Below are 72,089 nucleotides of genomic sequence, written 5' to 3'. Positions count from 1 at the left end.
ATATGCCATCGACAAGACACTTGGCATGAGGCTATTGTACTGGGAGTGGACATGAGCAGAGATGGAGAGGGAGGTGTAGAGGTCATGAAATTTTGGAGGATCATTCAGCCAAATCTGTTAGTAGTGAGCGCTGCTACCCGCCCCACGCCCCTCAGGTTGATCGGGTGCTCAAAGTTAACGTAAGACCTATTATGATGATCCCTAGGAAAGCAAAGGAAAGTGTGTATGGCTGTTCCCCAGCCAATTTTCACCATGCAGGGGGTAGGCAGAATTGCCTCTAGGGTTGGCAGCACGGGTCGAGAGCTGCGACTTTAATCTAATTTCTTGCAACATGGCCGGCAAAACGGCAAAATTGTCGATGAGGAATCAGTCACTTTTATTAATGTTTATGACATCATCTGCCCACAAGAAACGTGGTTTAAGGCTGCTCCGACACTCAGAAATTATGTTAGTTTTGCACTACAGGCAAAAGGTGTAGATAGAGGGAGGTGCAGTTGAGGGGTGCATACTTCTATTAGGATGACCCCATTCTGGTCATTTGAAAGGGTGGCGGTTGGTAATGGGTTCTTGGTGGATGTTCTTTTCAAAACCGGGCCAGGTATAATGGTTGTAAATGTGTACATACCACCAAACAACTCATTTGGGGAATGCTTGAATGAGGAAGGGGTTAGGAGAACCCCTGGAGCATGAAATCCCATGTAATGTTTTTATTGTGGGGGATTTTAAGGCCAAGCTGGGATTATCAGAGAGTGACAGGGTCAACTGTTGTCAACTGGAGTTAAAGCATGGGAACCTGGCCAGATGTCAGTTAAATACAAGAGAAGACAGACTGGTTAAAGAGGTGAGTGCTTTTATGAAGGAATACCACTTGGTCAAGTTAAATGGGAGATGCAACTGAAACCGCTCCCCTAAGTGTACTTGTAGTCAGGGCAAACACTGGTCTGTTATAGACTACTGTTTGGTAGACGGCTATTCCTTTGCTAGTGTTACCGGATTTGAGGTAGTAGCCTGTTTGGACAGTTACCATGTCCCACTTGTTATGGCTTTGGAGTTATCTGGACAGGCCCTTGCTCAGGGGGAGGAAAATGGTAAGAGGGAATGCCAGTGTCTACCGCATATAAGGCAGGGTCACTGGGAGATGACCATGAAGGTACCTAGTGTTGCAGATACGTTGTTAGAGTTTTATGACACCTGTTTGGATGGCATACCATGTATTAACTGCTACGAAGAACTACTAGAGTGAAAGCAAATTCTGGGAGATGACCCTGAGGGTACCTAGTGTTGCAGATACGTTGTTAGAGTTTTATGACACCTGTTGGATGGCATATCATGTATTAACTGCTACGAAGAACTACTAGAGTGAAAGCAGGAATCTGTTCCCAAGTAGGAATCAGCCTGAGGGTCCAATTGTGGGGGTGGAGTTTGGTTTGATGAAGACTGTAGGGCCCTGAAATGGACAGTAAATGGGGCAACGGAACATGGAGATATGAACTCCGGTCAATTAAATGCTGTTATGTTATTTGGCATTTTTTATAGTGCTCTATATATCATTGGTATGACCTCAAAGCGCTTGTGGGTTGAATACCCTTGGGGCCCCTGGTCCATGTCAATCGAGAGAGTGGGGTAGAATAGGGTGCTTGGGTGCACTCAGTATGTGAGCAGCTGATGCAATTGCTTGATAGTAGCTGCATCCTAACATTAGGTGCAGTGGTTTTCAGAGATCAGTTGAATGTGTGCAGTCTGGTGGTTGGTCTCCAAGACCGTGTCTGGCAGTATTAAGCCTTTGTAGGACACTCATGTGTGCAGCTGGGACGATTTTTCTTGGTGTATAGCTGCGTACTAGCAGGATGATGAGGTGTTCATATGTGAGCAGCTAGGCCGAAATGTATTGAGGGGTATAGCTGCGTTATATTGTGTGTTTGTGTAAAGCAGACAGAGAGCATAGTGATAGGAGAGGTGAATGTCTGGAATGGACGTTTTATTCTTACAAGCCCACTGTTCCGGATTACATTCTTGTTTTCACGGTAGCTGCACTCAGATGTAGATTCATAGCTAGGAGCCGAGTAATATATGTTTGCTCAGTCAGAGGATCATTATTTAGGCTCAGGACTATGCATCACGGGCCCAGTTGTAGGTCTATGGTTCTGGGTTATGGTGGGTTGCAGGATAGATTTAGGCAGGAAAATTGGTTATAGAGCAGGGGCTATTTCGCACCAATGTAGTCACATCGAGCTCATTTTACCAGACTCTGGTTGTCATTAATGCTGGGTTGCAGGGTAGGTCTAGACAGGATCATTGGTTACAGGACCGAGGTTAATCTGCACCAACATAGTAGCATCACAGCAATGATGCTAGAGGATCGGCCGGACGGAGGGGGTTCAGAGTCTGGGTGTTCCAGCTCCAAGGGGGGATGGTATTTTGGTAGGAAGTTGGGATATGTAGTGAGCAAAAGGGTATTATCGGTTTGATGGCCTTAGCGGTTGCTAGGCTTGCAAAGTAAACTCAGGAAGTGACTACTTAGCAAATTACATATAATAGGTCCTGCAGGATGCTAAGGTTGCCATGTGTGGTATTGATTTCTTAATTCTGTCTTGGTGGCTTATTAGTCGGTTTTCTGTGGTCCGATTGCTGAATATTTCCTCAAACATTTGTCCGCAGGCTGTAATTGCTTCCAATGTAATGACAATGAAATTGCGGTGTATGATGTTGCAGAATTTCAGCGGCCCCAGATGGCCCTAATCAGGTTTACAGAAAAAAACAGGTTTTTAGAGCTTTGTGGAAGGCCATGTAGTCTTGGTTGTGTTCAATGTGTGGAGGAAGTGAGTTCCACATAGCTGGAGCCAAGTTTGAGAAGGCATACCCTCAAATAGTAGCAGGTGCGGTTGTGCGTGCAGATGATTCCTGGTAGAGTGGTCAGTCAAGGTTGAAAAGGAGGGCAGAGAGGGAGGCACCTTGGGGTACTCCAGTAATCATGATGCAAGCGGTTGAGACGAAAGGTGGACGGAAAGTGATTTGTTTTCTGTTGTTGAGGAAGGAGGCAATCCAATTCAGTGCCGAGCCTCGGATTCTTAGGGAGTGGAGACGGTCAAGGAGAATAGAATGGTTAGCAGTGTCAAAAGACCTTGAGATCATCCCAGATCAAGATCAGAGTGGTTTCTGTTCCATGGTGCGGCCTGAAGCCTGATTGAGCATGGTCGAGTAGGTTGTTGGTTTCTTAGAAGTGGTTGATCTTAGAGTATGCAGCCCGGTCAATGAGTTTCACAGAGAATAGAGTGTTGGTAATCGGCCTATAGTTCTTAGGCTCAAGGTGGTTAAGGGATGCCGTTTCAGAAGTGGTTTAATATGCACTATTTTGAAGGTCTCAGGAAAGATACCAGAGGTGAGGGAGTCATTTAGTATAGATATTGCTTGTTCTCCTGCGCAAGTAGAGGAGAATATTTCTTTCAGAAGAGAGGAGGGACAGAAGTCAAGGGGGGGATCCAGAGGGAAAACTAGGAACTCATCTCTCACAAGATGGGGTGGAAACAGTCGAAGGCTGGCATTGTGGTCGTTGGGGCAGCAGAATCGGGAGGAGTAGCTGAGGGGCAGGGGGAGAGAATGGAGAGTTTGGTGTTAAGGGTTTCCATCCTGTCAAGCGCTGTGTTATGGAAATGCAGAGAGAGGGAGTCGCAGAGCATTTGTGTCATGATCTCTGCTTCCAAAAGATCAGGACTTGCCCGACTCCCGTGGAAGCAGACCCATAACCCCGGTTCCGAGTGCCAGCCAGTCCCAATTGGGACCTTTTGGACCCTGTCCTGGCGCCAGTGGCACCAGGCTCATAAAGATGCCCAGTCCCAGCGCTGGAAGCGCCGGACTCATAATGCTTGGGTGGATTTACCTGCAGCAGACCATGCTGCTTACTTACCTGCCAGTTGAACCCCTGATCCTCTTCTGTTTGGGACTACTTCTCCTGTTGGGTGGGGCAGGAGCCACTCCCTAGGTTCAGAACACTGGAACTCTTCTGGAAAGCAGGAACTCTTTTCTTACCTAGGCGTGGCTGTGGAAGGAGACACCTAAGCACTACAGGAGGCTATTTAAACCACACCCGATGGATGAATCTTGCTTTGCGTTATTCTGCATTCTCTGCAGCAGAACGCTCATCGTGTCTTCTGCTTCTGATCCTGGGCCTAAGGGAACAAAGGCTTACCATCCTGGAATCCAGTCTTCAGCAGCACCTGTAAAGACAGTCTTCAGCAGCACCTGTAAAGTCAAAGAAAGAACAGGTTAGCACTACGGTCTTCAGTGGCAGCGCATCTCTTACCTGGTCCATCGGCTGTCACCAACGCCTCGCGTTGCATTCCGGCATCTGAAAGACAAAAGCTTACCAGCTCTTCGCACGCTCCGGAGGCCTTCGGCGCTGCATCCCGCATCTGAAAGACAAAAGAAGGTGCGTTTAAAGACATTGGGCAACTTTATTACTCACATGCCATTACTCCTTCCCACGCCGAATCCAGTGAGTATTCCAGCACCCTTCAGCTTCTCTAAAGCTCCGAACTTGCACCTGCAAGATAAAAGGGACAGTTAGTGCGCATCGTGAAGCAGGATACAAGCGCTTACTTACGTGCTTCCAGGCGCTTCTATTCCTCACGCGGGTTCGATCCTCAACTCTCATCAACCCGCCATCTGCCATCGCCGGAATCCTGCAAAACAAGAGATATCATTACAAAAGACTTTTAAGACATTTGAAGTGCCCAGAACTTACCGTTCGTGCAGTTAACAACGGACAGCAGTCCTCTGAGGTCAAGAGGCCTGCACCCTTATCCAGTGAAGAAACTGGTTATGGCACCCTGCCCCGAGGCAGATGGAGAGCTCGGCGTTCACTTACCTAAGGTGAGGGTGTTAACCTTTGGGGTTCTACAGGAGAAGAGAAAGGGAAGAGGAGAGAGGCACCCAATAACCCCAGTTCATTAATCCCATATTTTCTATCTGCAGACATCTTACTCTTCGAGTCAGACATACAGTGCACAGAGGTCCAGCCCAAAGAGCCAACCGTGTGTTACACATCACCTTTGAAGATACGGCATTCACCCAGTCAAGACCGGCGCCTCTGCGGGAATCAGGTGAGCGTTACAGAATGCAAAGCCTATCGCAAAACTCCCACCCAGGCGCTATGGAAACCTCGGATACCGACCAGCTAGCCCAGTTACTTGGGGAACTAATAGCAGAAGTGCATGCAGCCTGTCAGGAAACGAATGCTCTAAGAAGGGAACTGATTATTTCCAAGGAGCGAACAGACGATCTCGCTAGACAATTGCTACAGTCACAAGCCGGACAAACTCCGTTACCCGCATCAGGGGCAAATCTTCCTTCAACATCCTCTACGAACCCAGTGCAGATCAACCTACCTGGGAATGTACCTCTGGCTCCGCCCGAACGATTTTCTGGTGACCCAAAGAGGTTTGCAGTATTTATTAATCAGTGCCGGTTGCACTTCTTATGCCGGCCAGCAGCCTTTCCAACTGATCAAGCTAAGGTAGCTTTCGTGCTTTCGTACCTTAGTGGCAATGCGGCAGACTGGTCGATCCCTCTAGTTAATCAAGATGATCCGGTTCTCCATGATTTTCAAGCTTTTCAGCTCAGTATGGAAAAACTGTTTGCAAGACATTCACAGGGGCAGGCCTTGGACAATGAGCTCCTTTCATTGCGACAGGGTAATCAAGACCTTTTGGCTTATATTGCGTCTTTCAACAGACTGATAGTGGAAAGTCGATGGCCTGAGGACAAAAGGATTACGCTGTTTTATAGAGGTCTACGTGGAGAGCTCAAAGATGTGTTAGCCCAAGTAGTGAATCCCCCGCAAGACTGTTCGGACTATATTGACTTAGTCGTTCAAATTGACCACAGACTGCAGAGCAGGAAGGTCGATCGTTCCAAGTTTGATGCTCGAGTATTTTCCAAACCACCAACTCCTACCAAAGGAGTAGACTCCGGGGAACCCATGCAAATAGGGGGCCTGAAAGGACCACTAACACAAAAGGAGCGGGAAAGGAGAAAACAGCTGCAATTATGCCTCTATTGCGGAAACCCGGGGCACTTTCTTCGAGACTGTCCGGTGAAACCAGCCAAGAAGGCAGTAAGAGCTGCAGTTACCAGGGTCACAAACTCTGAGCAGGGAAACGACCTCGCCCGACAAGAATAGAGGTCCTCTTGCCGAGCGTTAAAACCAGTTCCGTGACCTCGCATTTCGTGATACCTATGGTCCTCATTAGACCTGAACATCCGGATCGATTACATGCGATTGAAGCTTACGTCGACAGCGGTGCCATCGGCAATTATGTGGATCATGAAATGGTTTTGAGGATGAATCTGACTCTTTGTCCAAAGGCTATAAAGGACGTCATTACTACGGTGGATGGTAAGGAGATAGCCTCCGGACCAGTAACGCATACCACCCAAGAAGTGACGCTAGTAAGTGAAGATGGACACCATGAGAAGATTGTGCTCGATGTGATCAAGGCCCCTCAGTTCCAGATTATTCTAGGAATTCCTTGGTTAGAGAAGCACAATCCTCAGATCGATTGGCGAGCAAGAACGGTTCAGTTTCCAGAATGTGTCTCTACTTGTCACCCTCGACCTGGTGTTGCACTGGCAGCAATTTCCTCGGAGGCTCCCCAGTTACCTCCTGAATTCCTAGAATTCCAAGATGTTTTCCCGAAGGATCAGGCTAACTCTCTACCTCCTCATAGGTCTTATGACTGCCAGATAGACCTGATACCTGGATCTACTCCTCCTTGTAGTAGAATTTATGCCCTCACCGAGCCTGAGAATCTTCACCTCCGACAATACCTGGATCAATACCTAGCGAATGGGTTTATTCGTCCTTCCAAGTCCCCTGCTTCCTCAGCTTTGTTCTTCGTTCCAAAAAAAGAAGGGGACCTTAGAACTTGTATAGATTATCGTGCCCTGAACCAGATCACCGTTAAGAATAGATATCCGTTACCTTTGATCCCTGAACTCCTGGACCAAGTCAGAAAAGCATGCATATATACAAAGCTGGATCTTAGAGGAGCCTACCACTTGGTACAAGTAAAAGAGGGCGATGAATGGAAGACGGCCTTCCGCACCAAGTATGGGCTATTTGAATATCAGGTCATGCCCTTCGGACTTTGCAATGCCCTGGCCGCCTTTCAATATTTTATGAACGATGTCCTCAGAGAGCTCATAGATGTGTGTGTTGTTGTTTACATTGACGACATCCTCGTTTATTCTTCATCGGAAACTGAACATCGGAAACACGTGAAAATGGTCCTCGAGAGATTGCGTCAACACAAACTTTTCGCTAAGTTGGAAAAATGTGTTTTCAACGTGACTGAAGTTGAATTCTTGGGATTCATATTATCACCTAGCGGAGTGCGTATGGATTCAAAGAAGGTCGATGCAATTCTCAAATGGCCATCGCCATCCTCCGTAAAAGGTGTTCAAAGCATGTTAGGCTTCGCTAACTTTTACCGCAGGTTTATCCCCAAATTCTCTCGAATAGTCCAACCCATCACGGCCTTGTTAAAGAAAAACAAACGTTTTGAATGGTCTACCGAGGCGGAACAAGCTTTCCAGAATTTGAAGACTAGATTTATCTCTGCACCAATCTTAAAACATCCTCGCCCAGAACTCCCCTACATTGTTGAAACTGATGCTTCGAGCCTTGCCATGGGGGCAGTTCTATCACAAAAGGATCCAGTAACCAATCAGTTGCATCCCGTGGCATTTTGGTCCCGCAAATTCTCGCCTCCTGAAATCAATTACACTATTACTGATAAGGAACTTCTAGCTATCAAGTCCGCCTTTAAGGCTTGGCGGCATTATCTTCTGGGGGCTCGACACACCGTTACTGTGATTACAGATCACCGAAACCTGCAATATTTGAAAACCGCAAAAGCTCAATCCTCTAGGCAACTCCGTTGGGCACTATTCTTTGCCGAGTTTGACTTCATAATTACCTATCGACCTGGTACAAAAAACGGTAAAGCTGATGCCCTTTCTCGGATGGGAGTGGAAGAACATTTGATCAATCCTAAACCTGTACCTATCATTCCCGAACAAAGAATTCTAGGTGTAATCGCCACACAATCCATAGAGGAAGTTAAGGATAAAGCCAGGCTACTGGTAACTCCAGCAGACATACAGAATTGGCATCTGCAGGGAAAGGACTTTACGGTGAAGGACAACCTATTATATTTCCAAGAACGGTTATACCTGCCCAGCACAGATTTACAGAAAAAGGTAATCTCTTGTTATCACGATTCTTTAATGGAAGGACATCCCGGTATGACCAAGACCTCGGAAAAGATCAAGCGCTACTTCTGGTGGCCGTCTTGGAAAAAAGATATCAGAGACTTTATAATGTCCTGTGGAGTATGCGCCCAAAACAAGAGTCAAAAGGAAAAACCAGCCGGCCTCTTACGCCCTATTGACATCCCGCCTCGCCCTTGGCATCCGCTTTCTATGGACTTCATCACCGATCTACCTCCATGCTCCGGATACAATACGATCCTAGTAATCGTGGACCTATTCTCCAAGATGGCGCATTTCATTCCACTCAAAGGCTTACCAACAGCAGCAACTCTGGCCCGAGAATTTCTCGAAAACATCGTCCGACTGCACGGTTTTCCTTCAGTTCTAATTTCGGATCGAGGTAGTCAATTTATTTCTCATTTTTGGCGAAGTTGCTGTCGGTCGGCTCAAATTGATGTGAGACTTTCGACCAGCCACCACCCTCAAACCAACGGACAAACCGAGGGGACCAATCAAACTCTGGAACAGTATTTGCGCTGCATGCTACAACACACTGAAAAAACTTGGAAAGATATCCTTTGGATAGCTGAATATGCCTACAATAACTCTGTCCACTCGGGAACTGGGAAGACCCCGTTTTTTCTTTTATACGGTAGTCACCCTCGAACCTCGGAGTTGGATCCACTCCAAGATCTTGGAACACCAGCAGTAGACCACCTGCATTCTACAATCACCCAAGCCTTTAAGGAAGCCGTTTCTCACCTTCAAAGGGCTAAAGAACAATACAAGAAAGGAGCAGACCAACATCGGAAGGAAGCCCCCCAATATCAAGTAGGAGATCAAGTCTGGTTATCCACCAAATATCTACCTCTAAAAGGACCACGCACATTCAACCCAAGATACCTTGGTCCCTATTCCATCACTACCATAGTAAATCCAGTAGCGGTCAAGTTGGACTTGCCCCCTCACATGAAGATACAATCGGTCTTCCACGTCTCTCTATTAAAACCCGTGCAACCTCAAACCCGACTAACTACATCTCCAAAACCTATTCTAGTTGATGGAGAACTCGAGTTTGAAGTCAAAAGCATCCTGGATTCCAAGATCTCCAAATCTAAACTATTTTACCTGATTGACTGGAAAGGCTACAGTCCCCAAGAAAGATCCTGGGAACCTGCAGAATATGTCCACGCGCCTCGTCTAATCAAAAGATTTCATCGAACATTTCCTAACAAGCCCAAACCCCCGGAGAAGCCCGGTTTTGGGAGGGGCCTTGAGGGGGGGTGCTGTCATGATCTCTGCTTCCAAAAGATCAGGACTTGCCCGACTCCCGTGGAAGCAGACCCATAACCCCGGTTCCGAGTGTCAGCCAGTCCCAATTGGGACCTTTTGGACCCTGTCCTGGCGCCAGTGGCACCAGGCTCATAAAGATGCCCAGTCCCAGCGCTGGAAGCGCCGGGCTCATAATGCTTGGGTGGACTTACCTGCAGCAGACCATGCTGCTTACTTACCTGCCAGTTGAACCCCTGATCCTCTTCTGTTTGGGACTACTTTTCCTGTTGGGTGGGGCAGGAGCCACTCCCTAGGTTCAGAACACTGGAACTCTTCTGGAAAGCAGGAACTCTTTTCTTACCTAGGCGTGGCTGTGGAAGGAGACACTTAAGCACTACAGGAGGCTATTTAAACCACACCCGATGGATGAATCTTGCTTTGCGTTATTCTGCATTCTCTGCAGCAGAACGCTCATCGTGTCTTCTGCTTCTGATCCTGGGCCTAAGGGAACAAAGGCTTACCATCCTGGAATCCAGTCTTCAGCAGCACCTGTAAAAACAGTCTTCAGCAGCACCTGTAAAGACAAAGAAAGAACAGGTTAGCACTACGGTCTTCAGTGGCAGCGCATCTCTTACCTGGTCCATCGGCTGTCACCAACGCCTCGCGCTGCATTCCGGCATCTGAAAGACAAAGGCTTACCTACTCTTCGCATGCTCCGGAGGTCTTCGCACTGCATTCCGGCATCTGAAAGACAAAAGCTTACCAGCTCTTCGCACGCTCCGGAAGCCTTCGGCGCTGCATCCCGCATCTGAAAGACAAAAGAAGGTGCGTTTAAAGACATTGGGCAACTTTATTACTCACGTGCCATTACTCCTTCCCACGCCGAATCCAGTGGGTATTCCAGCACCCTTCAGCTTCTCTAAAGCTCCGAACTTGCACCTGCAAGATAAAAGGGACAGTTAGTGCGCATTGTGAAGCAGGCTACAAGCGCTTACTTACGTGCTTCCAGGCGCTTCTATTCCTCACGCGGGTTCAATCCTCAACTCTCATCAACCCGCCATCCGCCATCGCCGGAATCCTGCAAAACAAGAGATATCATTACAAAAGACTTTTAAGACATTTGAAGTGCCCAGAACTTACCGTTCGTGCAGTTAACGACGGACAGCAGTCCTCTGAGGTCAAGAGGCCTGCACCCTTATCCAGTGAAGAAACTGGTTACGGCACCCTGCCCCGAGGCAGATGGAGAGCTCGGCGTTCACTTACCTAAGGTGAGGGTGTTAACCTTTGGGGTTCTACAGGAGAAGAGAAAGGGAAGAGGAGAGAGGCACCCAATAACCCCACTTCATTAATCCCATATTTTCTATCTGCAGACATCTTACTCTTCGGGTCAGACATACAGTGCACAGAGGTCCAGCCCAAAGAGCCAACCGTGTGTTACACATCACCTTTGAAGATACGGCATTCACCCAGTCAAGACCGGCGCCTCTGCGGGAATCAGGTGAGCGTTACAATTTGAGATGGCGTGGTATGGGCAGAGGTGCTTGTGGATTTCGCAAATTCTGAGATGATCTTGTGGAGTTCTTTGCTGCTCCTGCTACAGTTCAGAATACGTTTATTGTAATAGGCCTTTTTGGACTTTTGGATCTCGGATTTGTAAATACGGTGGTGGTAGGAGAACATAGATCTGCTGAGAGTGGTTTTGGATGTTCGCCATTTGCACTCAAGAGAGTTATTTAGACTTTTGAAAGTCTTCAGGTGGGGCGTGAACCATTTGGGGGATGGTCCTTTGTGATAGGCTGCAGGGCATGAGGGGGTGAGCAAAGTTAGTGATTCTTTAAGCCAGGAGTCGAAGGATTCGATGTTTAAGGGACTATCAGGGGTCAGCAGTGCTGGGAGACAGCATAGCATGGCTAGATTTGGAAGTACCTTGACTTTGTTCCATCATTTGTGTTCGTATGTGAGGGCAGGGGGAGCCAATGGTGGAGGGGCCGGTGTGAGGATAGAGAAAGGATGGCAGAATGGTCAGTCCAGATGAGCAGTTTGGGGCTAGATATAGAGACGTGGTCATAGGAGCTGAAAATCACATCAAGGGTGAGACCACAAGAATGGATCAGGCCTGTAGTATGTCAGGAGAGGTTGAGTGCCTCCAGACTGTTGACCATGGGTTTGGTCAAGGGGTTATTGGGCATATCGAACCAGATATTGAAATCCCCCAGTAGTGTGTGTGTTGGGTGATTTACCTGGATGGTGGCTATTGAGTCACAGAGATTGTTGGCAAACAGCCTGTCATATCCAGGGGGCTATGTATATGACTATGAATCGGTGAGTGAGTGTTGGTGTTAGCAAGAGTTTTACTAGAAGGAATTCACAGTTAGCATTGCATGTCTGGGTTTCGGTGAGTGAGATGGTTTCAGTGATAAAAATGAGGTCAGGATTGTCAGAGGATAGGAGGTCAAAGATGCTGTGTCTGTTTCTCACCACAGAGCGGGAATTGAAAAGGAGGCATGTGACTTCATGAGGCAAGCTGATTTTCTTGACACTTGTGACTGGGAGTGCTCGGTGGGCATGGATGCCCTTTGCGATGGTAGGTATGGTTGGAGAGGGCAGAATGGTTGAGACTGGCTGAGGGGTGGAAGTGGGGGGTCGGGACACAGGCACTCTTTGAGGGATGTTGAGTGGGTTATGTCGATGGGGAGCGGGAAGAGTAGGCAGGCGGTGGTGGTATGCGAGAGATGTGGTGGGGAGCATTAGGTGAGGGGGCAGGGCAGTGAGTGGTGCATGTGCAGGTTTCGGGGTATGGCAAGTCATTTGTGGTTCGAGTCTGTAGGGCGCTAGGGGTTTAGGTGTACTGGGTGAGAGGTCGAGTTCAAGGGGGTGGAGATGGTAAAACAGGGGAGGAGAGGGTCTGATGGTAGGGGTGGGCAAGGATGGGGGTTGGCCCGATGAAGAAGTGGTGAGGTATGGAGAGTCGAGTGAGAAGGCCAAACACCCTTTCCACATTTTGATGGATGGGCTGTCAGAGGGGTGTGTGAGAGGGTAGGAACGTCAGAGTGGAAAGAGGAAGATGCAATGGTTTTAGAAAGAGCAAAATGTCTACTTTTAGAAACGGGAAAGGGTTTGACGGGGGTCTGTGGGTGGGGTTTGAGTAGGAGCTGATGGTGGGGGAGGGAGCGGAGTGGGAGGAGGGGTGAGATGGTATTGCAGGTGACGGGGGTTCTGAGCAGTGCCAAGTACGTGGGGTGTGGTTGTCCTCGTGGGAACACGCTGTCACAGAGACACTGGGTCTTTGAGGGAGAGGAGCTGGTGGTGAGGAAGTGTGGCAATGATGTGGGGGGTATGGGTGGAGAGCGTGTTGTTGGAGGGTTGACAATGGTGGTGTGACATGGAGCTCTACATGAGTTGGTGGCTGCTAGTGCAGGAGTCAGGGGGGGTAGCAGGAGCCGGGGGCTGAGGTGGGAGGGTTGGCCTGGGGTGGAAGTTCCTGAGTGAGTGCATCGATTCTGCAGTAGTAGCATGGGACTTGTGATGTTTGAGGGATGTTTGAAGAGCGAGAGCTCCTCTGGCTTGTGAGTTGGAGATTGCGCGCTGTGTATGGACATGTAGAGGGTGGTAGTTCTCAATAGATTCCTGGGGGCTGAGGGGGGGTGAGGGGCCCATATGTTTTGATACGTGTGCTATGAGGCGCGCAGTGTTTTGCACGCCAGAGTGCTCCTCTGATCTCAGAGTTGGATGCGGAATGATGATTGGGGTGGGCAGTGGAGGTCGGCGTGTGCCGGTGTTCGAGTGCAGGGGTTGGTTGTATTGGGCCGGAGTGGAATGTAGGGGGGATTCCTGAAAGTAGGCGCTAGTACGGAGGGCATGTGCTGGGCACGAAAAAAGGGCAAGGGGGCCATATGGGTTGAGATGTGTGGTATGAGGGTATGGGGCATGCAGTGTTTCATGCGCCAGAGTGCCCCTCTGATTTCAGAGTTGGATGCAGAACGATGATTGAGGTGTGGGCGGGGGAGGTCAGAGTGTGTCAATATTCAAGTGCAGGGGTTGGTGGGTGGCGGAGTAGGATGTGGGGGGAGGTTCCTGAAAGTAGGCGCTCGTATGGAGGGCATGCACCGGGTTGGGTGGATTATAGGAGGTGGGGGTGGTGTAGAAAGGGCCAGGGTGAGGGGGTGGAGACGGGGTCTTTGTTGGTGTGGTATCTCCGTCAGGGAGGGGAAGTCAGTCATGGTTGTGCGGGAGGCACAGTCCAGTGGCTAGCAGTAAGATTAAGATGGCACGACGTGTACAGCAATAGTAGCACCTAGATTTGGTCACGTGGATAGAAGGAGAAAGGCCTAACACATGGGAACAGCAGTAAATGTAAAACAGTAAATGTAATAGCAGCACCTAGGTTTGGGACACCTGGATAATGGGAGAAAGGGCCTAAGATGGTGAATAGCAGTAAATGTAAACAGTAAATGTAATGGCTGCCTCTATGTTTGGGGCACCTGGATAGTGGTAGAAAGGGCCTAACATGGGGGGACAACGGTATATGCAAAACCACAAATGTAATAGCAGTACCTATGTTTGGAACACCTGGATAGCGGGAGAAAGGGCTTAGCAGGGCGATAGCAGTAAATGCAGAACAGTAAATATGACAGCAACACCTAGGTTTGGGACACTTGGATAGAGGGAGAAAGGGCCTAACATGGGCCTATTACTCTATCTTAGAGTAAGGTATGGCTAGGGGTTAAAGGCTAACAAGGTATGACAATTGGGCAAATTACGTAAGGGCAGTTATTGGTTGGGTCGAATCTAGCAGCGATAAGGCTGAGCAGGAGGGGTTAGAGAGATTTACAGTGACTTTGGATGATTTACAGAAGAGTAGCAGGTGCTGGTCTCCTACCTTGTTGGACGCTGCTGGTTGATGGCTGCAGGCACCACATGCAAACACGGGCCAACACGGTCTGGAACTGCTACTTTGGGAGCTGCTGTCCTTTGCTTGGGGGTCCTTCACCGGAGGGGTTTCGGGGGCAAGGGGCTGCCCTGGGTGGTTGTCTTAAAAGTGGTTGTTCCACCAATCAGGGAAGCCTAAGAGGTGCCACAGAACACTCAATCAGGGGAGGTGGAAGGGCTGGGAGGGGAGCGGAATAGAGGGCAAATGCGGAAGTTGGAACAGGTACAGGGGCCGGGATACACAGAGCGTAGATGGCGCTTCGATGTAAAATACACACCAGGCTAAAGGATGGCCTCAAAGATGTTCAGTCACTCACTAGCAGTCGCCGGGTCAAATGGTGAGGTGCGAGGGATGCCGAGGCTAGGTCTCTGGAGAGGTTGATAGCCCTAACCAATCAGGGGAGGTGAGAGGGCTGGAAGGCAGGAGAAAGAGAGGGCAAATGCAGAAGTTGGAACGGGGACGAAGCTGGGATACACAGAGTGCAGATGGTGCTTCGATGTAAAAATACACACCAGGCCAAGGGATGGCCTCAACAATGTTCTGGTGGAGCAAGGGATTCCAGGCACTCACCTGCAGTAGCTGGGTGAAGTGGCAAAGGGTGAGGGATGCCGAGGCTAGGCGTCTGGAGGGGTTGATAGCCCTAACCAATCAGGGGAGGTGGGAGGGCTGGGAGGCAGGAGAAAGGTAGGGCAATGCGGAAGTTGTAACGGGGACAGGAGCCAGGATACACAGAGCGCAGAAGGCAGATCGATGTAAAAATACACACAATGCCAAGAGATGGCCTCAGCTATGTTCCCGATGGAGCAAGGGCCTCCGGGCACTAAGCTGCAGTCGTGGGTGAAGTCTTAAATCTGATGCCAGAAAGTGGTTGAAAACTATGAGGAGGGAACACAAAGTGAATCAGTGGGAATGGTTAGAGCAAGCAGTTTCAAATAATAACTATTAACTCTTTTGGAGCTTAGTTAGTAAAGGGTTTGACATTCCACGCAAGGGTGATCCTTGCTGTATCTGAGGTGACAAGTGGGTGTCCTACTACACCACTTCTTATGTGAAGTGGGATGGGAGGGTGTTTTCTCACAGTGTGACCTGGGTGATGGCGGGGGGCCTTTAGTCTTTACATAGGGGGAGATCATGTAGTGTATTGCCGATCTATGACTGGGGAAGGCAGCAGGCTCTGACAGTCTTCAGTCAGACCTCTTGAAGTGGAGTCCTGTTTGGTGGGCCACTATTCTAGGAAAACATTGTAATGATATCTTGATCTCGAAGGTGGTGCCCAGACCTTGGAAGACAGCTATAACTGTCTGATTTTTAAGAAGGGCATATCTAATGACCCCCCCCCCACACTGTTCCGCCCAATCTCACTTTTGGATTTCCCCTGTAAGATCTTTAATAAATGTACAGAGAGGAGAGTCGAAGAGTGGGCAGAGACTAATACAGTGTTACCTCCCTCTGAAGAAGGGTTCCGCAGTGGGTTTTCAACTATGGACCACTGCTTGGTTCTACATATTTTATTTGAGAAGTATTGTTTAATAAGAGGGGGTAGACTGTATGTGGTCTTTTTTAGACTTAAGAAGGCATTTGACAAAATTAACAGGGGGATTGTATGGCAGAAACGTAGCGACCTGAAGGTACCTATACACCGAATGCAGTTGATTCTATGCAGTTATTTAGATACTACTGCCGCTGTAAGGGTAAACAACCAAGATCAGTTAACGGAAGAATTCTCTACAAATCAGGGAGTTAACAGGGTTGCTCCCTGGCCCCGTTACTGTTCCTCCAATGTTGATCTGACTTTAACCTTGCAGAAGCCAGTTCAAGGATCAATCCAAAACGTTTTGAGGGCTGGTCGTTTGAGGCACTGTTATACATTGACGACACAGCTTTGACCGACCTGACCCCCTCGGGGCTGCATGCTGGTCTTGACTATGCTGCTGAGTATTGTAAGGCTAATAAGTTAACCCTGAATAGGAACAAAACAAATATTGTAGTTTTTTGCAATAGCAGGAAGAAGGCGGATTACTCATGGTATCTCAATGGTGAGAAAATCGAGGTCATGGACTCATTTTGTTATCTGGGGCTGATCTTTGACAGTAATGGGAAGTGGGGTAAGTATTTTGGACTCTGTGGGCCTCATTACGACCCAGGCGGTAAGTTACCACCTGGGCCGTGACTTTACCACCATGGCGTAAACTACGTTTACGGTGGCGTAATTAACTCCATGGTCCCTTAGCGCCATGGATTTTAACACCTGCTAAAAGCAGGTTTTAAGTCCGCCATGGCGCTAAGGGACCTCGTACTCAGGCGGTAAGGGTCGGCGCTGTTTACGCCGCCGTAAAACCCTTACCGCCTGAGTCGTAATGAGGCCCTGTATGTCTGAAGGCCAGGTCCAGGTTAAATGTGTTAGATTCTACCATACATTTGGTGGGCGCATGTTGGGCAAGGCTATAGAGGTCTACTAGTGTAAGTTGGGGAGTACGCCACTGTATGTTAGTGAAATATAGGGGAAGTTCTAATTATGAGAAGTTGGAGGTTGCCCAAAATGGAATTATGAAAAGGCTGACGGGTCACCCAATGGGAAAACCAAACAGCGTTCTGCGTTTGGAGCTGAGGATCACAAGGATTGCCACACAGGCTAAACTGAGGTAAGGGGCCTTCTTTTCAAAGGTTTCGCAGGTGCCCCGAAAAACGATAATATTCAGTACCTGTTACCGGAGATGGCAGGTTTGGATTTCTGTTTAAGGTTCAAGTGGTTTCAGCAGGGGTTTAATTTACTGTTCACAGCAGGGATTGAGACCCTGACCTCAGCAAGAGACCTGAGCCTGATAGAGCTAAAATCAAGGGTCAAAGAGGGGATACTTATTAGGGACCTGACTCAGGAATGGAACACAGTTCAGGCTGTAGGCTCGTTGAACCTGTTTTCGGCTATGAGATTTAATGCTGAGCAGGGAAGCAGTGTGTGTAGTATCCTCTCATCTAACTGTAGGCGCTTATTAGTGCATTTAAACATGTTACCATTAAAAGCCTGCACCAATTCGGGACTAGGAGATGCATCGAAAAACTGTATGGGTGGGCTAAATGTAAGGGAGGATCTTAAGCATGTTTTTACTAATATTTAGGTGGAACTTAGATTTGCAAATAGATCCGCTAAGGCCCCTCTTCTTAGAAAATCATATAAGGGAGTGTAAAGCGGCATTGCATTTCATTTGGAACTGTCTGGATCTTGATTTAATTTTTAACTTGGGTACCTATGCGAGCAAGGCTCGGATACGATGATGGAAGAAGGTTTTAGATTGAAATTGTAGTGGGGTGAATTTTCTTTTTAACATTGTATTTTTAGTTGATTTTAAATGTTGCATATTTTTTTTGTTATGATGCATTTAATGATGTATGGTAATGGAGAAATCCGATCAATCAAGTTTACTCACTCAGCTGAACACACACAACTTAAATCTGCCTCGTATACTCTCCTGCCAGGGCTTTTCTCATATGAATTTACTTGCAACTTGAATTTGCCTTACATACTCTCCTGTCAGGGCTTTTCTCATAAAAATACAATACCAAACACACAAGATAATCATAGATGTTGAGTATAGAAACACAAAGGCAAAGAGCTAAGGAAAACCTGCTAACACAATTCTCAACTTTCTGCACACACTTCTCATACAGAAATGCACACAACCACCTCTCGGCACAGCAATCTGCATGCACTTCACCACATTGCATCAATAGACTGACAACATATAACCTGACACAACATCATATGGGAATTCCCCCTGACCCGAAAACCTCACTTAATCTCAGTGAACGGTGCAAACCGAACTGAAGCTGCCAACAGGACATCACAACTCTCAATTTCTCATTCCCATTACACCCTACCATCTACTCCACTCCCCCATTTCTTCACATTCTCCTTTTCAAATCCGTCAGAGCGCCTGGGGACCCCTCTGGTGGTGATGGTGCACGGTACAAATACATGTAACATTGACATATGAATACAATTACAACTTGGATCTGCCTGATATACTCTCCTGCCAGGGCTTTCTCATAGGTACACTGCACACACTTGCAAACTTAAAAATCTCTTATATTTATAATGTTCTGTCGCTTTAAGAAATATTGAGTCTCATTTTTTGGCATGTGCTTCATTTACTTTTATTTGCCTCCGGTAGGGTGGCATAAGTGCCCTGGGATTCCTGCTTCCATGCAGTGGACTCATTAGCTCTGTGGCGTGAGTTTGTTCTCCCGCAGCAAGCCTGCAGAGTCTCTTCTGCATCCCACTCCCTCTTTTTTGGGGTTTGCCGCCTCTGATATGTGGGTTCTGTGCCCCTCATGACTCCTGCTTGCCTTCTCTCGGTTTTTCCGTGCTTGAGCGGCCTGGAGGATAGCTTTCAGTACTTGCATACGCCAGAAAGCCTTTCTTTCTTTTCCTCTTCTGATGTCCTTGCAGCGTACCATCTCCTGCAGTCTGCTCTCCTCTGCATCTTATTTGAGCCAGTTGGGTCCATGGACCTCACACCAGCCGAGCAGTTCCTTCTCCAATTAGTGTCTCTCCCCTGTCAGCTGGTTCAGCAGTTTAAATGTCCCTGGATCAAGTAAGCGTTTGCAATCAAAAGAGTGCAGCTTTGCTCCTACCATCCATTGATCTTCATTACTCGGCTCAGATTCCTCATAACAGTACTTTTGTATTCAGGGAATGGGAAGTCAGTTCTTGATGACTTGTATACAGAGTATGGAAAAGTGTTCTCAGTAACCTTCATAGGTGGGTGAGGGGAGTTATGACAATATAACATTAAAGCATGGGAAATGAAGAGGGTATACTCAAAGCAAAAAGGGTCATACCATGTCTTGTCTGATGATGTTGTATCACTCCCCTGAGGGTGGCCTCCCTCATGTGATCAACCCTCATATAGCCGCCAAAAGGGTCAGGGTCAGGTAGCAGCTGCCATCCCCTGGTCACATGGGGAGAGGTCACTATTGTATAACAAGCAATGACACCATCGGATTCATCACAGCACACTCAATAGTGCACCTCATTTTGCACAGTAAGTTTCTTCCTAATAAATGTACAGGGGATGTAGAACTCAAAAGGAAGCATGCTGATCAGTGATGGGTCACAAAGTGGCAGTAAGAGGTTCCATTACCTGGTGTATTACAATGGTATTTGATATGCCTACTGCTCTTAGGGTGTCTCCCGAAGTCGGTATATGCGGAAAATTGGTCATTGGCAAAGCTGATTGATTTGCCCCGGTAACTACCAAGCATGGTACTGGTAATATCTAAACTTGGCACTGTATATGGGTCATTCCTAGTCAGCGGGAATCATCAGTGCTTCCAGAGCCCTTCCCCTTCTGGTTGTCAGAATCCATTTGGGTTCTCATCCCGCCCTTTCAGGTCTCTGGGGACAAACAGGATTAGTGTTCAGATATATAAATGGGGGCATTAGTGTCTCCCTGTTGTGGCATTTGTTTGTTATTTGATTTATTACCACCCTGCTGCTATCTCTGTGGCCTAAGAGAGCATTCATATTTCCAAAGCCCTTCCTTTTTACAATAGTTAGAAGTCAACGTGTTTGATAATATGGCTTTCAGAGCCTGCTGATTATTCCAAAGTTCCTGTACCTGCTGACCGTGTGCTTCCCATCCCTTCTATTGATTGAACTGTACCCAATGTCTCAATGTATCTGCAGTTATTGTTGTCCCCCATATCCTCCTTGCTGCAGCTGATAGGTCTGTTGACCTATCTAATCCCTGCATCTGCCTCTGCCCCTTGGTCGCCCCCCACCCCTTTGGCCCACATTTTCCATGAAATGTGATCTTCCTGCACCTGTCCCTGAAAGCTCTGCATCTGTAATGTCATTCATTTGTTGTCAAATGTTTCCTTCCTCCGCTACTAGCAGGTGGCACAATCTTTCACCATCACAACCAGTTCTGCTAATAGCTTGGTCTGCCAGCCTATACATACATTAATAAGTATTTTTTAACTTTGGAAGAAGGCATGCAACACACACATTTTGTATAGCCTCCTGTGCCATCTCCACCGGTTTTGTAATCCCAGAGTGCTGCGTGAACACCACCTTCAGTATATCTAAATAATCAGCAGGGGAGTCATCCTTGTTCTTTTTGCAATTTGATATGTTTACCAAATATGTTTTCCTAGGGCATACTACAGCAACCGCCATCACTATCTCATCTTTTGCCTGCACCAGGGCGTCCTCTGTGTCTCGTCAGCGGTTTGCCAAGTCGCCCTTTCCATTAGTCTCTGTCTTACCTCTGTTGGTATTACTATTCATATAAGTTGGTTCATGTCAGCCCACAATGGGTTATATCACTTCAGTACAGTTTGTAGTTTGTCCACAAAATGGTGTGGCTCTTTACTGATAAAGGGGAACTCCTTAGCTTATGTTATAATGTCTATGGGTGTCCTGGGCACATGCACAGTAGAAATACTGAATTGTTGTTCTGAGTCCTCATGACCAGATGGTACTTGTATGAGGGCAGTCTGAAATACATTAGAATCCATTCCATATATCATATCTCCATGGTTCAAGGGTCGTATTATGGTGGTGGTCTGCTGAGTGTCTGTGTCCCACCGGATGCCAATCCACGCAGTCTCGACACCCGAAGGGCCATCAGTTCCTGGTGAGGCATTTCCACCATCATTGCCCCCTGTTGTGCCTCACCTGGTCGAACTCCGAACCTGGTCTCAAACAAGAGAAAAGAAATCAAATATATCTTCTGGCGTTTCACTGTCCTGATCCTTCTGATTCTAGTATGTCTGTTCTGTGTATTCTCGAGTACCTGGGGTCACAACAGCAACCCTTCCCTTTCCCTTCTACCCCTCAAAAATGATATCTGTCCTTTTAGTCAGTCATTAGTGTCCCTTAATCCCCTGATTTTGCCATTGCAACTTCCAGATGAGGCTTCTTCTAGCCACTTAGTGAACGCTCCGCACTGTACTGCTGGTATCTTAGTCCCTTCCTTCTGCGGTGCCATCCTAAAGTTGCCAATCTTGTCTAGGTTAAATGTTCCCTCAATTGAGAATTGTGTCTGTCTATTTGGTTGTGTTAGATAATGCCATGAGCCAAATAATCCCAAAATTAACTGTTAAACTGCCTAAACATAAAGGCGTCTGACCCCTTTGGGGGTTCCACTGCCCGCTTTGATTGCTTTTTGCCTATATTCCCTTTCCCTATTTAACTCCATTTTCATATGTCATTTGCCCTGTTACCCGTGTGCCCTTGTTCCACTCGTTCTTTGACTCCACTTCTTTCCAGTCCTGACAGGGTAACCTGGATTCAAAACAACCAAAGACACCACAGAGTTGCCCTGACATGGATAAGGGCTCCCATTATACACTCATCAACATATCCCTATTTACTCATGGTCATTATCCTACCCCCTTTTCCCAACCCGTTACCTTACCCCATTCCTGTGCGTTGTACTGTGCTCAGCCCCAAACCACAATATTTAGTTAAATTAATCTCTGGATATAAGAAACACAAGACTATCTGGATCATAGTTATAAAACAGACCCAAACTATTAGCAATACCACATACCCTGCCCAAAATCTCCATCCCATTTCAGCATATCCTCTAAGCACATCCCATCCTGCATTGACAAAGGACTGTGCAAAGTCAGTATGACAGCATAAAATCTTCAAGAGCAGTGTTAAGGAGTTCAGGTTAATATCTGTAATGCACAAGGTCTCCTGCATATATTACATTCACTCAGAAACGTCACTATAACAGCCCATCAATAACACTCCAGGCAAGCACACAATGATTTGGTGTAAAGCTCATTGGGATGGCCCTATAAACTGCCACACACACATCCAGTCCCACATTTGCCACACACACAGCCAGTCCCACATTTTATCTAGATTGGAACGCTGGGATTACATTGCAGTAGCCTAAACAAGTTTGCACCATATCCAAGGAGGCCTTTGTAGGCTCAGAGTAGGCACTTGTCTTTTTGGTTATGTCTTTTGGATCACAAAAAGAGATTGTCAAAAAGAATTAGCTGGGAGCAGGGCTTAAACATGTATTAGTACCACAATGGCCACCATGAATTGGCATTGGGCTATTAGTGCAGCAAACGTGGCTATAACCTGGGGTTGGGCAAAAATAAAACACAGTTCGCCCCAGCCTATGCCACAGCAAACGAGTAGGGCAATAAGGGTATAACATCAAAGAAAGGGTTTCTGTGAAAGCAGCACTTCAGTAGAAGGCTGTCTTGTCACTAAAGACAACTAAAAAATAAATCATAGAAACCAGATCAAAGGTTTAGGGGACTGAGAAAGTTAATTAGCTTGCACCGCACAAATGAAATTCTGCTGGAAAAGGGATTTAATTAGCATCTCCACTGCGATCTTTTGTAATATTGAAGTCCCTATGTGAAAGGTGTCCAAGGTTGTGGGGTAACTAGTCATCTGGTGTGCAATAAGTTCAACCAGTTAATTCCAAGTATTAAAACTGATTTATTCCTTGAGACATTTTTTATAGAGACTCAAGCTGCGTTTTCATGTGGAAAAGTGGGCTACCCCCGCCCAACTGACCTATTAAACGGTTACAACAAATGTTGCCTGTACCGCGCTGCATTGTTATATTTGATAAGTTAAATGATTGATATAAGAGAAGATTGTCTTGTCTCAGAACAGTTTGTATTTTATTTTCACTGATTACAGACAGAGTATTACTCTTCTCAGTCCAAGTTCTCAGAACAATTAATGAATTGTGTTCGGTGTTTACACTCAAAACATAAGTCTTTTCAGTTATAATCCAAAAACAAAAGTAAACACAAAGACAATAGTCTGTGATCAAATCAATGTCAACACTGCCAATTGGTGAATTATATTGGGTTGTTACACATAGAAAACAGTTAGATCAAATCCATGTCTGTCAATGCCTGTCAATGCCAACACGTGTTTCGTCTCATACGAGTCCTCTTCAGAGTATATATTGTAATTAAACCATTCCTAGTGTCATAGCACGTTATAGAAAAAACTAATGTTCTGATTATCAAGTTTCTAGAATGCTCAACAGTTCTAAAATTCAATAAATATTTCACCCACAAGGTCATTCATAGGGAGAGAAGAGGCGAGAGGTGAGAGAGGAGGGGAACGAAAGGATACAAAACCAAGATTAGTGTCAGAAATTCCTCATTTCCAGATTAGATACAGTGCATTAAAGAAAAACATCCACCTGATATAATCACATTCATTAGTTGCCCATTATTTGCCGTATATCCAAAAATATTTTCACTCTCATGCCTCATTGATTCAAACCCATCAATGTATTTGTCTCAGACTAATTCTGACTTAGTAAGGTAATTCCTTTGGTTCCATTCTAAGCATACTTAACCAATATGTCCTAACATGAAGTATGCTAAGGGACCTAAATCAAGCCCAATCAATCCTAAAGAAGTTTCCCAAGATTTGTCCTGCCCTTACATTGTCATTAACTGAGGTAATTACCCCCATGTTTATTTATTATAACCAACATTTAGAAAGGTGACAGCAGCCACGTTGTAATGATAGCAATAACCTATTTCTATGATGGTATACAATTTTGAAAGTTTTACTCACAGTCCCGATACTGAGTATCTCATGTTAATCATTTTGTGGACATTATTCCTTTGAAGGTTCATACTAATTGCTAAATTGATAGTCCCCCATAAATTAGTCAGTTCATCTGAAATCAAAATATGTGGAAATTAGAGAGGACGAATATTTGATCGCCATTTAAGGAGATGCGTATCAAACTTGTCAGTCTAAAATTAAATATAAAGTGCTTACCCAGCAGTCAGTCCAACCGTTAATCTGGTATTTATTATTATTCACTATGGTTGTACTGATGTTGTGTGTCTACGTATTGGAACTGCTTCTCAAGCCGCAGCGGTATATCTCATGATATTCCTTCAATGTATAACGACAATACCTGTATTTCAATAAATGTAATATATTAATCATCCATTAGGTAGCCATTCATTAGACCACTACGTTAAGGGCTCCAAACGGATTTACTGTTTACCTCTATGGTCCTTCGAAAAAGTCCTCTGCTTAATGCGCGCACCTCAATCTGTTCCGGCAAAGAACCGGTCGCTAATGGCAACAGGGCTTTTATACGTTGTTATCCTCAGTTTTCAGTCATGTGATCAATCATGTGATCTTATTGTTGCTCTCCTCCTAATTATGTTTCACCATCATCAATTTTGCGATTTTATTTCCTTTCTTGATTCTTTTACTCACTCGCAGTTTATTTAGTAACTTTCATTTACTATTTGATTTTCTCTCTCATCGATTCATGGATTTAGTATGTTAAAACCCATGTTTGTGGATCAATTGGTCAATTACGTGCTTTTTCCTGTGCCTTCCTCCTTTTTCTGTTGGAATTCGTTATTCCTCATTCCATGTCCACATGACCAACCAATGATTTAAGGTTGATATTTACTTGCGGCAATAAACATCCACCTTTTAAAAATGTGTAACTATTTCATACGTACTTTTGAATTAGGCAAACATTCGCTATACATATATTAAGCCAAGAAATTCTTTTGATAATCACCATGAAGTGTTTTTCTTTTAATAAATCACTACTAATTCTGTGCTAGTGCCTGGTATTGACAAAGGCTCCTCAACTCCTCACCTAAATGTGTACCAATGACCAAAGCTGTTACATGTCAACATTATTGGTTCACATTTCTCGAGGCTATTTCCCAACAAACCGTGTTAGTTATCTGACAGTAATTACTCTTTCGCCATCTCTTTCACAACGTCCATTTTATAAACTTTGGATACAATCAATGCTCAAGATACATAGCTATACATGGTCATAACCTGATATTTTGTGGAATACACCCCTTCTACAAGAAAACATTAAGCTCATGCTCCTTGTTAAGTCCAAATTTTACACATCCGAGTTTACAAATTGTCCTGCATTCCAGCTGGCGTAAATATTGCTGCCGGTCTCCTCCTCTTGGATGTATTTTGGCTTGTAGTAATCCAACAAAGCGTATGTCTCTACTGTCATCCTCCTGATGAAACGTCTGCCAATGTGCGGCCAGCAATAGCTTCAGGACGTGATTATTTAAATTCGCTAAATGCTCCCGAGTCCTCACTCGGTGCTCCTGAATTGTGCTGCCAACATATACTTTTTTACAGACACATACCACTGCATACACTACAAATGTTGTCTTGCAATTAATGAAATCTTGAATGATTACCTTCAAACCTCCTTGACATGTAAAAATCTTTGTTAGTGACAAAGTGAATTTGCAAAAATTACATGTTCCGCACTTATGGAACCCTGTACTTAGATTACTTAACCAACTTGGACCATGCCTGCCATTGGTTTCATATACAAGGAAAGAAGGGCACAGTTTCCTTTTCAAATTGACAGATTTTTTTTTATAAATAATTTTGGGTTTAGCTGATATATATGCTGCTACCTCCCTATCCAGCTTTAAAATGTAACAATGTTTGTTAAGCATACTACAGATCTGATTACTATCACTTGAATATTTAGTGATGAAATGTACAAATTCAGGATACTCATCTCCTCTGTTTGTTTCCTTATTCAATAAACTTTTCTGATCCAGATTGATTGTTGACCTTTTGGCTTTATCAATGATATCCGTGGAATACCCTCTTTACTTGGATCTTTTCCCAGTTTGTTCACACTCTAAATTATAAGTCCTGTTGGAACTGCAATTCCTGTGTGCACGGTAAAATTCACCTTTTGGTATGTTATTTATAACTCCCCGTTGATGACAACTCTTCGAATGCAGTATTGAATTTACTGCTGTGCTTTTCCTATGTGTGCTAGTTAATAACTTCCTAGCTACCTAGCTCACTGCCTCACTGCCCAGATGTGCCCAGATTTAAACTTCAGAAATCTGGTGGCATCAGCTTCCCGGTCCTGGCCACCAAATTATAGAACTCCCTGCCCACCCCACTCAGAGTGGAGCCCTCATTCCATGTATTTAAGAATAACGCCAAACATTGGCTTATTGAGCAAGAGTTGAGCAGACTATAAACATGCCCATATGTATGCGACAATACTTATCCTAACTGCAATTGTATAGTGATGATATTCATGTAACCCTTCTTGTAGATTTTAATTGTAAATTGCTCTTGTAAGTACCTGACAATGTAAATCCTATGTTGTAACTGTATATTTAGTATATGTAACTAAGATATGCGCCCAGATGCCTTTGGGCCAAGTGCGCTATACAAATAAAGAAATACAGATACAAATAAAATATTGTCCTCAATATATATGTTAAGATCTAGGAAGACAATCTTGGAATCATCTATTTGTCCAGTGAATTAAATTCCAAAGTTATTTTTGTTAAGATATTGCAAAAAGAGTTCAAATCTGTCTCTGGAGTCATCCAAAATTAATAGGACTTCATCTATATATCTTTTCCACATATATATGTCTTTAGAAAAGTCATGTACTTGGTGAATGTGTCTGTACTCAAAGTATGCCATACATAGGTTTGCAAGTCCAGGCGCTGCCACTAGTTTGTAAATAGTATTTCTGATTAAAAATGAATTGGTTGTGACCCAAAGTGAAGTCAAGAAATGATTTAATCATTTGTATATGTGTTGTGTGGGATGCCAAAAATGTTTGAAAAGAAAAGTCTATTGTTTCTAACGCTAAATGATGTTGAATGGATGTATATAATGATTTAGCATCCAAGGTGGCTAAATGGAAGCCAGGTTGTCACTCAATTTGCAAAGTGTATGTGTAGTGTCTTTTAGATATGCTGGTATGCAAGGGACCAAATCTTTAATCGCACAGTCTACATATTCTGCAAGTCCCTCTGTTGCCCAGCCCTGTCCACTCATGATCGGTCTAACAGATGGAAGAGACTCATATGCTTTATGGACCTTTGGTTAAAAAATAAATTGTTGGTAACAAAGGTTTGGGTCTAATTAAAAAACGACTTTTCATTATCAGTCAACATGCCCTGGGAATACCAATAACTTATTTGGTTGGATTTTTGACAGTTTTCTGAAATTGGATTTGTGGCCAATTGTTTATAACATCCTGGTATTGCAAGATGTTCATCCCCCATACGTATGTAGTCTTGTCTATTCAGGATAACAATATTGCCACCTTTGGCTGCTTCCTTGATTGCGATACTGGTATCTTGCGCAAGATTCCGTAGGGCTATTCTTTCATTTGCGGTCAAATTGAATTTCCTACGTGTAAAGCCTCTGATTTTCCCATCAATATAATCATGGATGTCGTTAGTCACCGCCTGGTAGAAAGTATCAATCACATTTTCTGTCGTATGTGGGGACATACACTTAGATCTTGGACAATGTTCTTTCATGTTTATATTACTTTGATGTATCCCCAGATCTTGTTGAATGTCAGTAATTTCTGTGTATCATTATCCAAAGACAAATTAATTGTGTGTTTTCAGTTTCCTGGATACTGAGTGCACTAGGAGCTTCTTGTCTAATCTTTGGTTGAAATGTTTCCGATTTGCTATGAACATTTTTTTTAATTTTAATTTTCTCGTAAATTTGTTTAAATCAGTTTGCACTTCTACTAGATCTGCTGTGGATGTTGGGGTAAATGAAAGGCCATGATTAAGTAACCCAGATTCAATAGTAGAAGGTTTTCTGTTCGAAAGATTAATCACTAAACTTTTAGAATTGATTTTCCAGGTTAGTTTTTGGTGCTCGACCTGATTAATCTAGTGTTGGTACCGGGTTTTGTGCCTTTGTGCCGATCATCTTCCTCTTCTGAAGAGGTTTGAGTGGTTAGTGTATTTGACCATAAATGGGCACGAAAACGTACTTGTTTGATCTCTGCATTATAGCTTCTTTGCTTACTCTTTTTATAACTTTTGATTTCTGCCAGAAATCCTCTTCTGTTATGTTTAGAACTTACAGTGGAGTCGGTTAATTCTGTTTTGATTGTACTATCACCTTCAGAGTCCGCATCTGAGGTTTCTGGTGTGCCAGTAGTTGGAGTTTTCACTGTATTCAGATCCCCATCATACTTAGGCTGAAAGGTATATACTCTGTCACTATTATAATCGCTCTCATCTCCGTAACATTTTCGAATCTTTCTCGACTTAACATCATTCTTTAAGTAGCGCATGAAAATTGTCATAATTCTTAACTTTAGTAGATTCAGCGTTAGTCATATTTTCAATTTCCTTTTTAATGATATCAGTCTTTTTTTTCTCACTAGAATGTTCCCTTTCTGCATGGATGATAACTATCTTAATCATCCTTTCTGAACTCAAAGTTATATTTTCTTCCCATTCTTCCCATTCATCTGCCAGATCATGATCTTCAATATTTTTGAAAGGTGTAAGATGTAAGGTGTAAAATGATAAGGATCCGCAGAGAAGTGGTTTGTGATTATACTGAAATCTCGTAGGGCATACATTTTATTAATCAAGGTTGACTATTCTTCACTTTTAGAGCAGCATTGAAAATAATTGATATTGACCTGATAGGCATTTTGTGTGTTACTGCTGAGATAGTATTGAAGTTCATATGGTGCTGCTATAAGATGATATTGAAGCACCTGGCAAAATGGGCTAGACATGTTTTATAACAAGAGAGCTACCCATAAAGTGGTACCATCAGCTCTTCACTAACAGAACCACTGCTACAATCAAACTTTCAATAAAGGGCCATTTCTACTTCTGTTCATTTGGGAATATGCAGCTAGAAAAATAAACAAGACGTGACTGATATCATGAATTGTACTATGGTGATACTACAAAATAACAGTGAGTGATACATGGACTTTGGGGAACCACATACTTAACATGAAGTTGGCTTCAATGGCTGCAACATCCAAAGGCTCCCTAGTCTATCTGTTTTTACTGAGATGTCTCAGTGACACCTATATCTCTTGTGAGCTCATTGCAACCCCTAAGGAACCAGAGACTGTTACTGGTCATCACTGTGTGTTCTACCAGAGGACTACTCATGTGTTGCTGAACATAGAACATCAATACTCATCTGCAATAGTAGATACATACATATTGTATATTTAGCTCAGTGTGAACATTATGATAATTGATAAGAAATAATGTGATATATATTTTTTTCTGCCACTCCACATCCTTTCCTAAGAGGTATGCCTCGGTTACTTGGCCAATGCAATTGTAGGTGAGCAGAAGACTTTGAGGGAATCAATGTTTCTTAGATTGGTGATGAGTACCTGTGGGCACTGAACATAGTCCCACTATAAAATCCAACATGCGGTAACAGTGGCTACAGATATAGCATGCAGGCAGTAACTAGTATTAAGGGACAACAGCCTTCAAATTTCATATGGTCCACTGTGACAAAGTCACAATGGTCACATCACCCACAGGAATGGGTGGCTCTGGACACCAGGAATGCCGAGCTTCTGCAAATTATACATCCAGAACCACTCATCCTCATTCTTATTCACTTGTCACATACTCCCAAAGGTACACATTCTGAAGACACAGCAACATGAATGGGGTTCCTCCCATGGAAGTGTTCCTTCTTCGCCACTCCCTGGCACATGGGATCTGCAGTCAGTCCATTCCTATCCAACGACAGGAATTCTTAAGACCTAGTTAAACTGTAAAAAAACACCACACAACTAACCAGGGAGAACAAGGCTGATGGATTAAAATAACAGATCCTGACAATTACCCACATAAGGGGGAAGAACTGCTTGCTGCAGGGTTGCTTCAAATTTATTGCTACTAGCACAGGTGGGAGTCCCGTATCTAGAGTGTGATAGTTTATGAACCACATCTGCACCCTTAGCAAGGGGAGAAATTACACTTGCTGGTAGAAGGGTGCTATATGTTTTGCTGCTGCACTTGTAGGGAGACCCATGACTAGAGGGTGATACCATCTGAGCCTAACAAGAAACCCAAAGCCGGGAGTGGGAGAGTACCTTTTGGTAGGTGAGGTTTGGAAACAAAGCAGGGGCGATAACACTGAGACTGTGATTTGAGAACCAAGATTTGAGCTTGGTGATATAAGCAGCGCTCAGATACCTGAGGGTTCGTAGTGCTATATAAGTGCCAAATTATATACTCCTAAGACTGTGAGTACAGCAAATAAGCAGCTAGCTGCTATAACCTTAAGACAGTATTATGCCCTAGAGATCACCAGTATCTCCATGACAGGAATACCCATAACCACTGTATTGCTAGACACCTTATTGACACTGTTGACATATAAATCTAAATCAGGGAATGCATTTATATGTTATTGACCAATCACAGGGCTCTATAGGCATTCCTCCCAAACCCTTCCTATTAGTGGACTAGAGCAAAAGGCTGCTACAGGCACTATAACCCAGAGGCGGGCCAATATACTAGATAACATGGGGGAGATGTCTATTTATATTTCTTTAGAAACACGAAAATAGTGGGGGTGGCTAGCTGCCTGGCAAAATGGGTAAATTTTCCTTGGACTTCAGAGCTCCTCCAAACTATTATCCATGCAGTAGTGAAGCCACAGGTCTATTTAACTCTAAGAAATGCACAGATGGAGTAGACATCACCAGGAACAAGATGATGTGGAGTGCTCTACCCTTAAGTAGTGTTGCATTGTCCCACAGTGTGCACCTGGGCCAAGGTGTTGAGTGGCACTGGCCCATGTGACGGATGACTGCAGGATGTGCCATAACAACCTAAATATGGAGCACACCAAAACAGCTGACGTTGTGCCCCCCCTTGCTGGCAGAACAGACAGTGGAGGGGCAAGGGCTGTATGCCCTGCAGTGGCAGGCAGATGGGATCAGGTACAGACACCCATTATAGTGTGAGCAACAGACTTTATCTTGCTTCTTTTATGACCAGAAACCTCCCAATCAGTCCAGTCAGCCCAACGCTGCAACCAGATATTCATAAATTGACTAATGGCCTTTAGGCAGATACAAGTCCAATACTCTGGGAGTAGAAGACAGGCTATATCATTTTTGCTCCAGGAACCAGGCCGAGGTCAGGAGATCCGGCCTCGCCCCTTCTGACAAATACATCATAGCATGAGAAGGACAAATACAGATCCCCATTAAAGCTGCATCACCATTAGTGTCAGACATGCCCCTGTGAAATGGCAGGGGCTGTGGACCATTATAGTGTGCTACTGGTGGAATCTCCAATTAATCTATTCTTTACCACTATATTCTTTCAGGATGTTTATAGCTTTACCAGCCGTTACCGTAGATTTCTTCAAATACTATTTCACCTAATGAGACTTCACCGAATCCATTTAACTGAAAATGGTGGGGGAATGGTATATGTGTAATGCATAATAGGTGGTGTGTGGGGTAAGGTTATTCATTAGGGTATGGTGGGGTGAGGCGGGGCGGGGCTTCAGGAGGTCTCCCCTGCATTAAGAAAAGTAGAAAAAGTAAAAAGTAGATTTTGTTTTTCAGTGAAATGGATTCAGTGAAATCTCCATTAGGTCAAATATGTTCACAGAAATCACATACATCCAGGATATTTATCCCTGCCTCAGGTCTTACACAAGAGTCCTCCCCGGAACATACACTACTCAAATATTCAAATTGCCCTGGATGCCTACGGTTATCTTGAACCAGAGAAGTTAAGGGGTGCTATTGTAGTGGGTGTGGTATTCCAGAGGAATTGTCAGCCCCTGTGGACCGACCACCACTGGTAAGAGGCAGGGATAATAATAATAAATATCCTGTTGTGTCATATTTGTGCATGTAAATGGTCTATTTCAACCTTATTATATGTTTTTCTTATCTTTCCTACTTCTATGTTTCTCTTATGAGGTAGCTGGCCCTCCCCCCTTTACATTGGCAGATGAATTGTTGTTTACCACCCCAAGATCTCCTTGGGTATGTTGAAGGTAATTACTTTGAATGTGAACGGGCCTAGGTCCCCTATCAAACAGCAAACGTTCCTGTCCCATTTTAGGAGGTTGGAGGACTCGTCTCTCAAAAAAAGATGGCACATTCCTAATAAAAAACAATGGGTGGGCCATGTAATGGCCTTATAATCTGAGGGGCTTAAAGGCGGGATCACTATATTGATTAACTAAACCAGTCAGTTAAACGGTTTTGACTTACTAGCGCTAAGGAAGGGCAGATGGTTGTTGATTAAATGTAAGATTGGGCCCACCAAACTGGCACTACTTAATAGCTATGGTCCTAATGAGGGTGAATTGGGGTATTGGGGGACACTTAGTGAAGTGATACAGCAATTACACTGCCCATCTCTGATCATCAGAGGAGACTGTAACCTACCTCTTGACCCAGTGCTCTACAGAAAATCACATTGTACTTTCTGCCCATTGAAGAGGCACAAGGCCTTTGAACAATATGTTAAGTACAATGACCTACCTGGTAGATGTGTGGAAAATTTTGTCCCATTGATACAATGTAATTTACTTCTTATTCCCTTATATATTCATACTTTTCCTGAATAGTAAAAGACTGTTGTCACAGGTTAACAGGGTTGAAATGTTCCCCATTTTAATATCTGTTCATGCCCTGGTAGTGGTCGGCATTGAGTGGGCAGGTCCACTGAGCAAAAGGGCTAAGTGGCATTTCAACACTGACTTACTGGGGACCCCAGAGTTAGTATCCTCCATAGAGGAATTCACTCAAGAATGTTTTACCTGAACACCTCAGAGGATCTCCCCAGAGGGACAATGTGCTTCCCCATCAAGGGAAAGATTTGTGCTATGAAGGGAGTTGTTTCCAGCCACCTGAAAGAAAAATTAAGTGCGAAAAATACAAGTTCAAGAATCTTTAGAGTCAATTAATTTGCCACACCTGAAAAGGAAATGAAGACACACCTGAAAAAACAAAGAAACACAGCCTCCCTGAAGATTGATGGAGTCATGAAACGTGCGTTAGGAGGAGAAGCTAATGCAGGAAAACTTGACTGGCAACAGATCGTCTGCCTTGTCACTAATTTTTAAACATTGTTCCAGGAGTCCCGGGCTCAAAAGGCAGCAGCAGCAGGGCCATCATGCCTTACAATGGAGAGCCACAACCATGGTTTTCCCCCTCCCCCCATCAAGGGGAAGATTTGTGTTATGGAGGGAGTTGTTTCCAGCCACCTGAAAGAAAAATTAAGTGCGAAAAATACAAGTTCAAGAATCTTTAGAGTCAATTAATTTGCCACACCTGAAAAGGAAATGAAGACATGCCTGAAAAAGCAAAGAAACACAGCCTCCCTGAAGATTGATGGAGTCATGAAAACGTGCGTTTGAAGAAGAAGCTAATGCAGGAAAACTTGACTGGTAACAGAGCGCCTGCCTTGTCACCAATTTTTAAACAATGTGGGATGCATATAAATCAACATATATGAAGAATATGTAGCCAGACAATGGGGCAAGGCAAACAGCAGCTAGTCGGATATACAGCATTATCACCCACCTAGGGCCAATCATTCGTCATCCTGCAACATGAATGGCCCTCGCCGGATCGTTACCTGGTTGAGAAAGCCTTTGTCGCACCACTTATTGCCTTGCGCCAGGCACCTACTTTCTTTTCTAAGAGTGCCACCATTCATTAAACATTGTATTGGTGTGATTATAAACCCCAATGTATTTATGCTGTTTTCATATTCACATCTCATGTGAAAATCGCAGAGTTTACCTTATGGCAGACTATACTCTGCTGCGTTTCTCCACACAAAAGCCAACCAATCCATTAATCCAGTCAGTGTCATCACAGCTACTGATCTTTCACACACAGATCTCCAGATGCAGACCACAGAGAGAAAGATAATGGAGGTGGACCCAGAAGCAAATGAAACAAATTGCAGGAGGCATATGTTTTTTTCAAGTTAATTTCCAGTTAATTGGTGAAATGAGTGTAGAGGAGTGGCTCAAGACAGCCCACTGAACACTGATGAAATACCTTCCTCTTCACCTATTATTCCGTCATGTAATGAATTGTGGTCCAATATTCATTTCACCAGACATGCTAAGGTCAACCCAAGTGATTTAGATGTAATTGAATTAAATAAAGTAGAATTAAAGACATAGGGCCTCATAGCGCTGGCGCTGTCTGCCCTACCGCCAAACCCACCGGCACTATTAGTGCCGGATCACGGGTTTGGCGGATTTGGAAATCCCTATTCCCCATTGAGCCCATTCTGGAATGCTCCATTCCCCATTGGGCTCAATGGGGAAATTTCACGCTCATACCGCCAGCGGATTTCCCGCCGGTGGTATGAGTGCAAATTTTCGGCGGATGTCCGCCCAGCTCAGGGCTGAGGAGAAATCCACCAAGGCCATGATTTGGCAGACCCTTAAATCTGGCGGTAACAGCGCTACTGCTGGATTTAAGGGTTACCGTCAAACTCGTGATGAGGCCCATAGTCTGCAACTAAATGGGATGTAGATACTTGTAGAGCATGGCTAATTCATAAAGGCTATTCACCTGTTTTGGAAAATGAATCACTATAAACTTGGATCACTTATTCGCGTAATTTCTAGACTGACGTGCACTCCATGTCTGGTGAAGAATATCAGGTACAATGCTTATCTCCCTTTGCTGAGAGCTGGGGTTAAACACGTCGTAAAAATGCCAATATTTGGCACAATTACTTCTGGCGTTATTACTGTGCGGTAATTGCTCGGAAAATTCCTCATTCGGTGCCATTATGGGGAATGGGGAGTAATGGTTAGCGCCCAATCTGTGATCCGGCTGTAATACCACTGGATGGGTGTGCGCTAATGCAAATAAAGTTGGGCAGTATCCCAGCCGGGATACCACCCAACTCATGATGAGGCCAACAGATGCCACAGCCTCTATCTGGTATGCACTTAGCCAGGACCTAAAAGCCAACTGTCTGGAAATCCAACTTTCTGACCCTAACACTGTCACAACCTCTGTCCTTATTGCCCCTGCCCCCACCAACTCGGAGACATGTCCACACACACATGCCCCAAGGATCTCTCATTGGACTATCAGGTCCCCCCAACATCTCCTCAGCACAATTTATAAGAAAAGACCTAGCTGGACCAGAGTATTGCATTCTGGATCCAATTACATCAGTCATTGCTCACTCAACATGGAAAGGAAACAATCCAGAAACGTATTGAAAGCAGCAGTCATGTTTCTGCTTAATCCCTGGGTGTGGCTGGCTATTTAAGCCACACTTAGGCATCCGTCCACGCTTTTCATTACTCTGCCTGGCGGCAGCAGACGCTCACTGTGTTCTCAGAAGCCTGCAGCAACACTTGGGAATCCCACGACCAGTTCAACGTGCTTGGAAGAGGGAGCCCCTCTTTCATCAGCAGGGCCTCTTAGAGTCTATACTTACCTGCTTCTGCTCCGTGACGGCTCTGGCTCCTCCCCGTCGATTCTGCTACCCAGGTTGCGTGTGCAATTTTACTATTAAAGACATCAGTCAGTAAAAAGTAAGGCAAGAAAGAAAGGTAAGAAGCCTACCAGAAAACAAAGGACATTGGCAAACAAGGAAAGAAGCAAGAAAGAAAGGCAAGAAGCCTGTCAGAAAACAAACGACATTTGCGAACAAGGAAAGAAGCAAGAAAGAAAGGCAGAGAAGCCTGTAGAAAAACAGTCAGTAGTAAGCAAGACGGAAGCAAGAAGATACAACAAGACAAAAGCCAGCAAACAGGCAGGACATTTGTGCAGTGAATCAACACTCTCAATAGCGCAACAGCACACTCCAAGCCACAGCAGGTCTGGGCTGGACTACACATCAGTGAAGTAACTGATGATATTGGACTGTTGCGTCCCTGCTGAGGATTGAAAGCACGGACGGAGAGTCTACCTTCCAACTACTGAAGGTGAGCACACACACAGGTGGGAGGTGTTCACAGGGGGGAGGTATAGGGAAGAGAGGGAGAATTTAGCTACTACAAGGTCCCATATTCACCGTCACTTGTCTTCTTGGTCCCACCACAGATGCAGTCATCCTAGAGGACAGTCAAGAGAAAGTACCGAACTGAGGTTCCTGATACTCCTGCAGAGCTAAGGTGAGCGTAAAAAACACTTGAACATGCACCAAACTTGCCAAGACCCCTCTTAACATTGCCTTGGTCAATGCCCATTTCCTACCAGCCCATGTGCTTGACATCCATGACCTCCTCATAACAGACAACCTTGACGCACTTCAAATCATTGAAAAATGGCTGCATGCTGTCTCTGGTCCCGCCCTGGGACTGGTCATCCCCACAGGATACACCATTTTTAGAAATTACAGACTCAACACCAGAGGCGGAGAAGTAGCCATTATTGCCGAAGACAAACTATGCATAATGCCATCCAACAACTCCATTAAGAACGTTGACATCATTTATGTAAAGCTATCTATCTCCCCTACAATCACAGTCTCAGTCCATGTTATCTAACACCCACCAGACCCTACCCTAACCCACATTAGAAGCAACAATATAAAACCTTTGTTAAGAGTTGTCCTCATTGATGACCTGAACTTGGCCTTGAATGACCCCATCGACCTGCAAGCCTTCTCCTTTGCCAACTTTCGGAATGATTTTGGGTTCAGCTGCTGCATGAGCACTCCCACCCATGCCACAGGCTGCACCTTGGATTGGATCGCATACCTCAACTACCCTATCAAAATTAGATCCAACTCTTCCTGTCCATGGTCTGACCATCATATTATTGTCTTTACCATCCCACTCTGCCATCTCACCAACCCCAACACGACACCATTACCACCAACCACGGCACATAGTGCTCATAAACTCACCAAGGATTGCATCCTTCATACTTCGATGTCCTCAAACAAGAGCACCTTGGCTCACAAGCACCTAACATCCTAGCAGACCTAAATATCACAACCCTAATAACCGCAGTTTATACCATCACCCCTCTAGCGCCCAAAATAGTTGAACCTGCTGGAGACATCAACTCCTGGTTCACCCCTGACCTCCTTAAGTCCCAACCAAAAAACAGCTTGCTGAAACATCCTGGAAAAAAACTCACTTACACACCCTAAAAGTAGCGTTCATGAAGGCAGCTAAATTGTACAAACAAGCCATCATTCACGCCAAAGTTTCCACCTTTAATGGCAGAATTCACAATGCCAAATCGGACACTAGAGAACTTTTCACCATCCTCAAGGCACTAGAAACCCCAAACACCCATCGCTCCACCTTTTTGAAATACAAAGAATGGTGTACCAATATTAAAAATGCTATGTTACTAAAAATGTGCACCCTACACACATATAACCTCACCAAACGGTCCTCCCTGAAGACTTTGCAAGAAGCCAATGACAACACCAGTCCTACAATGACTCCTAGCCTCAGTGTCCCACTGTTCTGCTTCCACAAATCCACTGAACTGGAAACATCACACATCTTAAGGAGTCTCAAACCGTCAAAATGCTCGGCCACACTTAACAAATATTGTACTGAAGCTCTTTCACCCTTCATCACAACCTTCATTAATGTCTCCATTGATGCAGGCACAGTCCCATCCATCCTCAAGGAAACATGGGTTTTCCCCCTACTAAAAGAAATTACTCTTGACCCGGCCCTCCCTAACAATTACCGGCCGACCACTACAGTCCCATTCTTCCTAAAAATCCTTGACATAGCAGCCTATGTCCAAATTCACCAGCACCTGGAAACTACCATATTTGATGAGTTTGACAAGGCCATGTCATGGAGTCAGCACTCCTAGAGTTTAAAAACCGAATTGATGATATCAGGGATGAAGGGAAACCTACAAAGCTACCCCTCTTGGACCTATCCACAGCCTTTGACCTAGTCGACCACAAAATTGTCTGCCACTATTTCCACCTCAGCTTCCTTCTCACCTGAAGTCACAAACGCCTCCTTCTTAGAAGGCAGAGCAATGAGAGTCTTCACTGAAAATGCAAACCCTACACCAGTCCCAATTAATTGCAGAGCCCCACAAGGATATTGCGTCTCTACCAAACCCCTTTTTAACTCTTGGACTCCCTCGTCTTAGCCTACACCAACTATGCTGACGAGACACAAATTATTCTGCCCCTATCAGGGAACTTTTTCATTGACACTAACACCCTGAGCGCAGCCTATGTGACCACCCAAGCCTGGATGGCAACACACAGCCTCTGTCTGCACAACGAGAAAACCAAACTCCTTCTTGTTGCTACTCAGCATTCAACATCGACAGTACTCAGATTACTGTCTCCCCTGCAGTGAAAACATTGGGATATACCACGATGCCACGCTGTCACTGTCTCGCCAAGTAAATGCTATCTCCTCATCAGCAGCTTACATGACCAAATGGATAAATGCCACTAGACCATTCCTATCCACAGATAGCTACCTAACAATTGCGCATGCTGTGGTAGGTGCTAGGTTAGACTACTGCAATGCACTCTTTGCTGGCAGGTCTGCACAAAACACACAAACATCATATGATCCAAAATAATGCCCTTCGAGTGGTACTAAACATTCCTAAAATGGAACACATCTCGGTCGCATGTAAAGCCGCACACAGGCTCCCAATCCAAGAGAGGATTATGTTCAAGAACCTCTCCATCTCCCGCAGGTACATCTCCAGGTCAGCTCCTTCCTACTTGTCCCTGTAAATCTCTAAGACACTCTCATCAAGGCCCTTTAGAACACCGTCCTTTGATTGACTGGTCCAGGCTAAATGTAAATGCACCAAAGCAGAAGGTTCCAGATTTCCATCCATTGCAGCTAACAAATGGAACTACATTCCTCATGCACTGAGAACCAAAGAATCTTATTGGGTCTTCCACAGGACCCTTAAAACTTGGCTGTTTACTTAATCGGAAGATACCATGCCTTGCTTAATCCTCAATCCTTTACTGCCGCTTTTGCCTGATATGCTTTCCTTTACTCCTGCGTGCTACTTACAATTGTTCTTTAGCCTTTTCATGTATGTAGTTGTTAATCTTTGTCTGTAAAATATCTATTGCTGAATGGCCAAATGTAACTGCGACCTGTTACGCCTCAATGCTGCCGGGTTTTTGAGCGCTTTATAAATGAATAAATATGTAAATTAATCCTTTGTTGGAAAGATACCAGAGTGACTTAAGAGGGCAGATGCACGAGGCACCCAATGATCCAGACTGTCCAGTCCATTCTCTTCTATATTACATTTCTAAATTTCCAAAGGATGCCCCTTGCTTCTTTGTTATATTTTGCTATATGCCTCAGAAAGGTATCTACGGTGCTCTTACCATAAGATGCCACCTCACTCTAAAGTGAGGACTTTAGCCAACCAGACAAGCAACCTGATGGGTATCAAGCCCATGTTCATGAGTAACACATTGCGGTGAAAAACTACATCTCTAAAATTCCAAACTAGATATCAAAAACATGTTTTAACAACTTAAAAAGATTCATACACTTCCTAAACACATTCACTCTTCAACCTGTTTAGTCCCTTCTAATCCCACACATACATTTATTGCCCTACCTAAAAAAAAAAAAAGTTTCCTCTTTTTTCCTCCTATTACACCCCACGTGGTTTATCTGTCAAAGATGCACTTACGTGGATGTCGAAACCTTGAAGTGCTCTGAACTGGTGCTCCCCCAATCGGTTCTGCTTCACAGCTGGGCTGGGGAACTTCCGCCTTGGGGACCCGACAGGCCTCTTGGTGCCTAAAAAAACGCTTCTCTTTCATGCACGAGCTGGTCCCTGCAGTGAAGGACCACAGTTGAGCTGGACAAACAGGAGACCCACAATATTTTTGGAGAGCCTAAGGCTCCTAACTGGCTTGCCAAATTGTAGGTCTAGACCTTTAGCTCTGCCCCTTTTACCCAAATTAGGCCCACTTCTAAAATGAGTGCGCCTTTTGTCCTTACAGCAAGTTTATTGTACAACGGCTGGGAGGGGGTCTTAGATGACATCTAAGAGTCAAACTAACCCTGGTATCTCTGAACCATACAAAGAACACACATTAAATACATTTTGCAACAGTTAATACTCTCCCACAGATAGCTACACAAAGTCATCCCCCCAAACATGATTGGTTGTCCTGTACAGAGAAATCTAAAACCCACACAGTTCTTTGGACATAGACATTATAACACAATCCCCTACAAACTTATAATTACAAGGTTTACATTTTCAACACTTGCCTTCCCAAAAGCCTCTCCATATTTGGTGGAAGCCTTGCCTCTTAGTTACACAACAACAGAATTGCTACCAATGACGCACATAGACCTACCCAAAAAATACCTATGAACAGGAAGACAAGAAAAAGACACATAGATTCCCTTTTGACCTATTTATGTTTGCTAATCGCATTGCCCAGACCTGTCCGTTGTTCAATTTTTATGATTTCTACATGACCAAGCTTTTCCTATTCACATGAGTTCCGCCCACTCTCTGACACCACAATCGTTCTCCTAAAATGTATTACTACTGATCTCTGCAAGTATCCCAGGAGAGCCAACGGCTTCAAACAACCCCATGAATTCAAAAGATGCCTATCTCTTACAACAAGGATCTCTTCAGTTCACCAGAGATCATATCTTCCCTTGCCCTTGAGCACTTGAGCCATCTGCAACTGACCGCAGATATCCCATTGATCAACTTGGAAATCCTGTTCTCCAACTACTGACAAAGCCTTTGCAAACCATTGCCATGATGGCAAAAACACCCTTCTGATTGATCCACAATTCTGAGACCCATCACACACAGACCAATCCCACCTCATGTATTTCATTTCTTTTACTACACACTTCCCATACATGTGTACCAATATGTGTGCATTGTATACCTATTATGATCTCCTCTCATGACCGCCATTAATACAGTTAAACTCCACATGCACATATTGATCGCCTGCTTTACCTGAGTGTGGAGGGGCCCTCCGTGTGACAATGTTTCATCATTATGTTTCTACGCACATGCAAATATACAAATATGTCAACTCTACAAAAAATAACCTGAATGATATGATATGATGATATGATATGATATGGTATGATATGATATGGCATTTATAACGCGCCTATACACAAGTGTTTCAATGTAAGACTTATCCCATTTACCATAAAAATTGTAATATTTGTAGCAATTTGCGAAAGTGACAGAAATGACGATGATGACATGTCCACCCCCCAGTCAATGTAAGTTCAAATTTCAGCAGGAATTTCCAAACATTTTGTAAATCCTGTTCCATTGCTGTTAAAATTGCCAAAACATATTAGTTTTGCATTATCATAAGTCATAATGCACGCAACTCAACCTTGATCACTTTGAAACTGTTCTCTGTATCTTTCACGAGCTGAACTAGCCCCATCTCACGATCTGCACCCATTTGGCATTTGCTGCGGCCTGAACTCTTGGAAAAAGTAAAGCTGCAAAAAAGGATTCCGCTGTATTCTTGTAGCTTGTATTCTTCTGGTATTTCAGCAAGCAACGTAGAAGAGCCTTAGGATATGTAATTCAATCTTTTTGTCCTCTTTGGTTGATTTTCCTGGCAGGATGTGGAGGTCTTGTGTGGGCAATAGGCCATTATCTTCATTTTCTACTATGGGGAGACTAGTTGGCCCCTCAGCAGGCAATGCTCCCCCTTCAGGTGTTCTCCTGGCATTACCAATAGCGCTGAGTGCAATGTAGCCAGAGAACAACAGCCTCTCTATGATGTTGGGACGTGCAAGTAAACTTATTGACCACAGACCCAGTAGTAATCCATCACCAATGCTGTTCCTTTGTTCATCTCTGTGATGAGGAGAGTCTTATTGAACCGTTCTTATGAGCTGACAAAAACTGTACCATTGCTGCGGAAACAGAGTGTATATTCTTCTTCCTTGTGTACTCACACCGGCTTTTCCATTGTTGCAATTAACATCAGCTATGTGATATGCTCTGTTCATATTTGTGCACAGAAATTATCCACCCATGCTATCCTTTCCTTGCTATACGTTACCAGTCCTTCTGCCACGCAAGGTAGTGTGGTGTTTTGTCAGATATTGTTGACATGTTCATGCTTTCACCATCAGATATGGCAGCTTCACACCATTGATGTCTTTTGAATCGCTCCTACACTGTACAAGGTCTGGACTCACCATTTGCAGTTGCACACTATGGGGTCATTACGCGGTTGGAGGTAATGGAAAAATGATGCCGGTAAAGGATTACCGGCACTGCATACCGCTCCAGCTATTCCGACTCAAGAACCCGGTATTAGCGATGCTGCTAATACCGTTGTCGCTAATAGCGGTATGGGCGGTACCCGTGTGGTCATCAAGCAGACCTTTGGCTTGTTGAAGGCACGGATATTCTGCCTTAGCTGGTCGGGTGGGGCATGAGAAGGTGGCCAAGATCATCATGGCCTGTGTCATGCTGCACAACATGTGTATCCGACGGAACGTGCCCCTGCCCCTGACATTGAACTGCGATCACCAGGTGATGATGAAGGGGATGAAGAAGATGTGGGCACACATCATCATGGTACATATGCACAGGAGGTACATGCTGTGCATCACTCAGTGATTGCACAATATTTCTAACACACATGGGTGCAGAGGGTGACATGAAAGTGGGACAGAGGACACTGGGTGTGGAAGTACATGTACACTATGCACTGTATAGCAATAAACGACACATATGAAATAAGGAATGTCCACTCGAGTGTATTTTTTCTGCTACACAATGGGTGTATTTAACTGTTCAGTAGTACAAAGTGCTCAAACCCTTCACCTCAGACACCCCCTTCCCCCTCCCCCTACAATTCCCCCACACACCATCTGCCCCCTCCCCCTTCCCCCACAACTCCCCCACATACCCTCTCCCTCTCCCCCTCCCCCACAACTCTCTCACACACCCTCTCCCCCTCCCACTCCCCCCACAACTCCCACACACATGGTGTCCAAGGAAATGCAAAAGGTGTCTGCGTCTATTGTCTTAATCAGGCTGCCCCATCTACATTCGTCCACTTCCCGCACCTGGTGGCAGCATGTCAGATCTCTGCAAGGTGCGCGCTGACCTGCAAAGGGGATGGTTTGAGTGGAGCTGGATGATGATGGGGTGCCAGCTTGCTCCAGTCTGGGGGCTGGATGCTCAGCCTCCAAGGAATCCGCTATGCGGGAGAGGACCTGCCTCAGAGCAGACACCTCCTCGCATATGCACGTAGTGCTGGCTCCAATGGCCTGCCTCAGGGATGTAGAGTTGTCGCGCCCCTCCTGCCTTGCCTGAGCACTGTCTGACACAAACTGCCTGACTAGGGCAGTCAGCTCCTCCTGGTGCTACACTGTATGTTGCATCTGCTGGACCCATCCCCGGACACCGGTGGAGGTGGATGGTGCATGTGTCACATCCCCAAATCCGTGTTGCTCCTCTGTGGGGCTCATGCTTCCTTGAACTGTCTCCCCTCCAGACTGCTCCGGTGTGGTGTCATGGTAGGAGTACATAGGTGTGACCTGGGGTGATGGTGTGTGACTGGGTGTGGCAGGTAAGTCCAAAGAGTCATCCTCCACAGGGACACACACCTGACCTTGGCTCTGCGCATCCTCATCTGTCTGGGGTGCTGTAGCTGCCGCCTCCCCAACAGAGCTGGTCACAGCTGAAAGGCCCCATCGGCCGATGTCTCCTGTGCAGGGGACACAGGTGTTGTGGGGACTGTAGAGTGGCCCTTAGCGGCACCCTTGCCGTGGAATCCGGTGGTGTTTACCCCTTCTGTGCCTGTCGTGGCTTGGCAGGCCCTTTTAAAGTTGAAGGCCTGTTGCCTTCTTCCGTGGCCCTCTTCTGGGGAGGTGTTGCCTGTGGGGCTGAGTCCCGGGTCTCACTGTCAGCATCTGATCCTGTGGGGGGCCGAGAGAGGGACGGCATCAGTGATGGTTCGACATGCATCATACATACATAGGTATTATTGCTGTTCTACACATTAAAGGGGATTAATTATTGGAGTTTTGACAATCACGTTGCTTGCTATATGGGAGGAGCATGCAGGCAGTCATCAGGATCACTCATGTAGGAGCTTGTGTATGCTGTGTGACATGCATTTCTGTTGTTGACTGTGTGCAGTGTGACTTATGCCATTTTCAAATGTGTGTGTGTCAGGTATGGCATTGCCATGCTGCGTGCATGTGGATGTGTCTGTGCTGTGGATGGCATCTAGGCAGGGATGTGTCAATATGTATGTAATGACCCATGCATTGCCTCTTTAGACGGACAAATTGGACTATCATCATACTTTGCATTGCAGTGTTTTCTCTGGACACACCTCCATCCACCGATGAGGTGGCGCCACGTTCCATCTCGCCCACACCTTCTATTGCCTCGATGCCAATAGTGCTGGCGCAGATTTACTCCTACCGGCTTAGCTTTATGGGTGAGCTAGGACAACCGCCAGTAGCCATGGCCTGATTCCGGTTTGCCGACATAATATTCCTGACTCTCGGGTGCAGGTCGTCCCATCGCTTGCACACATCCTTGATTGTGCGGGGGGTGTTCCCTACTGCACTGACTTTTTGGGCAACAAGTTGCCAGATCTCCTTCTTCTTAATCTGTGCCTCTCTCTTGAGGTTGTTGGCAAACACAACCTCTGCATTATCTGCCAGTGTTTCTGCCAGCATAGTCAGCTTGTCCTCACTAAAGTGCTCTTTGCGCTGCTGGGTTTCACCTTTTTTGACAGCCTTAGGTATGATGCTGGTGGTGAAGGTTGATTTTTGCAGTCAGAAATAGGCTCCAGGTCCTGTGTGGTGAGGATGACAATGGATTGTGTTTTTCAAGATGGCCACCGTGCTCTTTCATGTGCGATGACGCTGCTTCCGATTCCGCTTATTAGCGGGCACCGCTAATAGCAGTGCCCGCCTAATAGCGGAGCCCACTAATGCCATATCCATTGATGCCGGTAGTGCTGTCTGTGCTTTCCATGATGCCGCTAAGGGGCATTTCTGGGACTTTAGCAGCATGCTGGTACTGTCGTTACCGTCATGCTGCTAAGCTCGTGCATGCAAACTCGTAATAGCCCACTCTTAGCAGGCTCTTTTCTACACGGACACAGTATTTTCTCCATGCCGGTAAGGACTGTTTCTTACCTCCAACCTCGTAATGACCCCCTATGTGCCTAGAACATTCCTTTTATTATGCCTAGCACAAGTTGTACTAGGCATTTTGCCTCTACAATTGCCACTATTTGTTGCAATAACACCTTGCGGGATTAGTGAACACACATTACAGCTTCTATTCACATTGTTTCTTCCCACACCACTCATGTTGGAATACCATGAGTTGGTGAACTCGGGATGGCGGATATACTCAATCACATCCAAACCTAGCCCTTGACAGGTGGCATACCTCCCTTTTCATTATTCTATACATGTTTTCAGGGATGGCAGCTTTAATAGTGCTATCGGAAATACCATTATATTGTTTCGCATTGGTAGACGATTTTCTATTTGCTGAAAACAACTTTCACTGTTTCCCCCACTGTTGTGTTGTGCTTGTTATATTCATTTCTATTATTATTACTAATGTTCACATATTACTAATATATGTCACTCTGCTAATAATATTAACATGTCCCGGATAATATACAATCCCCTCCCCCCTTTATAGGACCTCCCCCATAACATCCTCCCACTAATACAATCCCAATAGTACTATCAATATCACACAGAGACCTGCAAGAATAGTCCACCTACAGTAATGAACATAGATCCATATTCCCTCATGGGTGCATCTCCACCTCGGGTCCCTACGTAACAAATTATTTACATTATTCACGTCCATCTAATTCTTTCCTGAAATGAAAACACAGACACACAAGACAATGGGGGTCATTACGACCCTGGCGTTAAGGGTTTAATGGTGCTGTAAAAGGTGTCGGCGCCCAAAATGGGAATGGGGAAGGGCCCATGGTGAATGGGGAATTACCGCCCCGCCAACCTTGGAATGGGGCGGTAATTCCGCCATTCACCATGGTGGACCCCGGCATGGACCATGGTGCTAATAGCACCATGGTTTAGCGCCGGGGTCATAATGAGGCCCAATGAAAATGAGAGACTTACAAGAAAGAGGAAAAGCAGGAGAGAGAGAAAAAAAGAAACAGCGGAAGAGAGATAGAGAAAAAGAAAGAGAGAGAGAGAGAAAGAGAGAAAGGCAAAAAAAAACAATCCTGAAAAAAGAAGATACAGAGCTAGCAGCTAGACTATGGCCTGCCACTGGAGTATGCTACCGGTCATGTTTGACCCCTGGACAGGCCGGTGAGGTACACAGGGTACATTTAGTGCTATCCCTTGTTCTTAAGATAACTGGTATACCAGTGTACTATCTGGAGGTGCCCTAAAAATGTCAAAGCGATAGACCCAAAAGCGCAATTCCTTAACTTTTACTGCTAGAGGACTACAAAACACCACCTCATACGGCCCTTGAAATCGAGGACTATTCCACCTGTGCATGAAATTGCATACATATATGAAGTCCGTAGGCAGCAGCGATTGTGTGCTCATTTGCTCGGGATCTGTGGTCGTAGCAGTCAAAACGTCTGGTGTTTCTGTTGTCTCAAACCAAAGTGGTACAATCTGTTGGGAGACATATGTAATTGCCCTATTTAGTGATGTCAAATATTCTTTTAACTCATTGCCTAGCACCGCTGCTGCCCTATGTGCATCTGACGCCTCCTTACAGGGGACATGGGGGTATCCATACGCTGGCCAGTGACCAGTTCCTGAGGTGACAAATGGTGGTCTTTACTTGGGTGCATGCATAAACTGAAGAGGACCAGGGGCGAAGAGTGCACTCAGTTCTTCTTCAACATGGTACATAGTTGGACAACTATTCTCTCCACAACACCATTGGCCTGTGGGTGGTAAATCGAACATATCTGATGCTTAATACTAAGTAGTGCTCTGACATGCTGAAATAATGCATTGACAAAATGTGTGCCGTTGTCTGAACTTAAAACCTTGCACACACGCATCGAGGAAAAACCTCATGTATGAAAAATCTAGGTGCACACTTGGCATCCGGATGTGCACAAAGCCCTGCTGCCACCCACCTCAAGAAAGGAAAAAACTACTGCAATAAGGTACCTAAATCCATTGCAACACTTGCCCATATCAGCGTAATCTATGTGTAATTTACGGAACAACCCGGTAGGGTGGGGCAAGGTACCCCGTAACGTCCATAGTATCATCCCTGTACCAACACTTTGACATGTGGTGCAATGTATGACCATTTCTGTAATGCTTTCCTGGATGTTTGGTATAAACCAGTCCTCCTGTATATCTACTGCAATGTGTTGCTTTGCACTGTGGGATTGGAAACTACTGCTAGCAGCTCCTGGGGCATTACTATCTTCTCAGAACTCGCTTGCCTCCATAACAGATCTGTCAGGCATTGCTTGCAACCTCTCCATGACCACAACTCTTTCTTTCTTTCAGGTGCCCTTCCTTGTAGCTCGATAATCTGTGAGATGGGCAATGCTGAATAAGGGTTTGGATGTTCGCTTGCAGGTGGGGCAGTCTCAACATATTCGGCGGGTATTTCATTTGGCAGATATGCCACCATTTTGGCTGCTGTATTGGTGGCTGCGTTTCCCATTGATATTCTGTCTGTCCTGTCAGTGTGGGCGGCACTCATGCCGACCACCACAACAGATGGCTGGGATAATGCTTCTATCAGTTTTTCTAGCAGTGGTGCATGCTGCACTGGGGATCCATCTGCCATCTGAAACCCCCTCCTCTTCCAATGGGATAGACCAGTGTGCACTGTTGTTGTGGCGTACGCCGAGTCGGAATATATTGTGACTTAGCACCCTTCAGGCGCTCTCAATGATTCGATGAGCGCTATGAGTTCCTCTGCCTGTGCAGAATAATGCATGGGTAACTTTTTCTTTACCACTGTCTTATACTCTCCTTCCTCAAGTCCTACCACCACTGCCCCTGTCCATCATTGCCCATCCTCCTTTTCAATTGTGGAAGTCCTGTCAAGAACAAGTATTTCACCCTCTAACAATGCACAGTTCTTTGCTTTGGGGTTGTTGTCCTGCTCCCCCTCGTTTGGGGGACAGTCGCGTATCTCTAAGTCCTCTGTAGTAGGCATGTCTATTAAAAATGTGCCATGGTCCACTGTTTTGCATCTAACCGCATGAATATGGGGTTTAGAAATTATAATCTCATACAATGAATATCTTTGTGTAGTCAGAGTAGATTTTGACCTCTCTAGAATGCAAGCAAAGAATGTTCCACATTCAACATAACTGAACGCCCCATTACAATTGTTGTACTTTCCTCCATTGCAAAATGAGCAGCTGCTAAAGCTTGTTCGTACGTGAACTGCCCTTGCATCTCTGCATCCAAAGTTCTGCTATAAGGCCCAATGGCTTATGGCCTATACTGCTCATCTAAGTTAGTACCGCTGACATAAACTCGCCATCTGAATGTAAAAACAAGTAAAATTCTTGCGTGTAATCCAGGGCGGCCAGTATGGATGGCAAACTAATTACTTCATTTAAGCCGTCAAACTGTTTGATCATGTCTTCCATCCACTGTAACTTGTGATGCTTTGTTTATTGTGCTGACCTAAGGGCCTGTAAATGTGCCCTTGTGTATGCCGCGTAATCTATGATCCATGCACTACAGTAGTTGCACAGGGCCAGAAACTTCTGCATTTTCTAACTGTGGCCAGTTTGGGGGTGGTGTATACTAACGCTGCCCTATCTAGTAGTATTCATTTACAATTTGCTGATATGAACTGCCCCAGATAGAGCACCTCCTGTTGACAATATTGCAATTTGACCTTGACAGCCTTGCACCCCTAGCAGGCCAGCAATTGAAGCAGTTTAACAGAGTCATTTTCAACAATGCTGTTCACTGTCACTACACACTAGCAGGTTGTCCACGTACTGGATAATCATGCTAGGTACCTGATTATTCCCAAAATCAGCATGCAGTATTCTGTTGAATATGCTCGGGCTCTCGCAGCACCCCTGAGGTAGCCTAGTATGTAACAGCATCTGGCCCTGTGTAAATGCCATGAGGTACCTCGACTCAGGATGAGGTGGAATCTTGAATCAAGTCCACTTCAGTGAAATATGTGACTTCTTTGGGGATGCTGCATAAAATTGTCGCAGGATTCAGAATTATTGGAAATTCTTTCTGCATCACATCATTGAGGGGCCGCCTATCCTGGATCATTCTCCAATTGCCCCCAGTTGATTTCTTGACAGGGTATAGTGCCGTGTCACATGGAGATGCTGATGGCACAATGATCCCCTGGTTCAGTAGGACCTGTATTGTATTTCTAATACCCTCCTCCGCCTCCCTCGACAATGGATATTGTTTTACCCTGGGCACCACTGCACCTGGCTTCAGTGTTATACGCACAGGGGTCACACCTTTCAGTAATCCTACATCATGTGGATTTGTAGTCTACAAGGCACGTGGTTTAAATCTTTGTAAAAAAAAATACGTGTTGAGTCAATACTGCCATCAGGGGGCACTCTTTGGTACTGTATAAATATATTACAAGGCAAACAAATCTCTAGTATATCTCAACATCCTTGTTGTTATTCTCAAACAACTCTTCATCTGTCATTTCCTTTAGCTGTACTGTTGGATCTACACAGAGCACTGTTCACCACTCACACCTGTCCCTGCTGCCAATTCCTAACACGACAACGCCCTTGTCTGAGACCAACAATCCAGGCAAATCTAACAACAATATCATTCCCGCCTCCATGAGCACAGTAATACCATAAATGAACATATCAGGGTCCACAGGAAACCCGCGGACAACCACCTCCCTTGTCATTGTGTGCATTATCAACATCGCTCATAGCACACATCCCAGGCGTGTAGCAAACTATACCACGATCTGTAAACAATATTGTCATGTTTAATTTGCTGAGCAGGTCTCTCCATAGTAAATTAAGAGGGGACCTTCCCTCCCACCTTTACGTCCAGCTCGTCAGTGTATGGAATCTTGAAAATAGCCCCAGAGAATCCCAGACGTCAAGATATTTTCCTCATAAGGGAATATTTCCCTCCATGATACATGATTTTATTGCACCTGAATCCACCATAAATATGAACTGTTTATTTCCTATATCGACCCCCACCAAAGGTTCCTCTTCAGGTTGGATGGTCATTGAAAAGACCGGACATGCAAGTGCTCTCTGTGGACTGTCCTAATCAGGGTATGTGTTCATTCCAGGAAACAAGAAGGGGTTTCTCCCCCCTCACTGCTGCTCCTCCAAAGTGAGTGGTAGCCCCACTTGGTACCCTTCTTACTGGGGCAGCACGGCCATGCTATTGCTATGCCGTACCTGCATGTCAGCTACTGGAGGCTGCTGGTTATATGTTTGTTGTTGCCCCTGGGGATACCCTTGGTTCTGATATCCTTGACTCTTTTGCAGATACCCTAGTCCTTGGGGCCTTTGGCCCTGTTGCTGTGACCCATAATTATACCCCACTGCAGACCTGCTCCTGAATTCCCTTGCAAAATACCCCCACCATAAAACAATTCAAACATTGGGATGGTCCAAACCCACCCCCTCTGGGTCCAAGACCTCCTGCTCTTGCTCCTCTTAATCCCCCTCTTCCATGCAGCGGACCTCCTTGTTGCCACTGTGAGCCGGGATATTGTTGTCCCCCATTCCACTGTCCCTGTCTTCCTTCAGCCCAGAGCGCAGAAATAGTGACATCACAACTTGTCAGTTACTGTCTGTCCACTCTATCTGTATAGGCATCGACAAAGGCACCTGAACGACAACCTTTGCCAGTTTCTTTTCTACAAATTTTGCTTCCTCCACCTGACGCCTTTCAGCTGTTTCCCTCTCCTGTTCCCTAATCCTTTTTCAATGATGCAATATTATGCTCTGCATTTCCGCCCATCCCTTTGCCCCAATGCCCAAAATTCTATCTAACGCCTTCTGCACATCTGTTGGCAATCTTCTCTTAACAATACAATAGAAGAACAATATTGAACGATCCCACACTCCTCCCGTTTCGGCTCTCCATATCTCTTGTAATTTAAGAATAAATTTAGCTGGATCCTCATCATCACCCATTGCACACTGCAGCAGGGACTGTAAATTGGGGGTATCTGGGAAAGCCCTCTGTAATGTGTCCCACAATTGTGCTAAAATCCCATTAAACGGTGCTCCATCAAGTTCATCATCTCCCAGGGTTATTCATGTATATCTAGCGTTAAACTAGATATCCCAGCCTGGGCCCCAATTATAACAACCATCAAGCTCTTAAATTCCCTATTGCCAGGGGTAGCTCTGCTGTTTGGTTTTCAAATTTGTGTATCCACTTGCTTGTCCCTGCTGTGAGCTGTGGGAAGGGCTTAATTAAATTGTTCTTACCCATCTGGGGCCAGGGCACATACTGTGTTCTCCCGGCCCCCTTATGTATTAGGGGTATCTGCCACTTTACCCCACTTCTCATGCCCTTCTTCAAACTTCCGTTTTTTCTTACTGTCGCCATCCAGCCAGTCCTATTCCTCAATCTTTCCCTTCCCACATGCCTACTGCTCAGGGGGTACTCTCAGCCGCCACTTAACCCATTTCTTCTTCTTCACCAAGGTCCTCTGTGAACGAGTCACTATCGCCCTCCCTCTCGAAATCTCCGACCACCGTATCTGACCGGAAATATGTCTACCGCCTCTTTCCTTTTTTCAAAACATACTTTTTTTTTATTCCTCAATGTTTCATTCTAAGCAACAAATCTCCTTATTTCCACTCTCCTAATCCATCTCCCGGTGCCCCTAGATCCCTCACCTTGCTTGAGAAGTCTTGTATCCTGTTAAAAGCTGTTAATAACTCCAGAGACCTGTTTTTGAACTCTCATGACCTGACACCTGCATAAGCTGATACTTTAAGTGGGTTTACATATGGGATGGGGGAGCGGTAGCCTGTGGTGTTATTGGTGCTGAAGGGGTCCTTTGCACAGCAGAAGGGGTCCCAGAGATCTAAGATTCTCTTCACTTCTGTAGCTTATTCTGTTCCTTTATACTTATCTACTAAAAATGTGGACATGTGTTCCAAGATGCTCTTATTGTGTGAGCCTTGTTCTGGCTATGGGCAGGGCATCCCCCCATCTCCTCTGTACACAATCCACTGCTTATGATATTTCTCCATCCTCTCATGATGCAGTGGCAGGGCCTTATACATGTGTTCTTTTGGTGTTCCTCCTCCCATGCTACTGATGTCTCTCTTACTGAACCCCCAAAGTCCTGCTAATGCGATGCACATGCTGCTGTTTGCTGGTAACAGGAAACGAAAATCAATCCCCACCCTTTTTTGTCCCCCTTGCTTTCACATAACATCAATCTATGAAACCATCCAATGCCACACCACGCAGAGACACACCCAATTAACACCCCTTCTAGGGCCTGTTCTTTATCCATTAAAACACAAATATAATACAATAAAATAAAATAACAAGTTAAAATAACAACCACTACTTATTCAGACCTAATATGAGACCACTAGTTTTATTTCTATATTCCTCCTTTAAATGACATACTTTACTGTATGTGGTATCACCTTCCCTCCCCTGCCTTACCTTTGCCTTACCTTATAATGCCTTAACAAAATACTCTTTTCATAGAACAACAAATACCCATAACCATAACCCTAACCTCACCCACGTCACATCAACAACCTTCCTCTCCACATGCTCACACCTCTCACACGTCCCCATGCATGTGTCCCCTACTTATTATTGCTTGCAAGAGTCTACTCACATGTGCATGCTCATCCGAAGTCCTCTGTCACAGTGTTCCAACTTCAAAGAGCAGTGAGGACTTCTCTTAAAATGGCTCATTCTAAACCAGTTGAAACACTTGTTTTTTTGGGATCGGTCACTGTAGGAGGGTGTGGCTCCTTCGGGAGAAGCGACCTGGAAGCCGCTGCAAATATGGGGGTCACTGAAATCACGTTGGGGTCACCAATTGAAAGCAAGCCCCTAAACGCTTATAACAGAGAGAATACAACCTGCTAGGGAAGAAAGGACCAAGTCGATGTTGTAAGTATAACACATTTTAATCTCACAAGCAGATGAGAGCGTCCTCCTTGAACATTTCTGACTTGTTACTTTGGGGTTGGTGGTCAAAGAGCACCTGTTGCAATGGAATTCAGGGGTCTTAAGTTTTAGTCAGTTATATAGGCTATAACTCGTGGTCATCTGGGGATAGGCCGGGTCATGCTTTGGCCAGTGTGAGATAACAAGCACACCTGGCGCTGGTCTGTGATCACAGCCTTGTATGGCACATTACTCTCGCAGATCGTTGCAACACTATTAGAACGATGAATAGGTGTTCTGGCGGTTGAGGGTATGAGCTGTCCTCATGGGAGCTCAGGCATGGCTGGAAATTTCCCTTGTCTCTCAATTTGGGCCTAGTGCATACAATGCTGCATTCGCCGCACAGGCCTTCCCTTCTACTTATGGTTACTAATATCTACGCAAAATAGCAATTCTGCTTTCGCCCTACACCATACTATGTGGGTCGATTATATTTCATTATATAGACATAGGGTCCCCTCTCACCCCCCCTCCCGGCCCATCATAGTACTTCAAATGCATATAACCTCACTCTAAAGTACCTAATGAGTGGGACACGGCTGCCACCGTCCCACCATTCCCAATACACTCCATTGTTCCCATACTATTACATGTTTTTCAAATTACAACTAATATGACAGACAGCACACGTAACAGAACGATAAGTCTGCGGTTTTCGGTCTATTCTGATGCCAGTCAGCTGGTGGCCATTTCATCTCGACTCCGCATCCAAACACAGCTGCCTAAATGGCAAAAAGCGCAGTTTAGAGTTATATTACTTTTAGTATCCCTGGAAAATGCCTGGGAGTACTAATAGAAATAGAACCTCCGGGGTTACGTTATAACTCATGCCCCAGGGACATTAACAAACCCGTCATGCCCCCCTCCTCAGGTTCTATTGCTCTATTAAGGCGATAGGAACTGATTATTTGCGCCTAGCATCTGCATAGAAGCAAAAGGCCCTTATTTAGGCAAAATGCAACTACAATACGCAGGTCTCTAATAAACTCGTTGGTGTCTTTCTGAAATGCAATTCTAGATTTTTGGTTGTGCAAACTAGTTGGGTACCCTGCTTACAAAATACTTAAAGGCCAGAAACTAGAATAATTATGTTGCTGCTCTCAAAGTAGACAACAATATGGTCGTCAAAGATTAGTTAGATGCCCAGACATTCGCAAAGTAAGGCACTTTACACCACAGAGTTTGAGTCCTCTAGAAACCAAGTCAATGAATACTTAAATAACACCCCCCTCATGCGTGATAATTTATTACCACAACTAAGGTATCACAACTGGGGCCGGACATCACCATGGCATAGGTAAAAATGGCTATCATTAAGCTGACACCAGGTAAGGCCTCAGGCCTGGATGAACTTACCATTTACTTTCTTCTTACCCACATGAATTATGTGGGTAAGAAGAAAGGTTAGTGGAGGTCTTCAGATGTTTTTTTACTGGGCAAAAACCACCAAAGCTAATATTTAAAGGCAAGGATTCATGTAATTCCTAAACATGGTAGACACCCCGCTATATACCAAGAATTACAAACTAATCTCCCACATCAATGCAAGGCCAATATTTTGGCTAAAATACTGTGAGACTTGTGTCGCTTCTGTCTAAATTAATTCATAAGTACAAGACCGATTTTGTCAACGGGAGGCTTTCTGTGGCGAATATAAGCCTGGTGTGCGACATCATTGATATGAGGGGAATTCGGACAAGCCCTGGCCGGTGATCACACTTGATGCAGAGAAAGCCTTTGACTGGGTGGGCTGGATTAGATTTGAGGGTTATATCCCCAGTCCTAACTCTTTATCAGCACACCATAGCTATTGTATTCATAAATAGTACATTTTCTCTGAACTTCTTGTTATACCAAGGAACCAAACAGGGTTTTCCCCACTCCCTTCTCCTGTTTGTTCTTGCCCACAAACCCCTCCTGGATCGGATACGGGTAAACAAGGTGAATAAAGGGTTGAATTCATCCTCACTCAAGATTAAAACAGCTGCCTATGCAGAGGACATTCATGCCCTCTTGGAAGACCCCCAGAGCTTGCTTCCCACATTCATGGAAGAGAGAAAAAAATACTGCATGGTGTCTGGCTATAAACATAATGTCGAAAAGATGGAGGCAATGACACTGAACAAATGTGGCTTCAAATCCCCAATTGATGGCACAGAATTGCTATGGAGACAACTCAGTATTAAATATTATTTGATAATGACACTAATCCTACCTCAAGATGAATGTTCATGCGATCATAACAAAAGTAAGAGTGTTAATGGGCAGGTGGACTCCACTCCAGTTATCATGGTGTGGCAAACTGGACACTATGTAAACATCAATTGCTATGCCACCCCTGAGCTGGCCATCCCACTTATGTAAGACTATTAATATTATGTTTACCCAATTCCTGTAGGATAATAGGAAGGCACATATTTCTATAATTACACTCAGCCGTCACCCTAATCAAAGAGGTGTCAACTTTCCACATTTCTGAAAGTACCTTTACGCTTTAACAATAAAACAATGACTATGCTGGCACTCTAACAATTCCCTCCCTCTTCCCCTAGTTGGTTGGACCTAGAAGCTGATCTGGCTGCTCTCTAATAATTCTATGACATCCCAAATCTAGGGACCAAGCCATCACATTACGTGTATAACTGTGATTATGAGTATGTGTAGGGCCCTACAGACTTGACTTTTCTGGACAGGGTGGGCGCAGCTCTTCCAAACATTCATCTAATTTTTCACAATAAAAGGATAAAGGTGGCGGTTGTTAGGAAAGATTTCATATTGTAGGTACTTTTCCTTCCATGTGGCAACCCCCAAACTTGTTGCTGTTGTTTTACACCCTGATTTAGACTTTGCCAGAGAAGCGCAGCCTTCCGCCGCACTCCTCTGGGCTTTCGCTCCATTCTTACGGGGAAAATGACATGCCCTTAAGACAGTCAGTACCGGGAAACGTTGTTTTCCATAGTTCTTTTCTCATGTTGCAGCTTTCTCGCAACATGGCACAAGAGGGCACTGTAAGCTAAGTTACTGCAGTCTTGGGTCTCCAGTCATTGTACAGGCCCTAGAAACTCTCGATGGATTTATAACGAACTGTGCAAGTATGTCACGGACATGGTGGCAGCGATCGTTCTTTGTGTTTTGAACTCCCTTTTGCCCTGCTTCTCGCGTTTGGCCAAAATGGGTGGCCTGGCTTCCAAAATGGCTAGATCACAAGGTTCTTTGTCCTGTCCGCTGACCGTCTTGCCCCTTCACCTTCCCCAGGTCGAGCCGACCCGGGGCCATCCTTATTTGGGCATGTACTTTTTCCCGCGAAACATAGATGCTTTCGTGGGCTTCTACAGGCCTGTTGTGAGCCTCCAGGATGTGGGCTGGGATGTCTGGTCCCAATACAAATCCTGGGTGCCAGAGAGTCTAGTGTGTCTTGAATGCCTGGGACCACCGTGGTCTGTGATAGGTCCATGTATGGTGTAAGTGTTTTGTGAGCAGATCTCCCATTGGGTCCTCTCCGTTTTGGCGCGAAGGGAACCCTGGATAAGAGGAGGCTGGAAACACCACTACCATATCACGAACAAAGGATAAAGGAGCCAAGTATCCTGCAACTAAGAAGCTGAGTCGAGGAATCGCTGGTGACCCGCTAAAGGTTTGGCACCGTGCACTGCTGTCGTCCTGTGAGACCTCTATGCCTGTGATAGAACGAGATGGCCTGTACTGGCGCTTCAACCCTTTAGGATAGTGTGGAACAACGATTCTCTGCATCTTCACCAACTCCTGTACGTAAGCCTTCGGAAGCGTCCCAGGGCCATCCAGCAGACTGACCAGCCTACACAGGAACCTTGCTCTGTTACCGCCGTCTGGCTGCTGCTGAAATCCTAGCCCTCGACACTCTCACCCGCTTCGTACACTTGGCGTTCCCAAGTCTGAAGTGAGAAGTGTACATTGGGCCTGGAATACAAGCGGCTGCCGAGTTGCCCTGCTGAGGTAACCATCTGTGCGTGTTCTCTGCATTTGAGACACCCTCGACCCTGACTTCTGCTGCCGCAGAATCTACACAGCGCCGAGACATCCCTCTGATCGCATCTGAACCTGCCAGCGAAGAAACTAACTCAGAGAAGCCTGGGTCTTTCTGCATCGGGGACCGGTGAGTAGTCAATACCCTGAACCAGTCTCCCTCCTGCAGAAGCCTGTGGCTTTCCCCCGCTGTCGAAAAGCAGCACCCCTTTCTCCGTACTCGCGCCTTGCTTCTGCCCACAAGTGAAGGCTGCGCTTGAGTAGTGGAGGTCTGTTCGCCATCGTTTGTTCACCTCTCTGAACTGGCTGATTTCCCCAAAGAGAGACTCCTTGGCCCGTTTGCACCCGTGTCTGCAGGTACTTTTGAGCACAAGGCTCCACTCTTTGTAGGGCTCGGACTTCCTTCTAGTTAGGTGGTCTCTGATGTCGAACGGGGCCTAACAATTAATTGCACTGCCTGTTTTCCTCCACATCTAGGTGGTCTGCATATTTCATACTCCTAACTCGTTAGACCCCTTGGTCTTGTATATATATATTGTATTGATTGTGATGTGTTTGTTTACTTGAGTTTTATCTTGATTCTTTACTATGGTCGATGCAAAGGCCTTGCAATAAATGTGTCTATATTTTTAATACAACACCTGCCTGGAGTAATTTGTAAGCGTCCTTGCTTTGTGTGCTCATTGCTGGCTTTCAGTCACCCTCACCCCTCTTGAGACCTAGTCTTGACCGCCGCCATCACTACCCTGATTGGTCTGGCTTGTCCAGAGGTTACCCTGTTCCAAGAAACTAGGCTGGCCTTCTGAACCTCTGCCCCTCCAGGACAGAGTTCAGAAATCCATCTTAACAGCGGTGAAACCAGTACTCTGGCCAGGGAGGGAGAATGCCAGGCTACTATACGAAAACCAGGATTGGAGACACAGGAAGTTGGTACAGTTCTCAGAGCTGCAATCTACTTGGAACCTCTCTAACAATGAGTTTCTAGGGTACTTGCTGCTTTTGAGATGTCAGAGAGCTAGACCTCCTCCGCACTCCCCTCTCATGAAAGGCTTACATCATACCCATTCTGCATTCGACATCTGGAATATATAAAACATTCTCCTTAGCTGCACAGCCACTGTCCAACCTCAAAGCTGAACTCCCTTGGAATATGGACTGCAAGCCAATTACTCAAACAAACCTTTGACCCTCTATCTGGAAGATAAGACTCACATCGCTAGTGGCTTTCAACACCCTTACATACAATGTTCATGATTTATAATTGTGCACTATGTACACCTTCCAAACTGGAATGTTCCAGGCTAGACCCACATGCATCCTTATGCTGGTCATGTCAAGAAAATAGAGGAACTCTTGCACATGTATTATTTTTCTGCATATTTACTTACACTTGTTTGGTGTCCACTTAGCCAATAATCTTGCATTTATCTTGGATAGATACCCCATTAAATCTCTCCTCTAACATATATGAGTGTTCAAGCATCTCTTTGGAGGGGATTACAATCAGCAATACCTGTTGATGCCCTGATTGTCATAGTGTTTGAGGCAATTACGTCCACCTGGAAGAGCTTAATCTGTCTCTCAATGATTGAGTGGTGGAACTTGGTTGCCTTACACACACAGAATGGAAAGCACCCTAGCTAAGAAGACCCCCCTTTGGATCCAGGGCCCACGGTCACTACTGGAAAACTATCTGAACAGCTTGAATGGCATTTTGGCCTGAAATACTGGTGTGCGATTGTGAGGGCAAGTGTCTGTCATGCCAGTTCCTACGAATTATTGTACTGCTACTCACCGGATGCTACCCTGCGTTTTTTCAATAAGCTTAATTTTTAATGGCAAATATATGCATACATATAGAGATGACTACACTTGGAACTGAAATTGAGGAGATAGTTGAATGTTTTGAAATTGATGGGTCAAAGAATAATGTGTACATCAATACCTTTAAAAAGCCAGGCTTTCCAAAAGACCACTTTGCCATTAAAACAAATCAGATAATTGAACCACAGATATTGGGAAACAAATTGGGATGAATTAGCAAAATATAAGTATATTCTAATGTGTCCAGCAAAAAAGATAACATTGACACATTTGATTATACTGTTCCTCATCGTAAACATATTACAATATGTCAGTGATAAAGGCAACCCCATATTATTTTGCAAACTTAACCAAGTCAGTTCAGCATTACAATCAATAAGTGAAAACCACAATTCAGCTTGTCTTAACAGAAAAGTAGAATGATACTTTTTGATTTGGGAACCCAACACCGCCGCTTTCAGTCGATCTTTTGAGTTTGCGCAGTGAGATTCTATGTTTTTTCTTATTCCACAGACTAGACACAAATGAATTGCTTTTTAGAATTTGAAGGGAATAGATAGAGAGAGCATATATAGAGTATACAACACAATGGGGATATCATCATTTTAATGGACTGAAGACTACCCCACCGAAACAGATATAAACGTGGACCATGAGTCTGTTAGGTCCCTAATTTTAGACAAAACAATGTTAATATTTTCCTTAATGCTATCCTTTGTTGAAAAGAATATGTGTATGCCTAAATAGGTAACCGCTTTGAGCACCATTTCATACCATAGGGTTGGATGTGATGTTTAGGGCAGTAGATATTAAGAGGAAGTATTTCTGATTTAAACATATTAAGCGTGTAACCAGATGCTTATGAGAAGCCCGAAATAATGGCTAGAAAATGTTGTATGCTTGTTTTAGGATTTTTGAGGAACAAAAGGACATCATCAGTAAAGGCAGCTAATTTAATTTGTACGTCTCCAATTTCAATACCCTGTATCGTTGAGTCAAGTCTAATGGTCTCAAGAAAATGTTCAAGGGCTAGTATAAACAGAAGAGGAAATAGGAAAACCCATGTCTATAGTGGAAAGTAAGAAGACATAAAAATTCATAAAAATAGGAATTTTTGGGTTTGAATAAAGCACATTAATCATAGATCAAAACTAATCACTGAGACCATGCCACTGAAGCGCATTAAACCTAAAGACCTATTCCACCATATGAAATGCTTTCTCTGCAGCAAGAGCAACAGCTGCATAGGGGTCTTTTGAATTATCTATGCTATCTAGAATGTCCAAAAACAGTCTACCATTAGAGGAAGATAATCTTCACTTTACATTATCCACTTGATCACTGTTGATTAACTTAGGTAAAAATGGAAGGAGTCTGTTGGCCAAAAACCTAGGGAAGATTTTACAATCCACATTGATAAGGGATATAGGTCTGTAGCTTTGAGGGAGCTCAGGCTCTTTATTGGGTTTGGGAAAGCTATTAGCATAGTTTACATAAAGGTTCCTTCAGATTTAGAGTAAAATACAATGAGAGAAGAGTTTATGCAATTTTGGAACAAGTAAATCTATGAAATGAGTAAAGAAATCAATAGGGAATCCATTATGACATAGAGCTTTACCTCTTTGAAGGGCAAAAATAGCCTGCAAATTTCATTTTAAGCTATGGGGATTTTCAGTGAGGACAAATCTAGTGTAGGGTAATTAGAGCGAGAGAGGCTCCTAACGAAATCCTTATTATATTTGAGATTGATTCTGAAGAATATAATTTCTGGTAGAATTTGGAAAAGATATTAATAATATCTCAAAAAATGTTCTAATAACTGCAACTCTGTCTCTTTCTCTCCTAATTTTAAGATACAAAGCAAGTGATTTCCTTGTCTTAGAGAACTGATCAATCTTATCATTTTATTTTAATAGCATAGAACAGGAGTATTCTAAAGTAAGTTTGCTATATTTAATTCTCAATTGTATTTTATTTTATTTTACATTTATAAAGCGCTCACACAGCCCGTAGGCATCGAGGCGCTGTTACAGGAATTGTTTGTTTTTCTTAGTTGCGTATTTTTTTTGTCTTAGTTACGTATTTATAACGCGCTTAAACACCCAGAGGTTTCTAAGCGCGGACCCGGGGATCGAACCTGTTGTTGCTTCGTGTCGTCTTGCTTCCAAGACGCGCACGCTGCCGCTGAGCTATCCTCCTGGGACATGTATGATGATGTTAAGGACATTCCGAGCCAGATTTTGGATGTATTACTTCTCAACGACTTTCAGCTGTTTCAGAATAGTTTCTGATTCATGTTTCAGTTTTTTTTTTCATTCCACAAATGAGATAATTTGTCGTCCAAGCACAGCTTCATAGCATTCCCAATTATTTGTAATAGATGTGTCTTCAGTTTTATTGTGTGCAAAAGAATTATGATGTGCATTCATTGAGAAAGGTGAGAACTGTTCATCTTTCAACAGCGCAGAGTTAAATCTCCATCTATTTGATTTTTGAGTGTGATAAGCAATTTTGATCTTAATATGTACAGGAGCTTGGTCTGATAGGGAGATACAATCTATATCATTGTCTATTAGGCTAGAAGAAATAGAATTATAAAGTAAAATATAGTCAGTTTGAGAAAAAGAATCATGTGGGTTGGAGTGAAAAGTAACCTTTATTTCTGAAGGGTGAGTTATGCACCAAGCATTAACAAGTCCTAAATCAGTAATATCATTTCAAAATAGCTAACAGGATTTGGAGTTCTTAAAGCACACCTTTGACTTTCTGTCAAGGAATGGGTCAATAATGTCATTACAATCTCCACATACAATAAGGTTATGAACATTGGAGCAAAATAGAGAATCTTTCAAATACAACCAAAAAGCAGGATCAGGTGACATAGGGCCATACACATTCAGAATACTCGACTGAGTTGTTAGGGATTTTGAGAAATAATCATTTACTTAAATCATCTGAGTCAGATTTAATTATTTTGTAGTTAAGAGCCTTGTTATTTAGGGTAATAACAACATTATTCCTACCCTAAGCAGCACTAGTGAAAACTTAACCAACCCTCAACCTCTTGAGCTTGGCAGCTTCAGTCTCTAACAGGTGAGTCACTTGAATATAACCAATTGATGGTTTAGATCTATTTAGATATGAAATTACTTTTTGTCTTTTAATAGGGTTATGAGGCCCTGGCAGCAAACAGGCATCAAGCAGGGTTGAATGTGGGTGCTCTGTGTGGTCTAACAAATGTGTTTCAATGATGCAACTAAAGTTAGGCTGAAGAACACTTCAGAGTTGGCGAGTGACATTCCAGCACTTCGTGTCAGTGGGTGACGGTCGTTGAGGTGCTGATTAAGGGTATGTCAATATGCAGTCAGTGGTTCTCATACTTGCTGTACTGAGCCATGGTTGTATCTCCCTTGTTAGAGTTGATGAGTGACCCTCCAGAGATTTGGTTGTGTTTCTGGCAGTGAGCAGTTGCTTCAGACCTAATAATTAATGTGCTTTGCTTGGACACAATGCAATCTCAGGCTGGTTTAGATTCAGTGCAGTAGTTCGGCTGGTCGGTGGAATGCTGACACCAGCACCTTCCCTATTTTTCAGGATTCAGGAAAAAGGAAGCTTCTGTTGGTCTGTTTTTCCGGTTGCTGCGAGGCCTTCACAAAGGACTTGAGGGCTGGATGCTCCAGTAAAAGGTCTGCTCTACTGGTACAGAAGATCTGTGGTTGGTCCTGGTCCACAGCACTGGTCACTCCTGATATTTCCTTGGTGGGGTTAGGGGACAGATCCTCCTGTTTTGGATGGCTACTTCTTTACCTCCTGCGGATGGATCTGGACAGTGCAATTGGCCCAAAGGAAGTCCAGGTTACAATGTTCAGAACACCTCTTCAGGCTTAAAAGATCCTTGAGGAACTGAGGGAATTCTGCACAAGTTCAGGGGATTAGTCTAAATCTACCTGCTTTTGATGGCCAATTCCTGATCCTGGCTGGAGTGGATTTTGCCCTGTTGATCTTGCACCCAAAGTGCTTTGATATGATAAGTAATTTATACAACGTAAAGTGAAGGGGGGACGTAGGAGGGGGAAGTGCCAGGGAGACGGAAGGGGGAAGTACAGTCAGAGCAACATTGTTCTGAGTAAGTGCAACTGTTGCACGGCTCGGGGTAAGTGCAAGGAGGCAGGGGACTGTGGGTAACAGTTACAGCCCATAAGTGCACGGTAGTCATGGAGGCAGTGCAGGGGAGACTAATCAAGGAGAGGAGAGAGAGAGAGAGAGAAAGCAGAGGAGAAAAGGAACGTCTTGAGCTGCTTCTGGAACCTAAGGTTGTCCTGCTCAAGTTTGAGAGGGGCAGGGAGGCCATTCCAGAGGGTGGCAACTGAACATGAGAGAGATCTAACCCCCTCTCTCTGCCTGGAAGAAAATCTGACCCTCAGAGTGTTTGAGGTAGCTGAGCGAAGGGCTAGAGCTCAAAGGTATTTTAGAAGAGAGGGCTTGATGTAGTGCGAGCCCCGGCCCCAGAAAGCCTTTTGGATAATGCAGAGGGCCTTGGACTTGATCCTTGCAGCCACTGGGAGCCAACAGAGTAATGTCAGAGCTGGAGAGATATGGTCCATGGGCTTGAGGCCAATGACAAGTCTTGGAGTCCTGTTCTGGATTAGTTGCAGAGGGCAAAGCGTAGAGGAAGGCAGATTGAGAAAGAGGCTATTGCAGTAGTCCAGCCTAGACAAAACCAGGGTCTGGAGACAGTGAGCTTCTGGGGGAAGGTGAGAAAAGGAAGAATACCTCTGAGAAGGTGCAGTTGGTAATTTTACTTCTTGGAGATGTCAGAGATGTGAGGAGAGAAGGAGAGAGTGGAGTCAAAGATGACCCCGAGGTTCCCACAGGTGGGAGCAGGAAGAGGGCCAAGGGAGGCCGGTAAGAAAGTGACAGGAAAGGAAGGTGCAGGTCGTCGATGAGGAGGATCCCAGTCTTACTGGCATTAAGGGAGAGATCATTGGCTTACACCACTCTTGGTTTGCAGACAGACAATCCGGCATGAGCAAAGGAGAAGAGGCGGCAGAGGGGAGCCTTAAAGCGAGCTTAGTGTCATCTGCATAGCACTGAAAGTTGGAGCAGAGAGCAGCAATGCGGTGGGCGATGAGGTGCCAGGTATTGGTTGAACAGCCAGGGAGAAAGGTTTGACCACTGGGGAACACCACAGGTAGAGAGTGAGATAGAAGAGAGGAAGGAACCAACTTGGACTTGGGAGGGTCAGTCCGAGAAGAAAGAGGTCAGCCAGGCCAGAGCCTGATCAGTGATACCCAGGTTATCACTGAGCGCGTTGAGCAGGATGGCATGGTTCACTGTGTCAAAGTCAGAAGAGAGATCAAGTAAGATAAGGATAGAGAAGTGATTAGTATCAAGGTTAGAGAGCAGGTCTTCACTGATTGTCAGGAGAGCAGTTAACATGCTTTTGGCTGCTCTGAAGCCAGACTGATGGTCATGTATACAACCAACAGATTCAGTGTGACAATTAAGATGGGAGATGGCCAGCTTTTCCAAGAGTTTTCCTAGGAAAGGAGTGATGCAGATTGGGCGATAGTTAGCCAGACAAGAAGGGTCAGCTGAGGGTTTCTTAAGAAGAGGGCGAAGAGAAGGTTCCAATGGCGAAAGAGTCTTTTGAAGTTGGCCAAAGCTGGAGCGAGGGTGCAATGTGGTAATTGATGGTTTTTGAAGAACGGGCAATGACCTGTTTTGACAAGACTTTCATAGATCAGACTTGTCTAGAAACCTCATCGGGGTGAACATAGGAAAGGCAGAGAAGGGATGAGGAGAGGTGGCCGCAGGGAGGTAGAGGAGAGAGTATAGGGAGAAGAGGGAGAAGAGGACGAGAGGTTGGACAGGATGTCCTTGGTTTTTGAGATGTAGTGGGAAGCCAGGGCCGTGCAGAGGGCCTGGGAGGGGCAGGAGAGGTAGAGATTGCACCAGAATTGGCCAGCTCCTTGCAGATTTTAAAGAGTTTGACTGAGTTGTTAGATGCCGCAGAGATGCAGGCTTGGATGTGAGTTCTCTTCTTAGTGAGGACTGAGAGTCAGTATTGCCTTTGGAGCAGGCGGCAGGCCAGTTTGTCAGTGGATGCTCAAGATGCCAGCCATGTCCTCTCAGCCAGCCTACACTTGCGTTTAAGGGTGACAAGGTCTGAGTCATACCAGGAGTTCCACTTAGCTTTGGGCTTCAAGCAGATCCTCCTGATCAAAAGTATTGCCATGCACTATGCCTAAACTGAAGCATAGCTTATTCTTAGAGATGACCTTGCCACCAGCACCGGGTACTAATGATCATCATAGTAAGGGGCACATCTTAACTGTCACCCCTGCGCTGCAGTGACATTGCTGTCTCTGTGGCAGTTGAGTAGGCATCTGGTGACCTTTGAACCTGCTCTACACAGAAAGCAAAGCAGATGCTGTGTGTCTGGCTACTGATGCAGCACAACACAAGTGTACTATGCTTTTGGTGTGGAATTGCAACAAAGGGGGATCTGGTTAGCAGATTATCCCTTTGGAGAAGGAATCACCCACATCATTTTATGTTCTAAAAATCAAAAAGGCCAGGGCATTGCATCCTTGCCAGATGGCAATTCTACATAGTGGTGTGAATCAAGGAGCTATTGCATCCTTTTAATACTGTATGCTACAGCACAGTTTTTTTGTCAAAGTATTGCTTTCCAAACTCAATAACCTAGTACCATTTCCTTCCAGTCAACCAAATGTTGAATGCAAAAAGGTTGCAGTAAATCCTTTTCTACACTTGATAACCTCATTGTATTAACAACCATTGTTGAGAGTGTATGGAGATTGTATAGTCAGCCATTAAGTTATGCACAGCGTTTGATACTGTAAATAGAGGTAAACATTGGTACACAACTGAATGAGTGGGGTATCCACAGAGGCCTATAACAAATCACCTGATATCAAAATGATTTCAGTTAGGGTCTGACTTGTGCAAAGGGGTTTCATGACTGATGCCGTGCCTTTTTATTCTGGGCTGAAGCAGGGATGCATTCTGGCACCACTGATATACAATGTGGATGTGATGTGGCAGATCTGTCTGAAATTCTTGACTCAACTTATTCTCATATGCCTAATCTAAGCTCTACTCAGATATTGATGATGGGATATGCTGACGGTCGTATCCTCCTTAATCAAACTCTGATGGGTCTGCAAGCCCAACTAAACCAGTTAACAGACTTTGGGAAATGATTCGATTTTACAGTTGACATTATGAACAGTAAGGTAATGTGCTTCCTGTTGAGAAAGAAAAGGCATTTTCTTAATTTAGCCTGGAGCCTGAGTGGACAGCCCATTGAGAGTGTGCCACATAATTATCACATAGGTGTCACTATTGACAAACATTTTAAGTGTAACACTCAACTTGATTAAATTATGGTGGAGATCCAGCAACAAGTGGGTGCTATTAAAACATGTCCAGCACAGCACGCTGAATTTTCTTTGTCATCATTGGTTACATTCTATACGTTGGTATGCAATCAAAGTTGTTGGTGTCAAGTGAGAGACAGATCAGAACAAATTTCAGAGCCATTCTTTAAAGGCTATTATGAACTTACACTCTTGTCTTTCCTTTGAATTGTTTTTGGGTGAATTGGACATTTGCTCTGTTAACTTGCTCAACAATTGACGCATTACTGTAAACTGGAAAATACTTGCAACAACGTTCTTGTAGCCTTGCTGCTTGAAGAGGCATCTTTGATGGAAAGGTTCTTGAAGGAATCTACTTATGCGGAGATATTGAAAGATGGGTATTCATTTTGCAATCCATTAACTATAAATCCCCTATGTTTATCAAGTCTTACATTTAGAACACTTATAAAGGAATCAATAATAGACATTGACAGGGAACAACATTGGATTAATCTAGATTTCAAGTGTCCTAGTAGAGATTATATGTGTTACTTTACTGCACCTGATCATCCAGCCATGTCTACAGACGAGCATCCAAGCATCTTTATACAAATATAATATATGAGAATTGCATTGTTTAACATCCTGGACGTGATTGGAACTATGATTTCTGTTGACAAGCTGAAACACTCTTGTAGGATATTGAAGGTGGGTGCAGCGGAGACAGTGAAGCATTCACTTTGCACCTGTAGGTTTTGCCCTAAAAACTCAGATCTATTGGTCTCAGGCACTGGGGAGAGTCTATTTTCAGATGAAGATGCATTATGGAAACACTATCTGGAAAGTAATCATATTCCATTAATTTATCATTGGCCACATTATGGCTAGTAATCAAACCCTTACAGTAATGAATCATAGTGATAGAACACATTTTAGGAATTATTTATGGTTCACTAATATTTATTTTTTATTATCCTTTTATGTTTTTCTTATTTTTTTGGCAGTATTGTACAAAATGCTATTATTTTGACTGCATTAAAAAAAAAACATAATACATACAATCAAATAAGTACCTGATGGCATCATATGCATTATGAGAAAGACTCTTAACCATTTTACAAACATGTGCTGCTCAGCAGAAAGCCATTATGGAAGTTGATGAACCCGAGGTGCAGCTAATGCAGATGTATTAAACACACTAACCAGGAGGAGAAAGGGTACAACTGCAACCCTACGGTGAGGCACATGTAATAACATCAGGTGGGTGAGATGGGAAATCCCAGGTACAGGGGGACCGGAACCCTGGTCCCACCAAGCACACACACACATCAATGACATTTGTGATGTCATCTTTGATGTCCTGGGTGTTAGTCTTAGCAGTGCACGGTAGTGGCGTGAGTTATGGTTGCTTAGCTTTCCATAACTGGCGAATTTCAAGGGTTTTTCGGTTTTACTTGTAACCATAACGTCCCTTTGACAACGTTTTTCACTGAATTTCATAGGTTTTTAGTAGCACAACTTAACCATAACGTCCCTTTAACAAAGTCTTTTCACTGAATTTCATAGGTTTTTAGTAGCGCAACTTAACCATAACGTCCCTTTAACAAAGTTTTTTCATTGAATTTGGTAGGTTTTTAGTAGTGCAACTTAACAATAATGACTTTCACGTTATATACATATCATATGGAACTGGCTGAATCTCTTCTACTGTACTTGATGTCCGCGAACTCATTTAATGTTCGCGGACATGTTCGAAGAACAGTACCACTACCTAAAAAACTCTGGGGGGGTATGTTTGATTGTTATATCATAACATAGGAACATTTAACAAATTCAAAAAAAGGCACACAAACACAGATGTACTAATACATAAGAAATGTATCCCATATATACAACACACTAACCATTCATTTAAATGCACTATGTTCTAAAATGGAATATACCACAAGAAAATAAATTGGCTTCCAACATAATTACCTCACAAACACAACAGAACTGAGAACAAGAGCAGACCCACTGAGTACATAGGACATATCTTACCTGAAATAGTAAATGTACTTTTATTCATATATTTATAAACTTTCTGTATTAGATAAAAAAATATATTATCTTTTTTTTTTTCTCTCACAGAAATGTCTAGTACTCGGGAATGGCTAGAGGAACATTTCCCACACGAAGAAATGTCACAAGATAGTGAAACTAATGGTAAACACTTTATAATATAAACCATTTAATTATTATTATTTTGTATACATTTAACATATATATATTTTTTTTGTACAGAGCATAACAAAATAGAAACTCTCTGAAGAAGCTGTTATGGAAAACACGCTTGACAGCATAAAAGAAAAAATTGATTTATTGTTGACCAATTTTAATAATTTGAAAACTTTTGTTGAAGATCATTTTAAAACAAAAACATCATACCATTGCCCCACATGTACTTGTCCCCCCTCACCATATCCCAGTCAATTATCCCCAAACCCTCTCCATAACCCAAAACGTTTTGATGAGACTTCCATCCCTTCTTCACCTAATAACAATCATGATGAAACCCCTAATTCTCCTGTTTTTGTTTCTGTTTCTGCCTCACCTTCTCTGTCATAAATCATTAATATATGTTAAATAAAGTTTAATTTTTATATTGTGTTGTAAATATTTTCGTTTTTTTTTTTTTTAAACAATGTAGGTGTCCGCGGACAGTGCAGGTGTTCTAAAATGTTTGTAAATAAACGAAAATGGAGGTGTCCTGAAGAACACTATACCTGTTCGTACTGTTCGCTAGCAAGATAAAACTATTCTAAGAACACACGCAGTGTCCTGAAATGTTCGTAAAAAAAAAAAAAATTAAGTGTACTAAAGAACACTATATATGTCCTTAGTGTTCGCTAGCAAGTTCAAACTGTTCTAAGAACACACGCGATGCCCTGAATTGTTCGTAAATAAACGAAAATGGAGGTGTCTTAAAGAACACTATACCTGTCCATACTGTTCGCTAGCAACTTGAAAATGTTCTAAGAACACAATTGGTGTCCTGAAATGTTCGTACATAAACGAAATTGAACGTGTCCTGAAGAACAGTATATCTGTCCTTACTGTTCGCTAGCAAATTTAAACTGTTCTAAGAACACACACAGTTTCCTAAAATGTTAGTTTCACATGTGACACCATTTTAATTAGCTCAGGACCCGAACAGTCTCCGTAGAACATCAACGCGCATGCGCTAGCCAATCTCCGTGCATTTGGTGTCCTGCGGACATGCGCTTCCTTCGCGGACTTGTTCGCGAATGGATCATATGACCACGCCCATGCTGATCGCGTGTTCTGAATGCGGACACTGTTCGGGTCCCCAAACAAATTAAAAGTACATTTTCAATTAATCCATAATATTTTTCAATAAAATCTCACCATGGCACAAGTCCCACATAGTAATCCTGAGTTTCTACATACCTTTTGAAACTTTTAAAACTTTTTTTTGTGTTCGATCTGTCCGCGGACAGCGCGCATGTCCACGAACCGTGCACAAGCACCCCTATAAAAGACCATGCCCTAGAGCTTATTCTCATTGTGTTTCTGGCTATTCTTCAGAGCACAGCTATTTCTCCAGCAACTTGCTGATTACACCATCGAGATGGCATCCCTGGCTGCAGAACTGCCACCTGGTGCTGCACATGCTTCAGCAACACCCCCATCCCCTCCACCACCACCACCTCCCCAAGGGCCTGAAGAGGGGAACAGGAGTGAGGATGCGGAGGAGGAAGAAGAGGATGATGAGAATGAGGTAGAGGAAAACCCTACTACCCGCACTAGGCGTGAGTCTTGGGTGTGGCGGTTATTCACCATTCGTGGTAATGTTCCTAAGGCTCGTGCGAACCGTGTTACCTGCAATGAGTGCAAAATGATACTCAGTCGTGGGAAGCACTGTAAGTACAGCTTTGGGACCACTGCTATGAAGCGACACCTGAGGTCTTTTCACTCTGGGGCTATTCGCAGGGTTGTACCTTGCGAAGAACGTAACAGGTTGATTTCCTCTACTTCATCCTCTGTTTCTGATCCTGTCACCACAAGGACCACCTCTGTGGGACAGCGTCTTCCTCAAGCTGCCTCACAGGCCATACAGAATGCTGATGACCCTTACCTTTCGAGGGTCACAGTTGTATGTATGTACTGTGACACAGTACTCTGCAGGGGGGAGCGACTTCGTAGTGCTTTTGAGACTATCGTCTCAGAGCACGAGAAGATCTGCTCACTACCCAAATAAAACCCATTCTACATGTTCCTCTCTCAGCTTGCCCTTTCTTATCCCTGTGGTTGGTGTCCCCCCCTTTACCTTCCTTTCCCCTCCTCTCCTAGTGTATCGTGTATAAAAAACCAAAATAAAATACAAAATATCAAAAATCAAAAAAAAATAAGGCTCTTTTCAGAGCCGCCTTTCACAGTTAAAAAATAGAAGTGAAAATAAATGAAGCAGGGCCCTTTGTATTTTTTAGAAGTCCGCAGACAGTTCGCGAACATTTAAAAAATTGGGTTGCTACCCCATCACAAACATTGCAATTTTCTCTGGGAAGAAGTGGTGGCTCTGAAAAGAGCCTTTGGGTGGTGTTTGTAAGTCAAAAATTATAAATGCTTAACACCTACTTCAAAATGGTTGTTGTAATTCCAAAAAAGGTCGCAATGCATTTTGTACATTTCTCAGAAAAATCTGATTGCCAGCATAAGTAAGATGGACTCCATCTCTGCGAAAAATGTATGTACTACGAAACATAATATTTTCATTGTGAAGAGGACATGCCAAAATCTCTTAGGCACAAACAGCCTTATTAACATTGCGCCTTGCTTTTTCCATTTGTGGACCAAATGAAGAAGAACGAAGCCACATTTGTCTCTGTGCAATCCGTGAAAATATCACTTGAGAATTAGGAAACATGTCCATAACCTTCCCAAGTCCTTCTTTCATAGCAAATTGCAAAAAAACTCCAGTCACATGTCCTAAACTGTTCCCTCCACAATGAATTACAATTATGTCTGGATGTTGCTCTGTCTCCAAAGTAGCACAGAGAGGTAGCAAGTCCAACCACTTCATTCCACGTACTCCATGCCAGTGTACTTCCACATGTGGGAATCCAAGATCTACAGCTACACCACAGCTTTCTGCATGCACCTTCAACCAATGTATCCACAAATCTCCCAAAATCCAAACAATCTGTTTTCTGAAACACACAGCCATAGCTATCTTTTGTTCTCTCAACAAAAAGACTATCTGAGAAACTCTCTCCTGGCACAACACACCTACTAAACTTTCCTGACCAATCCCTTTCAGTGCTTATTCTCATTTGCATGACTTCTGAACCCAAAAATCCCCGGATGTAACTCCTGATGTCCGCGAACTACTGCCATGTCCGCGGACATATCGTAACATGAACAGCCCTTCTACCATTTC

Source organism: Ambystoma mexicanum, chromosome 2p (assembly GCF_040938575.1).
Source record: "Ambystoma mexicanum isolate Mex_15411 chromosome 2p, UKY_AmexF1_1, whole genome shotgun sequence".
Lineage (NCBI taxonomy): Eukaryota > Metazoa > Chordata > Amphibia > Caudata > Ambystomatidae > Ambystoma > Ambystoma mexicanum.
Note: the sequence above shows the minus strand (reverse complement) of the source record.